The following is a 72,089-nucleotide window of genomic DNA, read 5'->3' as shown; positions in this document are numbered from 1 at the left end:
TTATACGGCATTACCACTGGACATATACGGCAGAAATTATATGGCAGTACCACTGGACATACACGACAGTATCACTGGACTGAATTTATATGCTAGTACCACTGGATTTATATGCCAGTACCACTGGACATATACAGCAGTATCACTGGAATTAAATGGCAGTATCACTGGAATTATATGGCAGTACCACTGGAATTATACGGTAGTACCACTGGACATATAGGGCAGTATCACTGGATATATATGGCAGTATCACTGGACAGGGATTATCGATAGCACCACTGGATTTATACGGCAGTACCACTGGACACATACAGCAGTATCACTGGAATTATATGGCAGTACCGCTGGACATATACGACAGTATCACTGGACATATACGGCAGTATCACTGGACATATACGGCAGTACCACTGGACATATACAGCAGCATAGGGACACTACCACTGGACTGATGCAGGATAACACAGCACCACTGCAATGGACTGGATTTATTCAGCAGCACTGGACATATGGCAGCAGAGGAAAACACCACTATGACTGGACTGATGCAGCACAACACTGTGACTGGACTGATGCAGCACAGCACATATACGGCAGTACCACTGGACATATACAGCAGCACAAGACACTACCACTGTACTGATGCAGGACAACACAGCACCACTGCAATGGACTGGACTTATACAGCATCACTGGACATATGGCAGCAGAGGACACCACCACTGTGACTCTCAGATGCAGCACAATACACCACCACTGAACTGATGCAGCACAACACAGCACCACTGGACTGGACTTATATATCGGCACTGGACATATGGCAGCAGAGGACACCACCACTGTGACTGTACTGATGCAGCACAATACACCACCACTAAACTGATGCAGGACAACATAGCACCACTGGACTGAATTTATACAGCAGCAGTGGACATATGGCAGCAGAGGACACCACCACTGTGACAGGACTGATGCAAAACAAGACACTACCACTGTACTTATGCCGAACAGTGAGGACGGAGACACATCCTCTCTCTACACTCTCCAATGCTGGAGTGAAAATGGGGGCGACGTGTGGCTCCTTATATGGATTTCAAACCCCGTGAGAAACCAACAGCGGGATGATGACGTTTTGCCTGGTTCTGGTTTCCGAGTCAGGTGGGAAAACCCGAGCCTGACACGGATCCGGGCTTGGGCAGTGAAGTCCGATAGCGTTCAGTTCTCAGGGAACCGAACCCACTCATCTCTAATTAAAACCCCCATCTATCTCCCATCCTCAATCTCTGCCCTTAATTTTTCCACTTACTTGAAATACAAAATTGACTCCTTATGAACCCACCAGAGTATCAGTAATCAGTCGACTCCTTTCCCATACAACCCCTCCCTATGCATTTTATCAACTCTGACATCTTACTCTCATGAATCTGGTGGACATGGCCCTAATCCACCCTCCACCTCACCATCTGACCCAATCCCTTCCTGTGTCCTCTGCTACCACTCTCCTTCTGCCTGTTCCCTTCTCGCCCGCCTCCTCAATCTCTCACTCTTATCAAGCACTGTACCCTCTGCCTTCAAGCATGCACTAATCTTTGCTATTCTTAAAAAAACCTACCCTTGACCCAAACACCCTCTTCAACTACCGACCAATCTCTCTCCTCACTTTTGCCTTCAAATTCCTTGAGAATATTATCTACAACTGCATTACTGCCTTTCTTTCCTCGCACTCACTACTTGATCCATTTCAGTCTGGCTTCCATCCTCCCCACTCAACTGAAACTTCTCTCATGGACGTCTGCAAAGACTGCCTTGCTACTAAATCCAAGGGCCACTACTCTCTGCTTATTCTCCTTCACCTCTCTGCTGCTTTTTAACACTGTATACCACCCTCTCCTTCTGTAAATACTTCACTCTCTTTGTCTGACTGATACTGCCCTCTCCTGGCTATCCTCTTACCTGTTCCTGCTCTGTCTCCTCTCATGACTCCACCTCCCCCAACTTCCCAAGGTTCTGTTCTTGGTCATCTCCTTTTCTCTCTCTATTCATCCTCTTTAGGTGAGCTCATTAGCTCTTTTGACTTACAAAATCATCTCTATGCTGATGATACTCTGATCTACCTTTCCACCCCTGACCTCAACCCTGCTCTTCTCATTTGTATTGCCAACTGTCTCTCTGCTATCTCTTCCTGCACAACCTCACCTTCCACAACCTCATTATTTTTTTATGGCACTACTATTCCCTCTCCTTCAAACCACATATTCAGCACCTCTCACAAACCTGCCATTTTCATCTCAAAAATATTTCCAGAATCAGATCCTTTCTTACCCAGGATGCTACTAATAACCTTATCCACATACTGGTCATCTCCAGACTTGACTACTGTAATCTACAGTATGTGGAATCCCATTTAATTGCCTATTTCCACTGCAATCTATCCTACCGAACATAATATGTCCACCTCCCCTCTCTTAAAAGCCCTTCACTGGACACCCCTTTCCATACAGAATTAACTTATTCAGCCCTTACCTACTACTCTCCCATATATATCTCTGACCCTATCTCCCTTTACACTCTTAACCATCCTCTTTGCTTCGGTAATGCCTTTCCTTATCTTACTAATATCATCTTCTATTCCATACGCAATTTGACAACACCAAATCTCTCCATTTTATGCCACCCTGATACTTATTTCAGTGTTGTTTGCTGATGCAGCTAAGTTTATACACCCTGTATTTGTCTTATATTGTCTTTAAATGTAAGTCACTGTTTTCTTGTTTTGCTTATTTGTTTATGAAAATAGTCTAAGAAAGGAAAAACCACTTGAGGGGAGAATACTGTATATTGTAGTTCATAATTCCAGGTGTAATTGTTGTAAAGTGCTTATTCATTGCTTGTATAATTAGCTGTCTCACTGATAGTGTTGCGGTTAGAGTAGCATGTAATTGCCAATAGCACCTTATAACATCAGCAGCTCCAGCTTGGTTCCACTCTCCGGTGGCTGCTGTGATCTTAATTAAGAGAGCTGCAATCAAAGTCTCCCAGAGAACTATAAAGAAAAGTAAAACATAGTATTGACTTTGCAAACAAGAAGACCATCAACAATGTCCCAGTAAAATAGAGCCCAGTAAAGTACAATGAAAAGAAAAGTGGTTTACATTTATGATGTATATTATAAAGGACACCCCCCTCCACCCCCTTTTTATAAACCAAGCACTTCAGCAAAATGTAATGCCACATTTGTGACCAAAGTGTTTGGCTTGTTTGGGTTTTCACAAACCAATCTACCAATAGGCTTTTTCATTGACACACTTGGTAGATGCCATTATCATTCTCTTCATCACCTTCATCAATGACAATATTATCAGACAATACTAGCTCACGCCCACTGGAATCCACTGTTACTCAATACCCTGCACTTGTGAACTTCAGTTTTTCCACATTTTGTGGAAGTAGTAATGTAATTGTGTATGGTAGTTGTTCACTGTCACGTACTGGTAGTCACTGTAAGTGAATGTAAGCGCACCAGCCATATAATGTATAAGTACCTGCTTGATTGCTTGCATCAAAAGACGCACACTCAACTCTTCATAGATGCAGAAGTTTTTATGTCATGACATTACATGATTATATCATAGTGCTCCGCTGGAGCCCACCATTAATTTGTAAGGCATGATACAGTATTACTGCATCTCTGCCTCACTTCACTGCCAAAATTGCAAAGTCCATGAGCATGGCACAAGTCGCAGTGTGTAAATAACATGAGATTTTTAATGCAAAATATACATAATATCCAGCATGGGTGGTCTTCAGTATGCCGCTGGCTGGGATCACGGCAACCAGAATACTGGCACCAGGATCCCAACCGCCGGCTTGCAACACATATTCTCCCTCTTGGGTGTCTACGACCCCCCTGGAGGGAAAATAAATAGCATGGTATGTAGTGCAGAACCATGCCTGCAAGGGGCTCATTAGCACTCGCCCAGCTGTTGGTATGCCGGCGGTCGGGATCCCGGCATCGGTATGCTGGCCCCCGGGATCCCGGCCGCCGGCCACTCATGCTACACCCTCCAGCATGATATTGATGACATCCAAATTCTAAATTGTTTAAAAAGCATGAACATTTGTCATTTCTGGGAATTGAACCCAGGTTCATGGGTATGCTAGGCAGTCACAATACCACTAGACCAAAGAAACCACAGTGTCAGCATCTACACTCCAGCAGTGTCATAGTGATGTCACTGATTGCAATGTTTTTTTATTTTTTACTGTCCTGTAACTGTGTGCGGCGATGTAATTGTTCACTGTGACTTTCAGTAAGGTAACAGATGCACAGTCAGCTAAATGCAACAAGACATTTTTCTGTGCTGATACCAGTGGGCACTGTAAGTGAACATGAGTGCACCAGCCATACGGGTGGTCTTCAGTATGCTGGCTGTAGGGATCCCGGCGCACAGTATACCAGCACGGGAATCCCGACAGCTGGCATACCGACACTTATTCTCCCTCGTGGGGTCCACAACCCCCCTGGAGGGAGAATAAAACAGCGTGGTGAGCTGCGAGCCCGCAAGGGGCTCATTTGCGCTTGCCACACTTTCGGTATGCCGGCGGTTGGGCTCCTGGCGTCGGTATGCTGGTCGTCGGGAGCTTGACCACCGGCATACCATACTACACCCAGCCATACACTATATAAGCCATAGTACTTGCTTGTTTGGTTGAGTAAACATACTTACACTAAGCTCTCATAAGATAAAGTGATCATATCATAGAGCTCCCCTAAAGCCCATTCTTCGTTTGCAAGGCATGTAATGGAAATAAAAAAAATCTAAAAAAGTAGTTCTTAAACTGCAAGCATCGTTTGACATTACTTTAGAGATTTCATGCATGCGCAATAGCAGTTTTCAAAAGTGACACCTTGTGGATGAACATGAGTATTGCACTCGCCAGATACTCAATTCTTTACCCTGGGCCTAATTCAGACCTGAACGCTATTGTGCAAATTTGCAAGGCATCCAATTATCGATCAACTGCGTATGTGTATGGATTGTAATGCACACGCATGAGGTCAAACTGCTAAAAAAATCAGCATATTATTTTATCGCAAGGCGAACGTAGGTTGATTGACAGGAAGTGGACGTTTGGGGGTGATTGCTGGCTGTTTTCTTGATGTGTCAGTAAAAACGCAGGCGTTTACAAGCTTTTCAGGGATGGTGTGTGACGTCTGCTCCAGCTCGATCAGCCTGTTTTTTACACACTGTAAAAGTAAGTCTTGGGCTACGCACAGACTGAAAAAATCATTTGATGGTGAGTGAGTTGTGAACAGATTTGCAGTTCACTGGCATTTGGAAAGCTTTTTGCACAGCGTATGCAGACTTGCACGTGATGGATTTTAACTCTGGCTGGGTGGGCGGGGACTATACGATTGCAATCATCAGCAATTTCGCTGGAGTGATCAGGTCTGTATTAGGCCCACTGTGACTGTATATGGCATCCTGGACTGAAAATGCTGCCCTGCTGCCAGGCGTAGGCATGCCTAATGCAATTAGTTTTTTTTAAAAAGCAATCAATACTGCTTTATCATTTGAAACTTATGTGGTAATCTACTGAAACAAACAGCAGCAGCCACGATAACAAACATGGCGGCATGCCTCCTGCGGTTGCAGCTAAGCCGCGCCAGCAGGAGGCAACCCTTAATTTCTGCTAACATGCAGAAATTGTGATGAGATCGCAATTTCTGCTTCTTGAATGGGGGAGGCGGCGGTCATAGTGCTGGACGGCCTTGTCCTGCGATGGGCGGCCCCCAGCATGCGAACAAAAGGATTGCAAATTCTGCTAAGTAGCAGAATTTGCAGTCCTTACTGAATTAGGCCCAATGTGTGGTGGATGAGAGAATATTCTGGAGAACCAATGCAAACAATTTTTTTTCAATGGAGGGGGTGGGGGTGAAAATATATAGGTTGAAGTGGAGGAGAGAGGGTGATAAAATGTCTAGATACAGCTCTGCATCAGATTAATAATCAGGTATATACAGAATGTACAATTGGTGTGGATTATAGGGTCGACCACACTTAAGTTGATAGTCATTAGGTCGACCACTATTGTTCAACAGTGACTAGGTTGCTACCTGAAATAGGTCAACACGGTCATTATGTCGACATGAATAAGGTTGAAAAGGAAAAGGGTCGACATGAGTAAAAAAAAAAAAAATTGTTGTTTTCTTCGTAAAGTGACCAGGAACTTCAGTTAGCGCACCATGTCCCCTCGCATTTCTCGCTTCGGGCAGGTTACTATTCCCAATCAAAGTCCACATGGATCGTGAAGTATGAAAAAGTTTAAAAAAACATTAAAATAATGTGAAAAACTCGTGTCGACCTTTTTCCATGTCAACCAAGTGACATGTCGACATATAGATCATGTCGACCAATAGTGATCAACCTAATGCCTGTCGACCTAAGTGTGGTCGATCTAGAGTCTGGATACTAGTGATGAGCGGGTTCGGTTCCTCGGAAACCGAACCCCCCCGAACTTCACCCATTTTACACGGGTCCGAGGCATACTCGGATTCTCCCGTATGGCTCGGTTAACCCGAGCGCGCCCGAACGTCATCATCCCGCTGTCGGATTCTCGCGAGATTCGGATTCTATATAAGCAGCCGCGCGTCGCCGCCATTTTCACTCGTGCATTGGAAATGTTAGGGAGAGGACGTGGCTGGCGTCCTCTCCGTTTATTCATTGTTGATGCAAATATTTGTGCTTGCTTATATCTTAATTGTGGGGACTGGGGAGCAGCTGTATTATTAATATAGGAGGAGTACAGTGCAGAGTTTTGCTGATCAGTGACCACCAGTTTTATCCGTTCTCTGCCTGAAAAAAATGCTCCTTATCTGTGCTCAGTGTGCTGCATATATCTGTGCTCACACTGCTTAATTGTGGGGACTGGGGAGCAGCTGTATTATATAGGAGTACAGTGCAGAGTTTTGCTGGCAGTGACCACCATTATACGTTGTCTGCCTGAAAAACACTCCATATCTGTGCTCAGTGTGCTGCATATATCTGTGCTTACACTGCTTTATTGTGGGGACTGGGGACCACCAGTATAATATTACATAGGAGGAGTACAGTGCAGAGTTTTGCTGACCAGTGACCACCAGTATACGTTAACTTGTCTGCCTGAAAAATACTCCATATCTGTGCTGCATTGTAGTATATAGTAGGAGTGCATAATTTTGCTGACCACCAGTATATAATATATAGGAGTACGGTACAGAAGGCCACTGCTGTACCTACCTCTGTGTCGTCAAGTATACTATCCATCCATACCTGTGGTGCATTTCTGTTTTGCACAGTTTGCTGACCACCAGTATATAATATATAGCATTACGGTACAGTAGGCCACTGCTGTACCTACCTCTGTGTCGTCAAGTATACTATCCATCCATACCTGTGGTGCATTTCAGTTTTGCACAGTTTGCTGACCACCAGTATATAATATATAGCATTACGGTACAGTAGGCCACTGCTGTACCTACCTCTGTGTCGTCAAGTATACGTAGTAGATAGTATAATCCATCCATACCTGTGGTGCATTTCAGTTGTACGCAGTTTATATAGTAGTAGGCCATTGCTATTGATACTGGCATATAATTCCACACATTAAAAAATGGAGAGCAAAAATGTGGAGGTTAAAATAGGGAAAGATCAAGATCCACTTCCACCTCGTGCTGAAGCTGCTGCCACTAGTCATGGCCGAGACGATGAAATGCCATCAACGTCGTATGCCAAGACCGATGCCCAATGTCATAGTAGAGAGCATGTAAAATCCAAAAAACAAAAGTTCAGTAAAATGAACCAAAAATCAAAATTGAAAGCGTCTGATGAGAAGCGTAAACTTGCCAATATGCCATTTATGACACGGAGTGGCAAGGAACGGCTGAGGCCCTGGCCTATGTTCATGGCTAGTGGTTCAGATTCACATGAGGATGGAAGCACTCATCCTCTCGCTAGAAAAATTAAAAGACTTAAGCTGGCAAAAGCACAGCAAAGAACTGTGCGTTCTTCTAAATCACAAATCTCCAAGTAGAATCCAATTGTGTCGGTTGCGATGCCTGACCTTCCCAACACTGGACGGGAAGAGCTTGCGCCTTCCACCATTTGCACGCCCCCTGCAAGTGCTGGAAGGAGCACCCACAGTCCAGTTCCTGATAGTCAAATTAAAGATGTCACTGTTGAAGTACACCAGGATGAGGATATGGGTGTTGCTGGCGCTGGGGAGGAAATTGACAAGGAGGATTCTGATGGTGAGGTGGTTTGTTTAAGTCAGGCACCCGGGGAGACACCTGTTGTCCGTGGGACGAATATGGCCATTGACATGCCTGGTCAAAATACAAAAAAAATCACCTCTTCGGTGTGGAATTATGTCAACAAAAATGCGGACAACAGGTGTCAAGCCGTGTGTTGCCTTTGTCAAGCTGTAATAAGTAGGGGTAAGGACGTTAACCACCTAGGAACATCCTCCCTTATACGTCACCTGGAGCGCATTCATCAGAAGTCATTGACAAGTTCAAAAACTTTGGATGACAGCGGAAGCAGTCCACTGACCACTAAATCCCTTCCTCTTGTTGTAACCAAGCTCCTGCAAACCACACCACCAACTCCCTCAGTGTCAATTTCCACCTTACACAGGAAAGCCAATAGTCCTGCAGGCCATGTCACTGGCAAGTCTGACGAGTCCTCTCCTGCCTGGGATTCCTCCGATGCATCCTTGACTGTAACGCCTACTGCTGCTGCCGCTGCTGTTGTTGCTGCTGGGAGTCGATCGTCATCCCAGAGGGGAAGTCGGAAGACCACTTGTACGACTTCCAGTAAGCAATTGACTGTCCAACAGTCCTTTGCGAGGTAGATGAAATATCACAGCAGTCATCCTGCTGCAAAGCAGATAACTCAGGCCTTGGCAGCCTGGGCAGTGAGAAACGTGGTTCCGTTATCCACTGTTAATTCAGAGGCAACTAGAGACTTGATTGAGGTACTGTGTCCCCGGTACCAAATACCATCTAGGTTCCATTTCTCTAGGCAGGCGATACCGAAAATGTACACAGACCTCAGAAAAAGAGTCACCAGTGTCCTAAAAAATGCAGTTGTACCCAATGTCCACTTAACCACGGACATGTGGACAAGTGGAGCAGGGCAGACTCAGGACTATATGACTGTGACAGCCCACTGGGTAGATGTATTGCCTCCCGCAGCAAGAACAGCAGCGGCGGCACCAGTAGCAGCATCTCGCGAACGCCAACTCGTTCCTAGGCAGGCTACGCTTTGTATCACCGCTTTCCATAAGAGGCACACAGCTGACAACCTCTTACGGAAACTGAGGAACATCATCGCAGAATGGCTTACCCCAATTGGACTCTCCTGGGTATTTGTGACATCGGACAACGCCACCAATATTGTGCGTGCATTACATCTGGGCAAATTCCAGCACGTCCCATGTTTTGCACATACATTGAATTTGGTGGTGCAGAATTATTTAAAAAACGACAGGGGCATGCAAGAGATGCTGTCGGTGGCCCGAAGAATTGCGGGCCACTTTCGGCATTCAGCCACCGTGTGCCGAAGACTGGCGCACCACCAAACATTCCTGAACCTGCCCTGCCATCATCTGAAGCAAGAGGTGGTAACGAGGTGGAATTCAACCCTCTATATGCTTCAGAGGATGAAGGAGCAGCAAAAGGCCATTAAAGCCTATACATCTGCCCACGATATAGGCAAAGGAGGGGGAATGCACCTGACTCAAGCGCAGTGGAGATTGATTTCAACGTTGTGCAAGGTTCTGCAACCTTTTGAACTTGCCACACGTGAAGTCAGTTCAGACACTGCCAGCCTGAGTCAGGTCATTTCCCTCATCAGGCTTTTGCAGAAGGAGCTGGAGACATTGAAGGAGGAGCTAAAACAGAGCGATTCCGCTAGGCATGTGGGACTTGTGGATGGAGCCCTTAATTCGCTTAACCAGGATTCAAGGGTGGTCAATCTGTTGAAATCAGAGCACTACATTTTGGCCACCGTGCTCGATCCTAGATTTAAAACCTACATTGTATCTCTCTTTCCGGCAGACACAAGTCTGCAGAGGTTCAAAGACCTGCTGGTAAGAAAATTGTCAAGTCAAGCTGAACGTGACCCGTCAACAAATCCTCCTTCACATTCTCCCGCAACTGGGGGTGCGAGGAAAAGGCTAAGAATTCTGAGCCCACCCGCTGGCTGTGATGCAGGGCAGTCTGGAGCGAGTGCTGACATCTGGTCCGGACTGAAGGACCTGCCAACGATTACTGACATGTCGTCTACTGTCACTGCATATGATTCTCTCACCATTGAAAGAATGGTGGAGGATTATATGAGTGACCGCATTCAAGTAGGCACGTCAGACAGTCCGTACGTATACTGGCAGGAAAAAGAGGCAATTTGTAGGCCCTTGCACAAACTGGCTTTATTCTACCTAAATTGCCCTCCCTCCAGTGTGTACTCCGAAAGAGTGTTAAGTGCAGCCGCTCACCTTGTCAGCAATCGGCGTACGAGGTTACTTCCAGAAAATGTGGAGAAGATGATGTTCATCAAAATGAATTATAATCAATTCCTCCGTGGAGATATTCACCAGCAGCAATTGCCTCCAGAAGTACACGGGGATCTGAGATGGTGGATTCCAGTGGGGACGAATTAATAATCTGTGAGGAGGGGGATATACAGAGTGAAAGGGGTGAGCAATCGGAGGATGATGATGAGGTGGACATCTTGCCTCTGTAGAGCCAGTTTGTGCAAGGAGAGATTGATTGCTTCTTTTTTGGTGGGGGCCCAAACCAACCAGTTATTTCAGTCACAGTCATGTGGCAGACCCTGTCGCTAAAATGATGGGTTTGTTAAAGTGTGCATGTCCTGTTTATACAACATAAGGGTGTGTGGGATGGCCCAAGGACAATTCCATCTTGCACCTCTTTTTTCTTTAAGTTTTCTTTGCATCATGTGCTGTTTGGGGACAATTTTTTTGAAGTGCCATCCTGCCTGACACTGCAGTGCCACTCCTAGATGGGCCAGGTGTTTGTGTCGGCCACTTGTGTCGCTTAGCTTAGTCACACAGCGACCTTGGTGCGCCTCTTTTTTTCTTTGCATCATGTGCTGTCTGGGGACTATTTTTTTGAAGTGCCATCCTGTCTGACACTGCAGTGCCACTCCTAGATGGGCCAGGTGTTTGTGTCGGCCATTTGTGTCGCTTAGCTTAGTCACACAGCGACCTTAGTGCGCCTCTTTTTTTCTTTGCATCATGTGCTGTTTGGGGACTCTTTTTTTGAAGTGCCATCCTGCCTGACACTGTAGTGCCACTCCAAGATGGGTCAGGTGTTTGTGTCGGCCACTTGTGTCGCTTAGCTTAGTCACACAGCGACCTTGGTGCGCCTCTTTTTTTCTTTGCATCATGTGCTGTTTGGGGACTATTTTTTTGAAGTGCCATCCTGCCTGACACTGCAGTGCCGCTCCTAGATGGGCCAGGTGTTTGTGTCGGCAACTTGTGTCGCTTAGCTTAGTCACACAGCGACCTTGGTGCGCCTCTTTTTTTCTTTGCATCATGTGCTGTCTGGGGACTATTTTTTTGAAGTGCCATCCTGTCTGACACTGCAGTGCCACACCTAGATGGGCCAGGTGTTTGTGTCGGCCACTTGTGTCGCTTAGCTTAGTCACACAGCGACCTTGGTGCGCCTCTTTTTTTCTTTGCATCATGTGCTGTTTGGGGACTCTTTTTTTGAAGTGCCATCCTACCTGACACTGTAGTGCCACTCCTAGATGGGTCAGGTGTTTGTGTCGGCCACTTGTGTCGCTTAGCTTAGTCACACAGCAACCTTGGTGCGCCTCTTTTTTTCTTTGCATCATGTGCTGTTTGGGGACTATTTTTTTGAAGTGCCATCCTGCCTGACACTGCAGTGCCACTCCTAGATGGGCCAGGTGTTTGTGTCGGCAACTTGTGTCGCTTAGCTTAGTCACACAGCGACCTTGGTGCGCCTCTTTTTTTCTTTGCATCATGTGCTGTCTGGGGACTATTTTTTTGAAGTGCCATCCTGTCTGAGGTGTGAGGTGTTCAGAATAGACTGAAAATTAGTGTAAATTATGGTTATTGAGGTTAATAATACTATGGGATCAAAATGACCCCCAAATTCTATGATTTAAGCGGTTTTTGAGGGTTTTTTGTAAAAAAAACACCCGAATCCAAAACACACCCGAATCCGACAAAACATTTTCAGGGAGGTTTTGCCAAAATGCGTCCGAATCCAAAACACGGCCGCGGAACCTAATCCAAAACCAAAACACAAAACCCGAAAAATGTCCGGTGCACATCACTACTGGATACCATTTACAATAATGCAAAAATGACATTATGGTGGCCATTCCGAGTTGATCGCTCGCTAGCAGTTTTTAGCATCCGTGCAAACGCATTGTCGCCGCCCACTGGGGAGTGTATTTTCAGTTTGCAAGTGTGCAAACGCCTGTGCAGCAGAGCGCCTGCAAAAATATTTTGTGCAAAACAAGACCAGCCCTGGGCTTACTCTTCGAGTGCATTGATTTTAACGTTGGAGGGTTGGCTTTTGACGTCACACTCCCGCCCAGCGTTCGCCCCACCACGCCTGCGTTTTCCCTGGCACGACTGCCTTTTTCCAAGCACTCCCTGAAAACGGTCAGTTGACACCCAGAAATGCCCCTTTCCTGTCAATCTTCTTGCGGCCGCCAGTGCAAATGAAAACGTCACTAAAACCTTTGCAAAACTACATAGGACTTTGTACCCATACGTTGCGCATGTGCATTGCAGTGCGTGCGCATTGCGGTGCATACGCATGCGCAGAAATGCTGATTTTTTTGCCTGATCGCTGCGCTGCGAACAATGGCAGCTAGCGATCAACTCGGAATGACCCCCTTTATCCTGCAAAATGGAGAATTCTACTGACGTTATGCAGATTATGTATCTCTTGTTGAGTTTCAGCGAGCAAAACCATTCGAACTTTTTTCTTTACTTTGGTGCAATTCACAGCCAAAGCTCATTTTAAATTACAGTAAATATCTAAATGTTAAAAATGAAAAACATGTGAGAAAAAAAACAAGTTTATGTTAGGAGATCATCACCCCATCACATGCATTCTAATGTGCAGCACATCTAGGATGTGATAATATTGATGTTCTGGCTTCTGATGAATATAAATGGGTCCTGGTGAATGTATAATCTGAATTCCTGGGCCATTCAAAGAAAAGAGGGACAAAGAATTGAAGGTCAGTCAGTCCGTAATACAATAATACGAGATGGATTCCTGCTCCCATAAATACTATCCTGTAGATGGCTTTGACTCTAGAGAACAACTGGAAACATATTTTACTATGAATTCAGAACGGGCCTTTCAAGATGATGTATTAAAATTTCCAATGGAGACTTTGCAACATGTTTTCAGTGAAGGTATGTAAACTATTATGACAACATTATAGGTTCTGTGTTAGGGAATTTAGATTGTAAGCTTTAAAAATGCTGGAACTATCGAGGATGACAATTTATTCTCAGTATAGCGCTGCATAAAATGTTGGCACTATAGACCCTATTCAAGTTGGATTGCAGATTCTGCTAAAAAGCACAATGGCCCTCATTCCGAGTTGTTCGCTCGTTATTATTCTTCGCATCGGTGCGATTAGTCGCAAACTGCGCATGCGCAACATTCGCAGTGTGCCTGCGCCAAGTAAATTTGCTAAAAAGTTTGGTATTTTACTCACGGCTTAACGAGGAAATTTCTTCGTTCTGGTGATGGGAGTGTGATTGACAGGAAGTGGGTGTTTCTGGGCGGAAACTGGCCGTTTTATGGGTGTGTGGGGAAAAACGCAGCCGTTTCTGGGAAAAACGCGGGAGTGTCTGGAGAAACAGGGGAGTGTCTGGGTGAATGCTGGGTGTGTTTGTGACGTCAAACCAGGAACGAAACTGACTGAACTGATCGCAGTGGCAGAGTAAGTCTCGAGCTACTCAGAAACTGCAAAGAAATTTCTATTCGCAATTCTGCTAATCTTGCGTTCGCAATTCTGCTATGTTAAGATTCACTCCCAGTAGGCGGCGGCTTAGCGTGTGCAATGCTGCTAAAAGCAGCTAGCGAGCGAACAACTCGAAATGAGGGCCCATATGTGATCGCTTCTACAGTATGCAAGACTGCCCAGCATGCTAATTGGTGGCCAGAGATGTGATCGCAAATTGCAAATGCATCACTGAGGCTGAAAGTAAAGATGAACCCTTGCGGATGTAGCTAGTCTGCATCTGCAGGCGATCCACCGCCATTTTTTGGGATGCGATCGCACACTGGTTGTGGCGCATGCGCAGTTAAGCAAAATTGCTTGAGATAATAATAATATTTATAAGAAATAATAAGAAATAATAATTATTATGTTGGAACAAAGATTAAACAGATGCATCCACACACACTTACCTTCAAATTGCACCAAATGCTGTTGCCTTGTTGGGTGTGCCATCCCAGTTAGCTGTACCAAGAGTCCTATCAGACACATAGGGGTATATTTACTAAGATTCGTATTTTCCCGTTTGAGGTCAAAGTTCAATCACAAATGACATCGAAAGTGTAAATATGCAACTTTTTGAATTGATTACGACTAATTTACTAAGCTGCCGTATTCTGCATTTTCGGGTTTTCCGATGTCGATGTCAGTCGGTTTTTTTGGTAGTGTTTTACGTGAGTGACTTGTAAAACACTGCCGACTTTAATACAATGAATCTCGGCCGGATCTGAGAGATCCGTGCTGGGCTTCATTGTGCACCTTGTTAAAAAAAAAATATATATGTTTAAATGTAAAAAAAAAAATTGCGTGGGGTCCCCCCTCCTAAGGCAAACCAGCCTCGGGCTCTTTGAGCCGATCCTGGTTGCAGAAATATGGGGAAAAAATGGACAGGGGTTCCCCCATATTTAAACAACCAGCATCGGGCTCTGCGCCTGGTCCTGGTTCCAAAAATACGGGGGACAAAAAGCGTAGGGGTCCCCCGTATTTTTGAAACCAGCACCGGGCTCCACTAGCTGGACAGATAATGCCACAGCCGGGGGTCACTTTTATACAGTGCATTGCGGCCGTGGTATCAAATATCCAACTAGTCACCCCTGGCCGGGGTACCCTGGGGGAGTGGGGACCCCTTCAATCAAGGGGTCCCCCCCCCAGCCACCCAAGGGCCAGGGATGAAGCCCGAGGCTGTCCCCCCCATCCAATGGGCTGCGGATGGGGGGCTGATAGCCTTTGTTCAAAGTGAATGATATTGTTTTTAGTAGCAGTACTACAAGGCCCAGCAAGCCTCCCCCGCAAGCTGGTACTTGGAGAACCACAAGTACCAGCATGCGGCGGAAAAATGGGCCCGCTGGTACCTGTAGTACTACTACTAAAAAAATACCCCAATAAAGACAACACACACACACCTTGAAAGTATAACTTTAATACATCCATCCACACCTCCATATACACATACTTACCTTATGTTCCCACGCAGGTCGGTCCTCTTCTCCAGTAGAATCCATGGTGTACCTGTTGAAAAAATTATACTCACATAATCCAGTGTCTTAGGCTCGTCGGTAAATCCTTTTGTAATCCACGTACTTGTAAAAATAAAAAAACGGATACCCGACCTCGCACTGAAAGGGGCCCCATGTTTTCACATGGGTCCCCTTTCCCCGAATGCCTGGAACCCCCTCTGACTTAAGTCCAAGAAGGTTCCATCAGCCAATCAGGGAGCGCCACGTTTGGCACCCTCCTGATCGGCTGTGTGCTCCTGTACTGTATGACAGGCGGCACACGGCAGTGTTACAATGTAGCGCCTATGCGCTCCATTGTAACCAATGGTGGGAACTTTCAGGTCAGCGGTGAGATCACTTTCGGTCAACCGCTGACCTGAAAGTTCCCACCATTGGTTACAATGGAGCGCATAGGCGCTACATTGTAACACTGCCGTGTGCCGCCTGTCATACAGTACAGGAGCACACAGCCGATCAGGAGGGTGCCAAACGTGGCGCTCCCTGATTGGCTGAAGAAACCCACTTAGACATCAGTCAGAGGGGGTTTCTGGCATTCGGAGAAAGGGGTCCCATGTGAAAACATGGGGCCCCTTTCAGTTCGTGGTCGGGTGTCCCGTTTTTTTATTTTTACAAGTACGTGGATTACAAATGGATTACCCGAGGAGCCCTCTACACTGGATTTGGTGAGTAGGATTTTTTCAACAGGTACACCATGGATTCTACTGGAGAAGAGGACCGACCCTCGTGTGAACATAAGGTAAGTATGTGTATATGGTGGTGTGTATGTATGTATTAAAGTTATACTTTCAAGGTGTGTGTGTATTGTCTTTATTGGGGTATTTTTTTAGTAGTAGTACTACAGGTACCAGCGGGCCTGGTTTTCCGCCGCATGCTGGTACTTGTGGTTCTCCAAGTACCAGCTTGCGGGGGAGGCTTGCTGGGACTTGTAGTACTGCTACTAAAAACAATATTCATTACTTTGAACAAAGGCTATCAGCCCCCCATCCGCAGCCCATTGGATGGGGGGGACAGCCTCGGGCTTCACCCCTGGCCCTTGGGTGGCTGGGGGGGACCCCTTGATTTAAGGGGTCCCCACTCCCCCAGGGTACCCCGGCCAGGGGTGACTAGTTGGATATTTGATGCCACGGCCGCAAGGCACTGTATAAAAGTGACCCCCGGCTGTGGCATTATCTGTCCAGCTAGTGGAGCCCGGTGCTGGTTTCAAAAATACGGGGGACCCCTACGCTTTTTGTCCCCCATATTTTTGGAACCAGGACCAGGCGCAGAGCCCGGTGCTGGTTGCTTAAATATGGGGGAACCCCTGTCAATTTTTTCCCATATTTTTGCAACCAGGGCCGGCTCAAAGAGCCCGAGGCTGGTTTGGTTAAGGAGGGGGGACCCCACGCAATTTTTTTTTTTTTAAATTATAAAATTTCCCACCCCTTCCCACTGATAAACATGCACGGATCTCATGGATCCGTGCATGCCTATACAAACACGGGATAAAAAAGCAGGTCTGTCTTTTTTTAGCACTTTTTCACGATTTGTATTTCAGCACGGCAGTGTTTGGCTATTGTCGGCAGTGTTTGTGTTTTGCACTTTTTAGTAAATGACCGATTTCTAGCAAATTGCAGGCGTATTTGACCGATGGTGTATTGATTCGTGATTTTTTCCTAGGACTTCCAAAATATTACGAATGCCCTCATCACTGCCGAGATTTTTGCTTAGTAAATTGCCGAGATGACACTTTGAAGAAAAAACGGCATCTCGGTCAAAATCGGGACCTTAGTAAATAATATACCCCATAGTGAGAATAAAAGACTAAGGGGCCAAGGATGTGAATGTGGTGTGATAATATCGACCAAACTCGCACTGGGATAATTGAGTACATTGCATGTATGTATCAATTATCAATTATCGCATGCAGGGACAGAGCTTGCAGGGGAGTAATTGAGCGTGCCTTCGGTGTACTTAAAAGCCAGTTTAGATGTTTAGACACTTCCACTGGTGCTCTTTTGTACTCACCGGCAAAGGTTTGCGGCATGGTAAATGCATGTTGTATTTTACACAACATATGTGTCGCAAACCGTTTGCCGGTGACTCTTCATTGCAGGGCTTTCCGCCACGGGAACCGTTCTTCTTCTCCACCTGTGGGTATGGATGAAGGAGATGAATCTCGAAGGATGCTTATCGACACTTTTTTTCCTCTGCCTGTGAGTATACTTGTAATATTTGTATATTCATGTAAACTGAGATTGTCATATTCTAAAAAATAATGTTTATTTATGTATTACAGAGTTGGCCAGTTGACGTCCAGCTGATGTCGTGTTGACGTCCAGTTCACGTCCTGTTGACAGCCCTTCTCATTACCGTTGACGTCCTGTTATCCCCAGTTGTTTCCTGTTGTTGGGTTGCCGCAGTTATTGTGCAAGTTTACCCCCCTCTACCATGGACGTCCTACTTGTGATGTGGACCTGAACCTCCGCCATGTTGCAGAGACACCACTCAGGTGAGATGTAGTGCCCAAAACTCCATCTTGTCCAAGTAACCCAGGCATGTCCAAACTGCGACCCTCCTGCATTTGCAAAACTGCATCTCAAATCATGCCCTGACACAGCAATGCTTACGCTGTGTCAGGGCATGCTGGGATGTGTAGATTCTCAACCGATGGAGGATTGCATTTGGGACAAAGGCTGATGTAACCTGTTTGTTTGCAATGTTGCTGGTACCTGTTCTTTTCCACAAAGGATGACACTATTACAAATACCTGGAACCTCGTACTATTCTCTTCCACAGGTCTTACGGAGTAACCCTCACAAATACCCCCTCTGGATGTAAAGTGACACTTCAGTCATCACCAACAGCCTCCCACAAGACCTTTAATACCACCGCATTTCAGAAATGTCCTATTGTAAATTTATCATTTATAGAAAAAACAAAAAACTTCTAAATTGAATAATTTATTGAAGAAAAACAGTTGAATTTTTATATATTGTAAGAAAAATAAAATTTAAATAAAACAAAAAAAGTAGTGTTTATTCTTCATCCAGTCTTTTCATGTGTAGATATCTGTTGAAAAAATGTAAAACAAAATATTAAGTAAATGTAATTATGTCATGTTCACATTCCTTTCACAAAAACATTTGTGGAACCACACAGTCCAGCATGACCCATTGCTGGACTGTGTTGTTCCCAAAGGGACAGGTGGGACATGTGGCAGAGTGAAGGTGTCAGTGTTCTGCACTTTGGAACGCCTGCACTTGTGAAACCACACAGTCCAGCAATAGGTTTCGCTGGACTGTGTTGTTCCCCAAGGGCAGGCGGGACAAAGTGGAAGAGTCGTGGTGTCAGTGTTCTGCACTTTGACACGCCTGCACTTGTGGAACCACACAGTCCAGCAATGGGTTTCACTGGACTGTGTTGTTCCCCAAGGGCAGGCGGGCCAAAGTGGCAGAGGCAAGGTGTCAGTGTTCTGCACTTTGACATGCCTGCACTTGTGGAACCACACAGTCCAGCAATGGGTTTCGCTGGACTGTGTTGTTCCCCAAGGGCAGGTGGGCCAAAGTGGCAGAGGCAAGGTGTCAGTGTTCTGCACTTTGACACGCCTGCACTTGTGGAACCACACAGTCCAGCAATGGGTTCCGCTGGACTGTGTTGTTCCCCAAGGGCAGGCGGAACAAAGTGGAAGAGTCGTGGTATCAGTGTTCTGCACTTTGACACGCCTGCACTTGTGGAACCACACAGTCCAGCATGACCCATTGCTGGACTGTGTTGTTCCCCAAGGGCAGGCGGGACAAAGTTTCTTGAATATATACATTTAAACATGGATTTTCTCACTTTGGTATGCACAACATGAACTACGCTGTCCATGACAATTTTTAAACCATATCTATGAAGAAGTTAAAAAAAAAACACTAGTGGTCAAGTGTCACAAATGTGAATGCCTAATTTACACAAATTCGCAAGGGATTTTTATTTGAAAAAAAAATAAAAAAGTGGTATCAGATTAGCTCTTTGGCCCATCATATATGTAACCACAAGGTGCTTTCATCAGTTACCACACTCATACATGACCGCGCATGTATATCTAGACATAGCTCCTTGGTAGTACCCGATCGGGGGTGGGGGAGGAGAACACAAATATTAAACAATACTAAGAAAAGAAAAATAATGGGAGTGAGAGAAAGGGAATACATGAAAAACATTGGAAATAATAAAATAATACGACCGCGCTAAGGTGTGTGGGGGCTGTCCGGATCCTCTTCCTCCTGAAGTGGCGACGGTGTCCTGGAAGGCTATGGAGTGTGTTGTATTGGCCTTGGTGGCCATGCTGGTGTAGATGTTGCGGCCAGTGTTGGTGGTGGAGGCATCTTGTAAGTGAGGTACATCCATGTATATCCTTGGTACAGCTGTGACTGTCCATACCAGGATTGTGGTGGACCAAGGGCAGGAGGTGTCAGTGTGGCTTGTGGTGGCAGATGTGGTGGTTGACCAGCATGTTGATGAGCTGGCTCTGGGAGTCTTTTGTAGATCATCTGTAGCGTTGTTGCGATGATCTGGTGGCTGGCTGTGTAATGTCGCTGGCTCTCCGACATGTTCTGAATGCTGTGTGACTGGCATGCAGTGATATCCACCAGCCGGTTGATGAATGTGACCAGAACGTGAAGGATGTCCATAGTTTGCCTGTGATCTTCCTGCCTGGTCTTTCGTGTTTCTGCCATGCTGTCGGCAAGAGCCTTCTGCATGTCAACCATACTGGTTGCCATCTTTTCCATTGTCTTCTCAATGGCCTCTTGTTTGGTATTAACGACATCCGTAAAATTATCCTGGTGGGCATTCATCTCTGCTGCCAGGGTGTTTACCCTCTGAATATCTGAGGGATCCTGCCCTTGCTGAATGTCTGCCACCAATTGCATTTGTGCAGCTGAAAAGAAAATTAGAAATTAGAATAAACATTCATACATATGTTTGAAGGTTCACAATTTGTTATATAATTACTTACACACGGATGTAGAAACTGCAGGCTGCTTCACTTCCACCTCATCGTCCGACTCATCCTGTAAGAGATCCGGCCTGAAGTAGGGACCAATCCCTGACTCCAATCCACTGCTGGTCCATGGCACCTCTGTTTGCAAAAGAAAAAACACAAAAATAAAGTTAATAAACTATACAAAAATGGTGACCCCCCCAACCAAAAAAATATTATATATTAACCTTCTCCATCCTGTGGTGCCGCTGCTCCAGGAGCTTCACTGGTCCTCAAATCTGGAGACTTTTCTTGGGTATGGCTGGATGCATCTGCACGGCTGTCATCAAACCCTAGAAATGTCTCGTCGGTTAACCCTGTTGACTCAAACACTTCAGGTGATGGGTTCACAAGGGTACTGTCTTCTTGAGGCTCTTGTGTCAGTCTCTGAGCTCCTGGAGGTCAGATCACGAGCTGGGGATGCCATGCGCGCAGGTGATGAAGTTTGGCGCCCAGGTGGTGGTGTGGGCACAGGTGATGGTCTTCGTGCTGATGATGTCTGGCGCGCAGGTGATGGTGTGCGCGCTGATGATGTCTGGCGCGCAGGTGATGTTCTGCGTGCTGACGATGTCTGGCATACAGGTGATGGTCTGCGCGCTGATGTCTGGCGCATAGGTGACGTTCTGCATGCTGACGATGTATGGTGCGCAGGCGACGTTCTGCGCGCTGACGATGTCTGGCGCGCAGGTGATGGTCTGCGTGCTGATGCCTGCCATGCAGGTGATGGTCTGCACGCTGGCGATGTCCAGCGCGCAGGTGATGGTCTGCGCGCTGGTGATGTACTGCGTGCAAGTGATGTCCTCTGGGCAGGCGTGTCTAGAGGAAAGAACAAACACATTAGCAAATAAAAACAAAAAATGTTTAGTACAGCTCATCTGAATTTATTCATACCATCACGCCTCCTTTTGGACTGCTGTACGCCCACCATCTTCTGTTGTCTGGGTGGTTCTTCCTCCTCAGGAAAGCCAGCAGGACCAGTGGAGTCCACACCTCCACGAACTCCTTGGACCATGACAGGGTTCATGCGCCTTTTTATAACTTCCACCCAGGAAAGCCACTTCAAATTGAGAGCCAGACCACCTCCGGTTGCTGTCTCATGTCGGCGCTGAATCCCCATCTTTTTCTTGGTCTGTCTACGGCAATCACTGTACCGCTTCATGCAGTTTCTGGTGCTCCGGTGGTTTCCAGATACTGCAGTGACTTGTCTTGCGATGGCATCCCAGATGTTTCTCTTCATCTTTGCTGCTGTTGTCTGTGCCCTTGGTCCATACAGAAAGTCGTAGGACCTGTCGACGCCATCCACTAGGGCACAATTTTCTGCCTCGGTGTATCTTGGTCCACACGGATTCTTCCATCCTGTGTCTTCACCAGAGGCTTCCTCCTCCGACTGATCCTCTGGCTGAATTCTTGCCTTTTAGGGATAAAAAAACATGCAATTAATACTAACAAAGTGATCTGCATGTCCCTGGGAGTGTGTCAGTGTCCCTGGCAGTGCACAAAGATACCTGTAGGTGTGCACCCGGCAGTGCGCAAACTAGCTCATGGGTGTGTCAAGTTGGATGCTATTGTGTCTGCAGGTGTTGACAGTAATTACCTGTCTAGGCCTTTTCTTTTTCTTTCTCCTTTCAGGTTGGTCCCTTGATGACTGTGGCTGATCGCTGTATGCCTGTTCAGCCATCTCCTCCTCCAGGGTCGGCTCCCACTCCTCGTTGTTGTCTAGCGATACTTTTTCTGAGGGGTGGGGGGAAGGGGGGGATTGGGGGCGCTGGTCCCTGGACATCCATGGTGTAAAAAGAAAAAAATATTTTTACATATGTACCCCAAAAATATGTACCCCACATTACTAAATTACATGCACCCCCACATGTCATACTGCTGGGACCCCAGTGCTCAAACAAGACCAAACACACATTAGCACATAAAAAAACCATGAAAAACCACGCCCAAACTGACAAAAGCAAATAAATGTGCCAGCAGCATGACATGTTGGGGTGCAGCTGTGCTGAAGCATGACAAAACTGCTAAAAAAAAACATGAAAATGCTACCAAAAAGCCATTAGAGACACCCCAACATGTCATGCTGCTGGGACCCCAGTGCTCAAGCATGACCAAACACATAAGCACATATATAAAAAAAGTAAAAAAAATTAAAAACCTCATCCAAACAAGCCAAAAAGCCAGTAAATGCCAGTACATGTCATGCTGGTAGTACACCAGTGTTAAAGCATGACCGAAAAAACATTTTCTGCAAATAAAAGAAAACATGAAAAACTACCCCCAAACACAAAGCTCCAAAAAATACATGCAGCAATACAAGCAGGACCTGCAGCAATACAACCAGGACCTATATACACACACCTGTACACATATACATAGCCCAAACACCCCAAAGCAGCACCAAATGTACACCGCATGGCACCACATGTACACCTCATGGCGCAAAAAAAAACATGAAAAACCTCACCCAAACAAGCCAAAAAGCCAGTAAATGCATCCCTGCACCCCAACATGTCATGCTGGTAGTACACCAGTGTTAAAGCATGACCAAAAAAAAAAAAAATTCTGCAAATAAAAAAAAAGTGAAAAACTACCCCAAACACAAAACTCCTAAAAAAACATGCAGCAATACAAGCAGGACCTGCTGCAATACAACCAGGACCTGTATACACACACTTGTACACATATATATACCCCAAACACCCCAAAGCAGCAACAAATGTACACCGCATGGCACCACATGTACACCTCATGGCACAAAAAAACATGAAAAACCTCACCCAAACAAGCCAAAAATCCAGTAAATGCATCCCTGTACCCCAACATGTCATGCTGGTAGTACACCAGTGTTAAAGCATGACCAAAAAAACATTTTCTGCAAATAAAAAATTGTGAAAAACTACCCCCAAACACAAAACTCCCAAAAATTCATGCAGCAATACAAGCAGGACCTGCAGCAATATAAACAGGACCTATATACACGCACACCTGTACACATATACATACCCCTAACACCCCAAAGCAATGCCACATGTACACCTCATGGCACCCCCCACCATCCAAACATTACATACTGCTCTCATATCTCATCCAAAACAGTAGACAAGCACTCAGAACAACACCTATACACTACACAAACACCTACATGCAACACCAGACCACATGTGGTACTTACCTACAAATGTAGAAATCGCTCCAAAAATGACTCTCCTTCGGGGTGACAGGTCTTCTGTCCATCCTGGATTAAAGTCTGCTTGGTGTACAAATGATACCAAAGCAAAAACAACTAATTTGACCACTCTGCAGCTCCTCCAATCCGCTCTGCAGGTTCACAAAATGGCTGCTGAGCACGCAGCAAACAAGCCCTATATAGGACTCCAAATGGCGGGAAGTCGAATCCTGGCCGCCCACTATTTGACGATTGGTCCGTTTTTCGACAGAGGGAGTGGCGAATCTGTTTTTAATTGAATATGTCGAATTCATGGTCCCAGGTGGAGGGTTTCGGCTGTCGAATAGTGTCGAATCAAAAAACTGACGAATTCACGCCGGAATTCGACTTCAATTGAATATACCCCTAAGTGGGGTAAGCCATTGTGCGATGATGTCCCTCAGTTTCTGTAAGAGGTTGTCAGCGGTGTGCCTCTTACAGAAACTGGTGATACACAGTGTAGTCTGCCTAGGAACGAGCTGCCGCTTGTGAGATGCTGTTACTGGTGCTGCTGGTGTTGTTGCTGTGGGAGGCAATACATCTTCCCATTGGGCTGTCACAGTCATGTAGTCCTTAGTTTGCCCTGCTCCACTTGTACACATGTCCATGGTTAAGTGGACACTGGGTATAACCGCATTTTTCAGGACACTGAGGACACTTTCTTAATGTCCCTGTACAATCCGGGAATCGCTTTCCTAGTGAAGTGGAATCTAGATGGGATTTGGCACCAGGGACATAGTATGTCCATCAACTGTCTAAATCCCACTGCACTAATTGCTTTGCAACAGGGTTACTGCTGTCATATTTCATCTTCCTCGCAAAGGACTGTTGGACAGTCAATTGCTTAGTTGAAGTAGCACAAGTGGTCTTCCGACTTCCCCTCTGGGATGACGATCGACTCCCAGCAGCAACAACAGCAGTGGCAGCAGCAGTAGGTGTACCACTCAAGGATCCTCCAGAGGAATTCCGGTAAGGAGAGGACTCGTCAGTCATGCTAGTGTCATGCCTGCAGGACTACTGATGTTCCTGACTGAGGAGGAAATTGACATTGAGGGAGTTGGTGGTGTTGCTTGCAGTAGCTTGGGTACAAGAGGAAGGGATTTAGGTGTCAAAGGACTACTTACACTATTACCCAAAGTTTCAGAGCTTGACAATGAATTTTGATGAATGCGCTGCAGGTGACGTACAGTATAAGGAAGGATATTCCTCGGTGGTTAACGTCCTTACCCCTACTTATTACAGATTGACAAAGGCATAACACGGCTTGACACCTGTTGTCCGGATTTGTGAAGAAATAATTCCACACTGAAGAAGAGGCTTTTTTGGTATTTTGCCCAGGCATGACAATGGGCTTTCTCATCCCACGGACAACAACTGCCTCCACTGGTGCCTTATTCAAACAAACCATATCACCATCAGAATCCTCATCGTCAACTTCCTTCTCAGCGCCAGTTACACCTATATCCTCCTCATCCTGTTCTACGTCTACAGTGACATCCTCAATCTCAATATCAGCAACTGGACTGGCAGTGCTCTTCCCAGCACTTGCAGGGGGTGTGCAAATGGTTGTAGGAGCCTCCTCTTTCCATACAATCTTGAGAAGTTCAGGCATTGCAACCGCTCACACACTTGGACTTTCTTTTAATTTTTCGAGAGGACAGAGGGCTTCCATTGTCATGAGAAGCTGAGTCACCAGTCATAAACATAGAAACAGGCCTCAGCTTTTCCTTGACACTTAGTGTCGTGAATGGCATATTGCCAAGTTTACGCTTCTCATCAGATAATTTATTTTTTCTGATTATTAATTTTTGCTTCTTGGATTTTACATGATCTCTATGACATTGGGCATCAGCCTTAGCAGACGACGTTGATGGAATTTAATTATCAATGTCATGACTGGTGGCAGCAGCAGATTCAGCACTAGTAATAGGAACTGAAATTGGTTCCTGATCTTCAAATTATTTTTCATCCAAATTGTTGTTCTCCATTTCACAGGACAGCACCCCTTTATTATTACAGTACACAAAACAGTGCCCCTTTACTTCCACAGCACCCCTGTATACTTACAGCTTACAGGGCCAGTGTAATGTTATTTGAACAGCAGTACCCCTACATTTTACAGCATATAGCAGTGAGTTTTTAATTTTTAACAACTGCACCTCTGATATTTTACAATACATAGTGCGAGCAGCACCCCTATATTTTAAAGCATACAGGAGCAGTGTGCTTTTAATTTTTTACAACTGCACCCCTGAATTTTTACAACATACAGGGCCAGTGAAGTCTTATTTGAACAGCAACATGTTAGGCGCCGGGGTCCGCTCGTCTGCGCGGCCCGGCGCCTAGCAACTAGGGACGCCATGCGCGTACAGCCGCCGGCTCCCTAGCAACGCTAGACGCCGAGCGCGCTGAGCCGCACGGACCCTAGCAACGGGGACGCCACTGGCGGACCGCGTTCCCCGTTGCTGGGTCCTGTTTAATTAATAGGTGCACCTGATCTCTGGCCGTGCAGCAAGGCAGCTGCATGGCATTCATTCTAATCAGCTCTGTCAGCAGCTGATTGGAGGACTCCTGCACTCTCAGGGCTTCTCACAGACGCCGGTAATAGCTTCATGCATGCTGTCTTTGTTTGCTGAGAGTCTGTTTCCAGTCTTGCTGTATCCGGTCGTTCCAGTCCTCTGAAGTCCTGTACTCGGGAGTTATCAACTCGTCCCTGGAGTCCTGACCGATCACCGTTTAACATCCAGTGGTGTTCGTGAGTCGCGGCTCGGCCGTGTGTAGCGGCTCGGCCGCTTTACCCTTTATTATTTGTGTTTGGAGCATTTTGCGGAGGGTTCCGCTTCCACAGGTCCACTCTGGTATCCGGCGGTGCCGGGTAGGAGTATTGGACAAGTGGATTTCGGTTGTCCTTTTCCCTGGCGGTTTTTCCGCACATACTTTAGGTTTTTTAGTTAGCTCGTAGCCCCTGGCCTGTTGTTAGCTAGAGGTCCTCTTGTTATCATCCTGCCTCGGATTTCCCTTTGTCTCTCATTAAGACCGGGGGGCATCGCAGTTGGGCAGACATAATCCGCCCTTCAAACGCGGCTGCCAAGGGCTCAAGAAACCATAGTCTCGCAAGGGATTTCCGATAGCACGGGTAAGACAACAGAGTTAGGGCGCCAGGGGCTATTATTCTTTCCTGCTCCCGTTCCCAGCATTCCATTCCAGTGCTCCGGTCATTGTCATAAGATCTCCTCTGGCCAGGAGTGCTGGAATCATAACACAACACTACTATATTTTACAGCATAGAATAGCAGTGTGCTATTAATTTTTAACAACTGCACCTCTGAATTTTTACAACATACAGGGCCAGCAGCACCTCTTTATTTACAGCATACATCAATGTGCTTTTAACTGTTGACAACTGCACCTCTGAACTTTTACAACATACAAGGCTAGTATAATGTTATTTGTACAGCAACACCACTATATTTTACAACAAACAGCAGTGTGCTTTTATTTTTGAACTGCATACCTGAATTTTTACAACATAAAGGGCCAGCAGCACCCATATATTTTCCATCATACAGGAGAACAGTGCTCCTGCACCCTGTACAACACATTGACAGCCAGGACAGCAACACCCATGTACAGCTGCAGCACATGAAACACCAGTGACAGCCAGGATAGCCAGGACAGCTCCCTAGGACAGCACATGTACACCTTAGTGACTGCAGCAGCACCCCTACAGAGCACATACTAACCCCACCCAACGCCACCTTGCACAACACGAAAATCATTCTTCACTGTGCTTGAGTTAGGTGATTTCCCCCTCCTTTGACTATATCGTAAGTGGATGTATAGGCTCGAATGGCCTTTTGCTGCTCCTCCATCCTCTTAAGCATATAGATTGTTGAATTTCACCTCATTATCACCTCTTGCTTCAGGTGATGATGGCAGGGCAGGTACAGGAGTGTTTGCTGGTGCTCCAGTGTTTTTTTGGCTGAATGTCGAAAGTATGCCGCAATTTTTCGGGCCACCAACAGCATCTCCTGCACGCCCCTGTAATTTTTACAAAAATTCTGCACCACCAAATGAATTGTATGTTTAAAACATGGGACATCCTGGAATTTGCCCAGATGAAATTCACGCACAATATTGGTGGTTACATCAAATATCACAAACCCCCAGGAAAGTCTAAGTTGGGTAAGCCATTGTGCGATGATGTCCCTCAGTTTCTGTAAGAGGTTATCAGTGGTGTGCCTCTTACAGAAACTGGTGATACACAGAGTAGCCTGCCTAGGATAGAGTTGCCATTTGTGAGATGCTGCTACTGGTGCCGCTGCTGTTGTTGCTGTGAGAAGCAATACATCTTCCAATTGGGCTGTCACAGTCATGTAGTCCTTGGTTTCCCCTGCTTCATTTGTACACTTGTCCATGGTTAAGTGGACACTGGGTACAACCACGTTTTCCAGGACACTGAGGACACTTTTCTTAATGTCCCTGTACAGTCCAGGAATTGCTTTCCTAGTGAAGTGGAATCTAGATGGGATTTGGCACCGGGGACATAGTACATCCATCAACTGTCTAAATCCCACTGCACTAATTGCTTTGCAACAGGGTGACTGCTGTCATTTTTCATCTTCCTCGCAAAGGATTGTTGGACAGTCAATTGCTTAGTTGAATTAGTAGAAGTGGTCTTCCGACTTCCCCTCTGGGATGACAATCGACTCCCAGCAGCAACAACAACAGTGGCAGCAGCAGCAGTAGGCATACCATTTAAGTATCCTTCGGTGGAATTCCAGTAAGGAAAGGACTCGTCAGTCATTCCAGTGTCATGGCCTGCAGGACTACTGAAGTTCCTCACTAATGAGGGATTTGACATTGAAGGAGTTGGTGGTGTGGCTTGCAGTAGCTTGGGTACAAGTAGAAGAAGGGATTAAGGTGTCAGTGGACTGCTTACACTATTACCCAAAGTTTCTGAGCTTGACAATGAATTTTGATAAATGCGCTGCAGGTGACATATAAGGGAGGATGTTCCTTGTTGGTTAACGTCCTTACCCCTACTTATTGCAGATTGACAAAGGCTTGACACCTGTTGTCCGGATTTGTGGAGAGGCTTTTTTGGTATTTTGTCAATGCAGAACAAAGGGCTTTCTCATCCCACGGACAACAACTGTCTCCACTGGTGCCTTATTCAAACAAACCTAATCACCATCAGAATCCTCATCGTCAACTTCCTCCTTAGTGCCAGTTACACCTATATCCTCCTCATCCTGGTCTACGTCTACAGTGACATCCTCAATCTCAATATCAGCAACTGGACTGGCAGTGCTCTTCCCAGCACTTGCAGGGGGCGTGCAAATGGTTGTAGGAGCCTCCTCTTTCAATACAGTCTTGAGAAGTTCAGGCATTGCAACCACACACACACTTGGACTCGCCTTGGGGATTTGTGATATCTCTGTAAGCACAGTTGTATTTTCCTGTGCTTTAACCTGCTTATTTTTTTTTTTTTCAAGAGGATAGAGGGCTTCCATTGTCATGAGAAGCTGAGCCACTAGTCATGAACATAGGCCAAAGCCTCAGCTTTTCCTTGACACTTAGGGTGGAATTCAAATGTTTGAAATGTTGGTTGAGTTTCTATTTTTTCCTGTATAATAGATATGAAAAAACAGAGTCCCAACTGACTTTTCAAACATTTGAATCTCCCCCTTAGTGTCATGAATGGCATATTGCCAAGTTTACGCTTCTCATCAGATAATATCTTTTTTCTGAATATGAATTTTCGCTTCTAGGATTGTACATGTTCTCTATGACATTGGGCATTGGCTTTAGCAGATGACGTTGATAGAATTTAATCATCAATGTCATGACTGTTGGCAGCAGCAGCTTCAGCACTAGTACTAGGAACTAAAAGTGGTTCCTGATCTTCCAATATTTTTTCCTCCAAATTGTTGTTCTCCATTTCACAGGACAGCACCCCTTTATTATTACAGTACACAGAACAGTGCCCCTTTATTTTCACAGCACCCCTGTATACTTACAGCATACAGGGCCAGTGTAATGTTATTTGAACAGCAGCACAACAATATTTTACAGCATACAGCAATGTGCTTTTATTTTTTTTAAACTGCACCTCTGAATTTTTACAACATATTGTGCCAGCAGCACCCCAATATTGTAAAGTAAACAGTAGCAGTGTGCTCTTAATTTTTAACCACTGCTCCCCTGAATTTTTACAACATACAGGGCCAGTGTTATGTTATTTGAACAGCAACACCCCTATATTTTACAGCATACAAGAGCAGTGTGCTTTTAATTTTAAACAACTGCACCTCTGAATTTGTACAACATACAGGGCCAGTAGCACCCCTATTTTTTTTACAGCATACAGCAGTGTGCTTTTAATTTTTAACAACTGCACCTCTGAATTCTTACAACATACAGTGCCAATGTAATGTTATTTGAACAGCAACACCAATATATTTTACAACATACAGCAGTGTGCTTTTAATTTTAAACTGTACCCCTGAATTTTACAGCATACAGCAATGTGCTTTTATTTTTTTTAAACTGCACCCCTGAATTTTTACAACATATTGTGCCAGCAGCACCCCAATATTGTAAAGTAAACAGTAGCAGTGTGCTCTTAATTTTTAACCACTGCTCCCCTGAATTTTTACAACATACAGGGCCAGTGTTATGTTATTTGAACAGCAACACCCCTATATTTTACAGCATACAAGAGCAGTGTGCTTTTAATTTTAAACAACTGCACCTCTGAATTTGTACAACATACAGGGCCAGTAGCACCCCTATTTTTTTACAGCATACAGCAGTGTGCTTTTAATTTTTAACAACTGCACCTCTGAATTTTTACAACATACAGTGCCAATGTAATGTTATTTGAACAGCAACACCAATATATTTTACAACATACAGCAGCGTGCTTTTAATTTTAAACTGTACCCCTGAATTTTTACAACATACAGGGCCAGCAGCACCCCTATATTTTCCAGCATACAGGAGAACAGTGCCCCTGCACCCTGTACAACACAGTGACAGCCAGGACAGCAACACACATGTACAGCTGCAGCACATGAAACACCAGTGACAGCCAGGACAGCACACCTAACACAGCACAGGTACACCACAGTGACTGCAGCAGCACCCCTAGAGAGCACACACTAACCCCAGTGACAGTCAGTGACAGTCAGGATAGCCAGGACAGCTCCCTAGGACAGCACATGTACACCTTAGTGACTGCAGCAGCACCCCTACAGAGCACATACTAACCCCAACCAACGCCACCTTGCACAACACGAAAATCATTCTTCACTGTGCTTGAGTTAGGTGATTTCCCCCTCCTTTGACTATATCGTAGGTGGATGTATAGGCTCAAATGGCCTTTTGCTGCTCCTCCATCCTCTTAAGCATATAGATTGTTGAATTTCACCTCATTATCACCTCTTGCTTCAGGTGATGATGGCAGGGCAGGTACAGGAGTGTTTGCTGGTGCTCCAGTGTTTTTTTGGCTGAATGTCGAAAGTATGCCGCAATTTTTCGGGCCACCAACAGCATCTCCTGCACGCCCCTGTAATTTTTACAAAAATTCTGCACCACCAAATGAATTGTATGTTTAAAACATGGGACATCCTGGAATTTGCCCAGATGAAATTCACGCACAATATTGGTGGTTACATCAAATATCACAAATCCCAAGGAAAGTCTAAGTTGGGTAAGCCATTGTGCGATGATGTCCCTCAGTTTCTGTAAGAGGTTATCAGTGGTGTGCCTCTTACAGAAACTGGTGATACACAGAGTAGCCTGCCTAGGATCGAGTTGCCATTTGTGAGATGCTGCTACTGGTGCCGCTGCGGTTGTTGCTGTGAGAAGCAATACATCTTCCAATTGGGCTGTCACAGTCATGTAGTCCTTGGTTTCCCCTGCTTCATTTGTACACATGTCCATGGTTAAGTGGACACTGGGTACAACCACGTTTTTCAGGACACTGAGGACACTTTTCTTAATGTCCCTGTACAGTCCAGGAATTGCTTTCCTAGTGAAGTGGAATCTAGATGGGATTTGGTACCGGGGACATAGTACATCCATCAACTGTCTAAATCCCACTGCACTAATTGCTTTGCAACAGGGTGACTGCTGTCATTTTTCATCTTCCTCGCAAAGGATTGTTGGACAGTCAATTGCTTAGTTGAATTAGTAGAAGTGGTCTTCCGACTTCCCCTCTGGGATGACAATCGACTCCCAGCAGCAACAACAACAGTGGCAGCAGCAGCAGTAGGCATACCATTTAAGTATCCTTCGGTGGAATTCCAGTAAGGAAAGGACTCGTCAGTCATTCCAGTGTCATGGCCTGCAGGACTACTGAAGTTCCTCACTGATGAGGGATTTGACATTGAAGGAGTTGGTGGTGTGGCTTGCAGTAGCTTGGGTACAAGTAGAAGAAGGGATTAAGGTGTCAGTGGACTGCTTACACTATTACCCAAAGTTTCTGAGCTTGACAATGAATTTTGATAAATGCGCTGCAGGTGACATATAAGGGAGGATGTTCCTTGTTGGTTAACGTCCTTACCCCTACTTATTGCAGATTGACAAAGGCTTGACACCTGTTGTCCGGATTTGTGGAGAGGCTTTTTTGGTATTTTGTCAATGCAGGACAAAGGGCTTTCTCATCCCACGGACAACAACTGTCTCCACTGGTGCCTTATTCAAACAAACCTAATCACCATCAGAATCCTCATCGTCAACTTCCTCCTTAGTGCCAGTTACACCTATATCCTCCTCATCCTGGTCTACGTCTACAGTGACATCCTCAATCTCAATATCAGCAACTGGACTGGCAGTGCTCTTCCCAGCACTTGCAGGGGGCGTGCAAATGGTTGTAGGAGCCTCCTCTTTCAATACAGTCTTGAGAAGTTCAGGCATTGCAACCACACACACACTTGGACTCGCCTTGGGGATTTGTGATATCTCTGAAAGCACAGTTGTATTTTCCTGTGCTTTAACCTGCTTATTTTTTTTTTTTCAAGAGGATAGAGGGCTTCCATTGTCATGAGAAGCTGAGCCACTAGTCATGAACATAGGCCAAAGCCTCAGCTTTTCCTTGACACTTAGGGTGGAATTCAAATGTTTGAAATGTTGGTTGAGTTTCTATTTTTTCCTGTATAATAGATATGAAAAAACAGAGTCCCAACTGACTTTTCAAACATTTGAATCTCCCCCTTAGTGTCATTAATGGCATATTGCCAAGTTTACGCTTCTCATCAGATAATATCTTTTTTCTGAATATGAATTTTCGCTTCTAGGATTGTACATGTTCTCTATGACATTGGCTTTAGCAGATGACGTTGATAGAATTTAATCATCAATGTCATGACTGTTGGCAGCAGCAGCTTCAGCACTAGTACTAGGAACTGAAAGTGGTTCCTGATCTTCCAATATTTTTTCCTCCAAATTGTTGTTCTCCATTTCACAGGACAGCACCCCTTTATTATTACAGTACACAGAACAGTGCCCCTTTATTTTCACAGCACCCCTGTATACTTACAGCATACAGGGCCAGTGTAATGTTATTTGAACAGCAGCACAACAATATTTTACAGCATACAGCAATGTGCTTTTATTTTTTTTAAACTGCACCTCTGAATTTTTACAACATATTGTGCCAGCAGCACCCCAATATTGTAAAGTAAACAGTAGCAGTGTGCTCTTAATTTTTAACCACTGCTCCCCTGAATTTTTACAACATACAGGGCCAGTGTTATGTTATTTGAACAGCAACACCCCTATATTTTACAGCATACAAGAGCAGTGTGCTTTTAATTTTAAACAACTGCACCTCTGAATTTGTACAACATACAGGGCCAGTAGCACCCCTATTTTTTTTACAGCATACAGCAGTGTGCTTTTAATTTTTAACAACTGCACCTCTGAATTTTTACAACATACAGTGCCAATGTAATGTTATTTGAACAGCAACACCAATATATTTTACAACATACAGCAGTGTGCTTTTAATTTTAAACTGTACCCCTGAATTTTACAGCATACAGCAATGTGCTTTTATTTTTTTTAAACTGCACCCCTGAATTTTTACAACATATTGTGCCAGCAGCACCCCAATATTGTAAAGTAAACAGTAGCAGTGTGCTCTTAATTTTTAACCACTGCTCCCCTGAATTTTTACAACATACAGGGCCAGTGTTATGTTATTTGAACAGCAACACCCCTATATTTTACAGCATACAAGAGCAGTGTGCTTTTAATTTTAAACAACTGCACCTCTGAATTTGTACAACATACAGGGCCAGTAGCACCCCTATTTTTTTACAGCATACAGCAGTGTGCTTTTAATTTTTAACAACTGCACCTCTGAATTTTTACAACATACAGTGCCAATGTAATGTTATTTGAACAGCAACACCAATATATTTTACAACATACAGCAGTGTGCTTTTAATTTTAAACTGTACCCCTGAATTTTTACAACATACAGTGCAGCAGCACCCCTACATTTTACAGCATACAGCAGTGTGCTTTTAATTTTTAACAACTGCACCCATGAATTTTTACAACATACAGGGCCAGCAGCACCCCTATATTTTCCAGCATACAGGAGAACAGTGCCCCTGCACCCTGTACAACACAGTGACAGCCAGGACAGCAACACCCATGTACAGCTGCAGCACATGAAACACCAGTGACAGCCAGGACAGCACACCTAACACAGCACAGGTACACCACAGTGACTGCAGCAGCACCCCTAGAGAGCACACACTAACCCCAGTGACAGTCATTGACAGTCAGGATAGCCAGGACAGCTCCCTAGGACAGCACATGTACACCTTAGTGACTGCAGCAGCACCCCTACAGAGCACATACTAACCCCACCCAACGCCACCTTGCACAACACGAAAATCATTCTTCACTGTGCTTGAGTTAGGTGATTTCCCCCTCCTTTGACTATATCGTAGGTGGATGTATAGGCTCAAATGGCCTTTTGCTGCTCCTCCATCCTCTTAAGCATATAGATTGTTGAATTTCACCTCATTATCACCTCTTGCTTCAGGTGATGATGGCAGGGCAGGTACAGGAGTGTTTGCTGGTGCTCCAGTGTTTTTTTGGCTGAATGTCGAAAGTATGCCGCAATTTTTCGGCCCACCAACAGCATCTCCTGCACGCCCCTGTAATTTTTACAAAAATTCTGCACCACCAAATGAATTGTATGTTTAAAACATGGGACATCCTGGAATTTGCCCAGATGAAATTCACGCACAATATTGGTGGTTACATCAAATATCACAAATCCCCAGGAAAGTCTAAGTTGGGTAAGCCATTGTGCGATGATGTCCCTCAGTTTCTGTAAGAGGTTGTCAGTGGTGTGCCTCTTACAGAAACTGGTGATACACAGAGTAGCCTGCCTAGGATCGAGTTGCCATTTGTGAGATGCTGCTACTGGTGCCGCTGCTGTTGTTGCTGTGAGAAGCAATACATCTTCCAATTGGGCTGTCACAGTCATGTAGTCCTTGGTTTCCCCTGCTTCATTTGTACACGTGTCCATGGTTAAGTGGACACTGGGTACAACCACGTTTTTCAGGACACTGAGGACACTTTTCTTAATGTCCCTGTACAGTCCAGGAATTGCTTTCCTAGTGAAGTGGAATCTAGATGGGATTTGGTACCGGGGACATAGTACATCCATCAACTGTCTCAATCCCACTGCACTAATTGCTTTGCAACAGGGTGACTGCTGTCATTTTTCATCTTCCTCGCAAAGGATTGTTGGACAGTCAATTGCTTAGTTGAATTAGTAGAAGTGGTCTTCCGACTTCCCCTCTGGGATGACAATCGACTCCCAGCAGCAACAACAGCAGTGGCAGCAGCAGCAGTAGGCATACCATTTAAGTATCCTTCGGTGGAATTCCAGTAAGGAAAGGACTCGTCAGTCATTCCAGTGTCATGGCCTGCAGGACTACTGAAGTTCCTCACTGATGAGGAATTTGACATTGAAGGAGTTGGTGGTGTGGCTTGCAGTAGCTTGGGTACAAGTAGAAGAAGGGATTAAGGTGTCAGTGGACTGCGTACACTATTACCCAAAGTTTCTGAGCTTGACAATGAATTTTGATAAATGCGCTGCAGGTGACATATAAGGGAGGATGTTCCTTGTTGGTTAACGTCCTTACCCCTACTTATTGCAGATTGACAAAGGCTTGACACCTGTTGTCCGGATTTGTGGAGAGGCTTTTTTGGTATTTTGTCAATGCAGGACAAAGGGCTTTCTCATCCCACGGACAACAACTGTCTCCACTGGTGCCTTATTCAAACAAACCTAATCACCATCAGAATCCTCATCGTCAACTTCCTCCTTAGTGCCAGTTACACCTATATCCTCCTCATCCTGGTCTACGTCTACAGTGACATCCTCAATCTCAATATCAGCAACTGGACTGGCAGTGCTCTTCCCAGCACTTGCAGGGGGCGTGCAAATGGTTGTAGGAGCCTCCTCTTTCAATACAGTCTTGAGAAGTTCAGGCATTGCAACCACACACACACTTGGACTCGCCTTGGGGATTTGTGATATCTCTGAAAGCACAGTTGTATTTTCCTGTGCTTTAACCTGCTTATTTTTTTTTTTTTCAAGAGGATAGAGGGCTTCCATTGTCATGAGAAGCTGAGCCACTAGTCATGAACATAGGCCAAAGCCTCAGCTTTTCCTTGACACTTAGGGTGGAATTCAAATGTTTGAAATGTTGGTTGAGTTTCTATTTATTCCTGTATAATAGATATAAAAACAGAGTCCCAACTGACTTTTCAAACATTTGAATCTCCCCCTTAGTGTCATTAATGGCATATTGCCAAGTTTACGCTTCTCATCAGATAATATCTTTTTTCTAAATATTAATTTTCGCTTCTAGGTTTGTACATGTTCTCTATGACATTGGGCATTGGCTTTAGCAGATGACGTTGATGGAATTTAATCATCAATGTCATGACTGTTGGCAGCAGCAGCTTCAGCACTAGTACTAGGAACTGAAACTGGTTCCTGATCTTCCAATATTTTTTCCTCCAAATTGTTGTTCTCCATTTCACAGGACAGCACCCCTTTATTATTACAGTACACAGAACAGTGCCCCTTTATTTTCACAGCACCCCTGTATACTTACAGCATACAGGGCCAGTGTAATGTTATTTGAACAGCAGCACAACAATATTTTACAGCATACAGCAATGTGCTTTTATTTTTTTTAAACTGCACCTCTGAATTTTTACAACATATTGTGCCAGCAGCACCCCAATATTGTAAAGTAAACAGTAGCAGTGTGCTCTTAATTTTTAACCACTGCTCCCCTGAATTTTTACAACATACAGGGCCAGTGTTATGTTATTTCAACAGCAACACCCCTATATTTTACAGCATACAAGAGCAGTGTGCTTTTAATTTTAAACAACTGCACCCTCTGAATTTGTACAACATACAGGGCCAGTAGCACCCCTATTTTTTTACAGCATACAGCAGTGTGCTTTTAATTTTTAACAACTGCACCTCTGAATTTTTACAACATACAGTGCCAATGTAATGTTATTTGAACAGCAACACCAATATATTTTACAACATACAGCAGTGTGCTTTTAATTTTAAACTGTACCCCTGAATTTTTACAACATACAGTGCAGCAGCACCCCTAAATTTTACTGCATACAGCAGTGTGCTTTTAATTTTTAACAACTGCACCCCTGAATTTTTACAACATACAGGGCCAGCAGCACCCCTATATTTTCCAGCATACAGGAGAACAGTGCCCCTGCACCCAGTGACAGCCAGGACAGCAACACCCATGTACAGCTGCAGCACATAAAACACCAGTGACAGCCAGGACAGCACACCTAACACAGCACAGGTACACCACAGTGACTGCAGCAGCACCCCTATAGAGCACACACTAACCCCATCCGACGCTACCACCCACAGAGAGAGAGAGATCTGTCTCCCATACTCTCCAAGTCCGGAGTGAAAATGGCGGCAATGCGCAACTATTTATATGGGATCCAAAACCCACGAGAATTCAACAGCAGTTTGATGATGTTTTGCCTCGTTCTAGTTTCTGAGTCTGGTGTTAAGTCCCGAGCCGGACTTAGATCCAGGCTCGGGATGTGATATTTGGGGGGTTTGCTTCTCAGGGAACCGAACCCGCTCATCTCTAGTTAATTGTAGGTTTTACTGCAATTGAAACAGCTTCCAGTGTCATTCTCCGGGAAGGCTGTATACCCAGATACCCTCCTGCAAGAGCTACTGGGGTACATTGATGTGTAATATATATCATTATTTAATTTATTATAAGAATTGTTAATGTCAGTGATACAGTAAATAAGCTTACATGTTTTATATGGGTTTATATTGTGGATTCTTTCCAAGATCCTAGAAAAACTGCTGAGATAAGTATTTATATTCCACATACATTAAAATAAGCATATCGGGGGAAATTTACTAATAATCTTTTTTGGGTGTGATTCGTGATTGCCCCTTATGGCCAGAACTTGTTGCACCACGAATTGCACATTTACTATGAATCATTTTGGCTGACGACTTGTCTTCCAGTTGTGTATGGAGTCAATTTGTGCAGTGTTGTGAGGCAGGAATTTATCTGCGATAAAGCAGTGTGTTTGGTGGTAAGCCTGTGAGATCTGTGCAGTGTAGTCTTTTGTGTTTTAAAGTAAGTGAATGAAAGTTACATTTATTTATTACCAGATATTTATATAGCTCACACATATTCCGCAGCGCTTTACAGAGAATATTTTGTCCATTCACATCAGTCCCTCCCCCAATGGAGCTTACAATCTATGGCCCTCATTCCGAGTTGTTCGCTCGGAGATTTTCATCGCATCGCAGTGAGAATTCTCTTAGTGCGCATGCGCAATGTTCGCACTGCGACTGCGCCAAGTAACTTTACTATGAAGAAAGTAAGTTTACTCACGGCTTTTTCATCGCTCCGACGTTCGCATTGTGATTGACAGGAAATGGGTGTTACTGGGCGGATGCACGGCGTTTTAGGGGCGTGTGGCTGGAAACGCTACCGTTTCCGGAGAAAACGCAGGAGTGGCCGGGGAAACGGTGGGTGTGCCTGGGCGAACGCTGGGTGTGTTTATGACGTCAGCCAGGACCGAAAAGCACTGAACTGATCGCAGTCTGAAGCTACTCAAAAACTGCTAACTCGTTTGTAATCGCAATATTGCGCATACATCGGTCGCACATTTAAGAAGCTAAGATTCACTCCCAGTAGGCGGCGGCTTAGCGTGTGTAACTCTGCTACATTCGCCTTGCGAGCGATCAACTCGGAATGAGGGCCTATATTCCCTAACACATATACACACACACACATTCATGCTAGGGTAAATTTTTTGTTGGGAGCTAATTAACCTACCAGGATATTTTTGGATTGTGGGAGGAAAACCGGAGTACCCGGAGGAAACCCACGCAAGTATGGGGAGAATATACAAACTCCACACAGTTAAGGACATGGTGGGAATCTAACCCATGATCTCAGTGCTGTGAGGCAATAATGCTAACCGTTACATCATCTGTACTTCTATGTAAAAACAGATGGCATTGGATCCCCCCACAAAAGCATAACCAGCAACGGGCTCTGTGAGACGGTATTGGTTTAGGAAACACATTGGGGGAAACGGCATGGGAGTCCCCAGTATTTCAATAGAACCAGCACTGGGATTTTGAGCCTGTCCTGGTTATGGTTGGAAAAATGCATAGAGGTTTCCCATGTTTCCATCAACCAGCACAGGGCTTTTGCTAGTGTGTGTGTGTGTGTGTGTGTGTGTGTGTGTGTGTGTGTGTGTGTGCGTGCGTGTGTGTTTGGGGGGGGGGGGGTGTTAATAATGTCATAGCTATGTTTATTGTGGTCATCCTGGCCACAACATTAATCCCCCTGCCAGTAAAGCCTGGGTTTCCTAGAAAGGTGGGGACACCCCAATTTAGGGGTACTTCCTATTTAATGCACTCAGAAGCCCAGGTCTATCTCTGGCACCTCTGGGCTGTTGGTGCCGAGATTATAGCTTTCTGTTAAATGTAGAATATTGACCTTTACGCATCCACCCCCCCCCCCCCCCCCCTGTATTTTCTAAACCAGTCTCACAGGGCCCGGTGATGGTTAAGCATTTTTGAGGGAATCTAACACCATTTTTCTTTCAAATGTAACTCTTTATTTCACTTAAAACACAACAGCATGCACAGATCTTACGGATCCATGCAGGCTTACCACCAAACACGCTTGCTAAAATCAAGGGGGTCATTCCGAGTTGTTCGCTCGGTAAAAATCTTCGCATCACAGCGATTTTCCGCTTGATGCACATGCGCAATGTCCGCACTGCGACTGCGCCAAGTAAATTTGCTATGCACTTAGGAATTTTACTCACGGCATTTTCATCGTTCTGGCGATCGTAATGTGATTGACAGGAAATGGGTGTTACTGGGCGGAAACAGGCCGTTTTATGGGCGTGTGGGAAAAAACGCTACAGTTTCCGGAAAAAACGCAGGAGTGGCTGGAGAAACGGGGGAGTGTCTGGGCGAACGCTGGGTGTGTTTGTGACGTCAAACCAGGAACGACAAGCACTGAAATGATCGCAGATGCCGAGTAAGTCTGAAGCTACTCAGAAACTGCTACGAGGTGTGTAATCGCAATATTGCGAATACATCGTTCGCAATTTTAAGATGCTAAGATTCACTCCCAGTAGGCGGCGGCTTAACATGAGCAAATCTGCTAAAATTCACTTGCGAGCGAACAACTCGGAATGACCCCCCAAGTGCATTGATTTGGTGCATTGAGGTGCGATTTTCGTATAAGTTTGAGTGATTTCTCAAAAAACGATTGTTAGTAAATTTGCGATTTGCATTGGTGCCAATGTCATTTTGACAATGTTTGTTCCGATGGTAATTTGCAGTGATTTGGTCTGTGAGGTCGAGGTTGACATATGATTTACACGCAATTTGTCCCATAGTAAATATTAGGGATGAGCGGGTTCGGTTCCTCTGAATCCGAACCCGCCCGAACTTCAGCTTTTTTCCATGGGTCCGAGCAGGCTCGGATCCTCCCGCCTTGCTCGGTTAACCCGAGCACGCCCGAACGTCATCATCCCGCTGTCGGATTCTCGCGAGACTCGGATTCTATATAAGGAGCCGCGCGTCGCCGCCATTTTCACACGTGCATTGAGAGTCATAGGGAGAGGACGTGGCTGGCGTCCTCTCCGTTTAGAGAAGAGAGAGACACAGTATTTTGGGGAGCATTATTAGGAGGAGTACTACTATACTGTATACTACTATACTACTTGCTGAAGTGATATTTATAGAGTCATAGGGAGAGGACGTGGCTGGCGTCCTCTCCGTTTAGAGAAGAGAGAGACACAGTATACTATTTTGGGGAGCATTATTAGGAGGAGTACTACTATACTGTATACTACTATACTACTTGCTGAAGTGATATTTATAGAGTCATAGGGAGAGGACGTGGCTGGCGTCCTCTCCGTTTAGAGAAGAGAGAGACACAGTATACTATTTTGGGGAGCATTATTAGGAGGAGTACTACTATACTGTATACTACTCAGACACAGTATTTTGGGGAGCATTATTAGGAGGAGTACTACTATACTGTATACTACTCTACTACTTGCTGAAGTGATATTTATAGAGTCATAGGGAGAGGACGTGGCTGGCGTCCTCTCCGTTTAGAGAAGAGAGAGACACAGTATTTTGGGGAGCATTATTAGGAGGAGTACTACTATACTGTATACTACTCTACTACTTGCTGAAGTGATATTTATAGAGTCATAGGGAGAGGACGTGGCTGGCGTCCTCTCCGTTTAGAGAAGAGAGAGACACAGTATTTTGGGGAGCATTATTAGGAGGAGAACTACTATACTGTATACTACTCTACTACTTGCTGAAGTGATATTTATAGAGTCATAGGGAGAGGACGTGGCTGGCGTCCTCTCCGTTTAGAGAAGAGAGAGACACAGTATTTTGGGGAGCATTATTAGGAGGAGTACTACTATACTGTATACTACTCTACTACTTGCTGAAGTGATATTTATAGAGTCATAGGGAGAGGACGTGGCTGGCGTCCTCTCCGTTTAGAGAAGAGAGAGACACAGTATTTTGGGGAGCATTATTAGGAGGAGTACTACTATACTGTATACTACTATACTACTTGCTGAAGTGATATTTATAGAGTCATAGGGAGAGGACGTGGCTGGCGTCCTCTCCGTTTAGAGAAGAGAGAGACACAGTATACTATTTTGGGGAGCATTATTAGGAGGAGTACTACTATACTGTATACTACTCTACTACTTGCTGAAGTGATATTTATAGAGTCATAGGGAGAGGACGTGGCTGGCGTCCTCTCCGTTTAGAGAAGAGAGAGACACAGTATTTTGGGGAGCATTATTAGGAGGAGTACTACTATACTGTATACTACTATACTACTTGCTGAAGTGATATTATAGAGTCATAGGGGGAGAGGGCGTGGCTGGCGTCCTCTCCGTTTAGAGAAGAGAGAGACACAGTATTTTGGGGAGCATTATTAGGAGGAGTACTACTATACTGTATACTACTCAGACACAGTATTTTGGGGAGCATTATTAGGAGGAGTACTACTATACTGTATACTACTCTACTACTTGCTGAAGTGATATTTATAGAGTCATAGGGAGAGGACGTGGCTGGCGTCCTCTCCGTTTAGAGAAGAGAGAGACACAGTATTTTGGGGAGTATTATTAGGAGGAGTACTACTATACTGTATACTACTCTACTACTTGCTGAAGTGATATTTATAGAGTCATAGGGAGAGGACGTGGCTGGCGTCCTCTCCGTTTAGAGAAGAGAGAGACACAGTATTTTGGGGAGCATTATTAGGAGGAGTACTACTATACTGTATACTACTATACTACTTGCTGAAGTGATATTTATAGATTAGATAGTGTGACTGTAAGTGTATTATCTGACTTGTGGGGGAGACACTGACAGTGGGGAGCAGTTAGAGTCTGAGAGCAGGACTCAGGAGTACATATAACGTACAGTGCACACTTTTGCTGCCAGAGTCAGTGCCACACTGCCATTGTTGTGACCACACTGACCACCAGTATAATAATATATTTTGTGATTGTCTGCTTAGGACTCGGAGTACTAGTTGCAAGTTGCAACGTGACCTGACCACCAGTTTAATAATCAATCACCACCAGTTTAATATATATATAATTGTATATAATATATATATATATAATATTGTATACCACCTACCCGTGGTTTTTTTTTTTTCTTTCTTCTTTGTACATACTACTATAGTATAGTAGCTTACTGTAGCAGTCTGCGGTGCTGCTGAGCTGACAGTGTCCAGCAGGTCCGTCATCAGTCATCATTACCAATACCTAATAAATATATTATCTACCTGTCCGGCTGCAGTACTAGTGATATTATATATACATACATATATATATTGATTTCATCTCATTATCAATCATCCAGTCTATATTAGCAGCAGACACAGTACGGTAGTCCACGGCTGTAGCTACCTCTGTGTCGGCACTCGGCAGTCCATCCATAATTGTATACTAGTATCCATCCATCTCCATTGTTTACCTGAGGTGCCTTTTAGTTGTGCCTATTAAAATATGGAGAACAAAAATGTTGAGGTTCCAAAATTAGGGAAAGATCAAGATCCACTTCCACCTCGTGCTGAAGCTGCTGCCACTAGTCATGGCCGAGACGATGAAATGCCAGCAACGTCGTCTGCCAAGGCCGATGCCCAATGGCATAGTACAGAGCATGTCAAATCCAAAACACCAAATATCAGTAAAAAAAGGACTCCAAAACCAAAAATAAAATTGTCGGAGGAGAAGCGTAAACTTGCCAATATGCCATTTACCACACGGAGTGGCAAGGAACGGCTGAGGCCCTGGCCTATGTTCATGGCTAGTGGTTCAGCTTCACAGGAGGATGGAAGCACTAAGCCTCTCGCTAGAAAACTGAAAAGACTCAAGCTGGCAAAAGCACCGCAAAGAACTGTGCGTTCTTCGAAATCCCAAATCCACAAGGAGAGTCCAATTGTGTCGGTTGCGATGCCTGACCTTCCCAACACTGGACGTGAAGAGCATGCGCCTTCCACCATTTGCACGCCCCCTGCAAGTGCTGGAAGGAGCACCCGCAGTCCAGTTCCTGATAGTCAGATTGAAAATGTCAGTGTTGAAGTACACCAGGATGAGGAGGATATGGGTGTTGCTGGCGCTGGGGAGGAAATTGACAAGGAGGATTCTGATGGTGAGGTGGTTTGTTTAAGTCAGGCACCCGGGGAGACACCTGTTGTCCGTGGGAGGAATAGGGCCGTTGACATGCCTGGTGAAAATACCAAAAAAATCAGCTCTTCGGTGTGGAAGTATTTCACCAGAAATGCGGACAACATTTGTCAAGCCGTGTGTTGCCTTTGTCAAGCTGTAATAAGTAGGGGTAAGGACGTTAACCACCTCGGAACATCCTCCCTTATACGTCACCTGCAGCGCATTCATAATAAGTCAGTGACAAGTTCAAAAACTTTGGGTGACAGCGGAAGCAGTCCACTGACCAGTAAATCCCTTCCTCTTGTAACCAAGCTCACGCAAACCACCCCACCACCAACTCCCTCAGTGTCAATTTCCTCCTTCCCCAGGAATGCCAATAGTCCTGCAGGCCATGTCACTGGCAATTCTGACGAGTCCTCTCCTGCCTGGGATTCCTCCGATGCATCCTTGCGTGTAACGCCTACTGCTGCTGGCACTGCTGTTGTTGCTGCTGGGAGTCGATGGTCATCCCAGAGGGGAAGTCGGAAGACCACTTGTACTACTTCCAGTAAGCAATTGACTGTCCAACAGTCCTTTGCGAGGAAGATGAAATATCACAGCAGTCATCCTGCTGCAAAGCGGATAACTGAGGCCTTGGCATCCTGGGTGGTGAGAAACGTGGTTCCAGTATCCATCATTACTGCAGAGCCAACTAGAGACTTGTTGGAGGTACTGTGTCCCCGGTACCAAATACCATCTAGGTTCCATTTCTCTAGGCAGGCGATACCGAAAATGTACACAGACCTCAGAAAAAGAGTCACCAGTGTCCTAAAAAATGCAGCTGTACCCAATGTCCACTTAACCACGGACATGTGGACAAGTGGAGCAGGGCAGGGTCAGGACTATATGACTGTGACAGCCCACTGGGTAGATGTATGGACTCCCGCCGCAAGAACAGCAGCGGCGGCACCAGTAGCAGCATCTCGCAAACGACAACTCTTTCCTAGGCAGGCTACGCTTTGTATCACCGGTTTCCAGAATACGCACACAGCTGAAAACCTCTTACGGCAACTGAGGAAGATCATCGCGGAATGGCTTACCCCAATTGGACTCTCCTGTGGATTTGTGGCATCGGACAACGCCAGCAATATTGTGTGTGCATTAAATATGGGCAAATTCCAGCACGTCCCATGTTTTGAACATACCTTGAATTTGGTGGTGCAGAATTTTTTAAAAAACGACAGGGGCGTGCAAGAGATGCTGTCGGTGGCCAGAAGAATTGCGGGACACTTTCGGCGTACAGGCACCACGTACAGAAGACTGGAGCACCACCAAAAACTACTGAACCTGCCCTGCCATCATCTGAAGCAAGAAGTGGTAACGAGGTGGAATTCAACCCTCTATATGCTTCAGAGGTTGGAGGAGCAGCAAAAGGCCATTCAAGCCTATACAATTGAGCACGATATAGGAGGTGGAATGCACCTGTCTCAAGTGCAGTGGAGAATGATTTCAACGTTGTGCAAGGTTCTGATGCCCTTTGAACTTGCCACACGTGAAGTCAGTTCAGACACTGCCAGCCTGAGTCAGGTCATTCCCCTCATCAGGCTTTTGCAGAAGAAGCTGGAGACATTGAAGGAGGAGCTAACACGGAGCGATTCCGCTAGGCATGTGGGACTTGTGGATGGAGCCCTTAATTCGCTTAACAAGGATTCACGGGTGGTCAATCTGTTGAAATCAGAGCACTACATTTTGGCCACCGTGCTCGATCCTAGATTTAAAGCCTACCTTGGATCTCTCTTTCCGGCAGACACAAGTCTGCTGGGGTTGAAAGACCTGCTGGTGAGAAAATTGTCAAGTCAAGCGGAACGCGACCTGTCAACATCTCCTCCTTCACATTCTCCCGCAACTGGGGGTGCGAGGAAAAGGCTCAGAATTCCGAGCCCACCCGCTGGCGGTGATGCAGGGCAGTCTGGAGCGACTGCTGATGCTGACATCTGGTCCGGACTGAAGGACCTGACAACGATTACGGACATGTCGTCTACTGTCACTGCATATGATTCTCTCACCATTGAAAGAATGGTGGAGGATTATATGAGTGACCGCATCCAAGTAGGCACGTCACACAGTCCGTACTTATACTGGCAGGAAAAAGAGGCAATTTGGAGGCCCTTGCACAAACTGGCTTTATTCTACCTAAGTTGCCCTCCCACAAGTGTGTACTCCGAAAGAGTGTTTAGTGCCGCCGCTCACCTTGTCAGCAATCGGCGTACGAGGTTACCTCCAGAAAATGTGGAGAAGATGATGTTCATTAAAATGAATTATAATCAATTCCTCCGTGGAGACATTGACCAGCAGCAATTGCCTCCACAAAGTACACAGGGAGCTGAGATGGTGGATTCCAGTGGGGACGAATTGATAATCTGTGAGGAGGGGGATGTACATGGTGATATATCGGAGGATGATGATGAGGTGGACATCTTGCCTCTGTAGAGCCAGTTTGTGCAAGGAGAGATTAATTGCTTCTTTTTTGGTGGGGGTCCAAACCAACCCGTCATTTCAGTCACAGTCGTGTGGCAGACCCTGTCACTGAAATGATGGGTTGGTTAAAGTGTGCATGTCCTGTTTATACAACATAAGGGTGGGTGGGAGGGCCCAAGGACAATTCCATCTTGCACCTCTTTTTTCTTTATTTTTTCTTTGCGTCATGTGCTGTTTGGGGAGGGTTTTTTGGAAGGGACATCCTGCGTGACACTGCAGTGCCACTCCTAGATGGGCCCGGTGTTTGTGTCGGCCACTAGGGTCGCTTATCTTACTCACACAGCTACCTCATTGCGCCTCTTTTTTTCTTTGCGTCATGTGCTGTTTGGGGAGGGTTTTTTGGAAGGGACATCCTGCGTGACACTGCAGTGCCACTCCTAGATGGGCCCGGTGTTTGTGTCGGCCACTAGGGTCGCTTATCTTACTCACACAGCTACCTCATTGCGCCTCTTTTTTTCTTTGCGTCATGTGCTGTTTGGGGAGGGTTTTTGGAAGGGACATCCTGCGTGACACTGCAGTGACACTCCTAGATGGGCCCGGTGTTTGTGGCGGCCACTAGGGTCGCTTATCTTACTCACACAACTACCTCATTGCGCCTCTTTTTTTCTTTGCGTCATGTGCTGTTTGGGGAGGGTTTTTTGGAAGGGACATCCTGCGTGACACTGCAGTGACACTCCTAGATGGGCCCCGTGTTTGTGTCGGCCACTAGGGTCGCTTATCTTACTCACACAGCTACCTCATTGCGCCTCTTTTTTTCTTTGCGTCATGTGCTGTTTGGGGAGTGTTTTTTGGAAGGGCCATCCTGCGTGACACTGCAGTGACACTCCTAGATGGGCCCGGTGTTTGTGTCGGCCACTAGGGTCGCTTAGCTTAGTCATCCAGCGACCTAGGTGCAAATTTTAGGACTAAAAATAATATTGTGAGGTGTGAGGTATTCAGAATAGACTGAAAATGAGTGTAAATTATGGTTTTTGAGGTTAATAATACTTTGGGATCAAAATGACCCCCAAATTCTATGATTTAAGCTGTTTTTTAGTGTTTTTTTTAAAAAAACACCCGAATCCAAAACACACCCGAATCCGACAAAAAAAATTCGGTGAGGTTTTGCCAAAACGCGGTCGAACCCAAAACACGGCCGCGGAACCGAACCCAAAACACAAAACCCGAAAAATTTCCGGCGCTCATCTCTAGTAAATATACGATCAGCAAAATCACGGCATTAACAAAAAAAAAATTATTAAAATTGCTTACCCATTGCAGAATGATGCTACATTACATCTTACACTTTGCTATCACTGTAATCTTCCTTGTAGGTCACATTAAAGGGGACCTTTTGATTGACATCAGTAATGGAGCCTTCATTCATCATCTCTATTCAGCCAGTGAGTTTTTCAAACAGATCCTTGTGCTGAAGTGCGCTGAGAAATGCATCATGGAACTGAACCGATGGATTAACAAGCGTACAGGAGCGTTTGATTGGTCGCACATTTCTGCATATTGTAAAGTCACAGAAGGAAACAGGTAACATATCTGCCCAAACATCCTTCTATTTAAAGGGAAACCCAGTTTCAGAAAATACCAAACATTTAGCTTGGGCTGAAATTACCCCTGCTGTGCAGTACATGCCAGGGCTAGATGGAACATGTATTGGATAAATAAGGGGTGCTTACTCTTATCACAGATGGCTGTGGCCTAATGAATACGGTATTCATTGGGCCACAGCCATCTGCGATAAGAGTAAGCACCCCTGGTGTGTATGTGATGTGACCTGTGTGTGGAGTACGGTTTCTTCCGGTGCCTGTGTACTACAGTATACACTGTAATGTGAATGGCGGCACAACAATGGAGACCATCTGGAAGTCACATTAATGTGATAGAAGCGAGTACAACCTATTTGTGGTCTCCTATGCAGTCTTATTATAGGACTAGTTATTTTTATGTTAGGACTAGCTATATATTAACTATAATGTGTGCCTACGCACCATAATCCTGAATATATATATCCAATAGGAATTTATCTAACCCATTCTTAAAGGTATTGACTGAGTCTGCTCTTACTACTCTCTCAGGCAAGGAATTCCAAACACTTATTGTCCTTACTGTGAAAAAACCTTTTTGCCTCAATGTGTGGAAACTCTTCTCCTCTAACCTAAGCGAGTGACCATGTGTCCTCTGTGCTGATCTTATAGAAAACAGGCCCTTCCCGAGCTCTGTGTATTGACCCCTTATATATTTGTAGATGTTGATCATGTCCCCTCTTAGTCTCCTCTTTTCCAATAAAAACATGCCTAGCCTTGCAAGCCTTTCCTCATATTCCAGCGTCTCCATGCCCTTGATTAGTTTGGTCGCCCGCCTCTTAACCTTTTCTAGCTCATGGGTATCCTTTTGAAATATGGTGCCCAAAATTGCACACAGTATTCAAGATGTGGCCTCACTAGTGATTTATATAATGGGAGTATAACACTCTCGTCCCTTGCATCAATTCCCCATTTTATGCTTGCTAAAATCTTATTAGCCTTCTTTGCTGCACTCCTACTTTGGGTACTGCTGCTTAATTTGTTATCTATGTGAACCCCTAAGTCTTTTTCCAGTACAGAATCCCCTAACATTACCCCATTTAGTATGTAGGTGTAATTTTTGGTCTTGCCCCCAAAGTGCATTAGCTTACATTTGTCTGTGTTGAATCTCATTCTCCATTTTGCTGCCCATGCTTCCAGTTTAGTTAAGTCGTTCTGAAGAGACTCAGCATCCCCCTTCATATTTATAACCTTACACAATTTGGTATCATCTGCAAAAATTGACACTATGCTCTCTAGACCTAATGTTAGGTCGTTGATGAAAATGTTGAACAAAAGTGGTCCAAGTACAAACCCTTGTTGCACACCACTTAGTACTTTAGTCCAATTTGAAAATGATCCATTGACCACAACGTGCTGCTCCCTATTATCTAACCAATTACTGACCCAAGTGCATATTGTGCTTCCTAGTCCTATTTCTTGTAGCTTATAGATAAGACGCATGTGTGGTACAGTGTCGAAAGCTTTGGCAAAATCTAAAAAGATTACATCCACCTCCTTACCCTGATCAAGGTTCGAACTTAATGTTTCATAAAAGCCAAGTAAGTTGGTTTGACATGATCTGTCCTTCACAAATCCATGTTGGTTGCTTTTAATTACCTTATTTGCTTCAAGGAACTTTTGAATACTGTCCCTTAGAATACCTTCCAATACTTTCCCCACTATAGATGTAAGACTAACTGGTCTATAATTACCTGGTTCAGCTTTGCTCCCCTGTTTGAATATCGGCACTACCCTCCGCTATATGCCAGTCTTTGGGAACCATTCCCGATTTAACCGAATCCATAAAGATCAAAAATAGAGGTCTTGCTAGTTCAGCATGCAACTCCATAAGAACTCTCGGGTGAATTCCATCTGGACCAGGTGACTTATTAATCTTTAACTTTTTTAATCGGTCACAGACTGCCTCCTCACATAAATAAGCATTTAGCAGTGGGACATTATCTTTGTTGAGATTTTGTGTTAGACCCAGCATTTGGTCCTCTCTGGTAAATATCGTTGAAAAAAACTTGTTTAATTTGTTTGCTATGTCTTTATCGTTTTTGATTAAGACTACCCTCTTGTCCTTTAAAGGGCCTATACTCTCCTTCTTTAGTCTCTTGCTGTTGATTTACTTAAAAAAAATATCGGGATTCGCTTTGCTTTCCCTTGCTACTAGTTTTTCAGTTTCTACTTTAGGCGTTCTTATTCCTTTTTTGCATATTATGTTACAGTCCTTATACTGCTGGAATGATTCCGCATCCCCCTCAGATTTGTATTTTTTAAATGCTCATCTTTTTTGTCCATTAATTGCTTTATATTTTTGTTAAACCATGTTTCTATCCATTTGATAGCAATGAAACCTGGAATGCATTCTGAGATAATAAAGTTGTTTATGCTAATAAAATTCAAAAATTAGTATACAATGTAATGACAATATCAATAGCGTGAATGCGCGCCAGCATGGCTGGGGGAGTTGCTTTGGTACAGGCATATAGTGAGCTCAGTGGGAATGAATATTAATGAGTGATAAATGGGGGAAGGTGCTGAAGCCTGCCTTGAGTTGCAAACTGTAGTGTAGGGAGCTGCCTAGACCATGAACAATATACAGTGTAAATAGCGCCTCAGCATACCATGGCATAGAATACTGTAGAAGAGAATATTTTTGTTCAGATACAAAGGGAAGAAGTAACACACCAAATAACTTTATTGAATAAAAAAATAATAATAAATAAATAAAAATAATAATAATTGCATCCCCCACTGCGGATTGAAGCTGAGGGTGCACGCATTGCAGCCAGTGACCGTATTTGTTAGGCCACAGCCATCTGTGATAAAAGTAAGCACTCCTGGTGTATATGTGATGTGACCTGTGTATTAGTGATGTGCACCGGAAATTTTTCGGGTTTTGTGCTTTGGTTTTGGATTCGGTTCCGCGGCCATGTTTTGGATTCGGACGCGTTTTGGCAAAACCTCCCTGAAATTTTTTTGTTGGATTCGGGTGTGTTTTGGATTCGGGTGTTTTTTTTACAAAAAAACCCTCAAAAACAGCTTAAATCATAGAATTTGGGGGTCATTTTGATCCCATAGTATTATTAACCTCAATAACCATAATTTCCACTCATTTTCAGTCTATTCTGAACACCTCACACCTCACAATATTATTTTTAGTCCTAAAATTTGCACAGAGGTCGCTGGATGGCTAAGCTAAGCGACACAAGTGGCCGACACAAACACCTAGCCCATCTAGGAGTGGCACTGCAGTGTCAGACAGGATGGCACTTCAAAAAAATAGTCCCCAAACAGCACATGATGCAAAGAAAAAAAGATGTGCACCAAGGTCGCTGGATGGCTAAGCTAAGCGACACAAGTGGCCGACACAAACACCTGGCCCATCTAGGAGTGGCACTGCAGTGTCAGGCAGGATGGCACTTCAAAAAAATTGTCCCCAAACAGCACATGATGCAAAGAAAAAAAGAGGCGCACCAAGGTCGCTGTGTGACTAAGCTAAGCGACACAAGTGGCCGACACAAACACCTGGCCCATCTAGGAGTGGCACTGCAGTGTCAGACAGGATAGCACTTCAAAAAAATTGTCCCCAAACAGCACATGATGCAAAGAAAAATGAAAGAAAAAATAGGTGCAAGATGGAATTGTCCTTGGGCCCTCCCACCCACCCTTATGTTGTATAAACAGGACATGCACACTTTAACGAACCCATCATTTCAGCAAAAGGGTCTGCCACATGACTGTGACTGAAATGACTGGTTGGTTTGGGCCCCCACCAAAAAAGAAGCAATCAATCTCTCCTTGCACAAACTGGCTCTACAGAGGCAAGATGTCCACCTCATCATCATCCTCCGATTCCTCACCCCTTTCACTGTGTACATCCCCCTCCTCACAGATTATTAATTCGTCCCCACTGGAATCCACCATCTCAGGTCCCTGTGTACTTTCTGGAGGCAATTGCTGGTGAATGTCTCCACGGAGGAATTGATTATAATTCATTTTGATGAACATCATCTTCTCCACATTTTCTGGAAGTAACCTCGTACGCCGATTGCTGACAAGGTGAGCGGCTGCACTAAACACTCTTTTGGAGTACACACTGGAGGGTGGGCAACTTAGGTAAAATCCAGCCAGTTTGTGCAAGGGCCTCCAAATTGCCTCTTTTTCCTGCCAGTATACGTATGGACTGTCTGACGTGCCTACTTGGATGCGGTCACTCATATAATCCTCCACCATTCTTTCAATGGTGATAGAATCATATGCAGTGACAGTAGACGACATGTCAGTAATCGTTGGCAGGTCCTTCAGTCCGGACCAGATGTCAGCACTCGCTCCAGACTGCCCTGAATCACCGCCAGCGGGTGGGCTCGGAATTCTTAGCCTTTTCCTCGCACCCCCAGTTGCGGGAGAATGTGAAGGAGTAGCTGTTGACGGGTCACGTTCCGCTTGACTTGACAATTTTCTCACCAGCAGGTCTTTGAACCTCTGCAGACTTGTGTCTGCTGGAAAGAGAGATACAACATAGGTTTTAAATCTAGGATCGAGCACGGTGGCCAAAATGTAGTGCTCTGATTTCAACAGATTGACCACCCGTGAATCCTGGTTAAGCGAATTAAGGGCTCCATCCACAAGTCCCACACGCTCTGTTTTAGCTCCTCCTTCAATGTCTCCAGCTTCTTCTGCAAAAGCCTGATGAGGGGAATGACCTGACTCAGGCTGGCAGTGTCTGAACTGACTTCACGTGTGGCAAGTTCAAAAGGTTGCAGAACCTTGCACAACTTTGAAATCATTCTCCACTGCGCTTGAGTCAGGTGCATTCCCCCTCCTTTGCCTATATCGTGGGCAGATGTATAGGCTTGAATGGCCTTTTGCTGCTCCTCCATCCTCTGAAGCATATAGAGGGTTGAATTCCACCTCGTTACCACCTCTTGCTTTAGATGATGGCAGGGCAGGTTCAGAGTGTTTGGTGGTGCTCCAGTCTTCGGCACGCGGTAACTGAATGCCGAAAGTGGCCCGCAATTCTTCGGGCCACCGACAGCATCTCTTGCACGCCCCTGTCATTTTTTAAATAATTCTGCACCACCAAATTCAATGTATGTGCAAAACATGGGACGTGCTGGAATTTGCCCAGATGTAATGCACGCACAATATTGGTGGCGTTGTCCGATGTCACAAATCCCCAGGAGAGTCCAATTGGGGTAAGCCATTCTGCGATGATGTTCCTCAGTTTCCGTAAGAGGTTGTCAGCTGTGTGCCTCTTATGGAAAGCGGTGATACAAAGCGTAGCCTGCCTAGGAATGAGTTGGCGTTTGCGAGATGCTGCTACTGGTGCCGCCGCTGCTGTTCTTGCTGCGGGAGGCAATACATCTACCCAGTGGGCTGTCACAGTCATATAGTCCTGAGTCTGCCCTGCTCCACTTGTCCACATGTCCGTGGTTAAGTGGACATTGGGTACAACTGCATTTTTTAGGACACTGGTGACTCTTTTTCTGACGTCTGTGTACATTTTCGGTATCGCCTGCCTAGAGAAATGGAACCTAGATGGTATTTGGTAGCGGGGACACAGTACCTCAATCAAGTCTCTAGTTGCCTCTGAATTAATGGTGGATACCGGAACCACGTTTCTCACTGCCCATGCTGACAAGACCTGAGTTATCCGCTTTGCAGCAGGATGACTGCTGTGATATTTCATCTTCCTCGCAAAGGACTGTTGGACAGTCAATTGCTTACTGGAAGTAGTACAAGTGGTCCTCCGACTTCCCCTCTGGGATGACGATCGACTCCCAGCAGCAACAACAGCAGCGCCAACAGCAGTAGGCGTTACACTCAAGGATGCATCGGAGGAATCCCAGGCAGGAGAGGACTCGTCAGACTTGCCAGTGACATGGCCTGCAGGACTATTGTCTTTCCTGTGTAAGGTGGAAATTGACACTGAGGGAGTTGATGGTGTGGTTTGCAGGAGCTTTGTTACAAGAGGAAGGGATTTAGTGGTCAGTGGACTGCTTCCGCTGTCATCCAAAGTTTTTGAACTTGTCACTGACTTATGATGAATGCGCTGCAGGTGACGTATAAGGGAGGATGTTCCTAGGTGGTTAACGTCCTTACCCCTACTTATTACAGCTTGACAAAGGCAACACACGGCTTAACACCTGTTGTCCGCATTTGTGTTGAAATAATTCCACACCGAAGAGGTGATTTTTTTTGTATTTTGACCAGGCATGTCAATGGCCATATTCGTCCCACGGACAACAGGTGTCTCCCCAGGTGCCTGACTTAAACAAACCACCTTACTATCAGAATCCTCCTTGTCAATTTCCTCCCCAGCACCAGCAACACCCATATCCTCATCCTGGTGTACTTCAACAGTGACATCTTCAATTTGACTATCAGGTACTGGACTGTGGGTGCTCCTTCCAGCACTTGCAGGGGGCATGCAAATGGTGGAAGGCGCAATCTCTTCCCGTCCAGTGTTGGGAAGGTCAGGCATCGCAACCGACACAATTGGACTCTCCTTGGGGATTTGTGATTTAGAAGAACGCACAGTTCTTTGCTGTGCTTTTGCCAGCTTAAGTCTTTTCATTTTTCTAGCGAGAGGATGAGTGCTTCCATCCTCATGTGAATCTGAACCACTAGCCATGAACATAGGAGAGGGCCTCAGCCGTTCCTTGCCACTCCGTGTCGTAAATGGCATATTGGCAAGTTTACGCTTCTCATCAGACGCTTTCAATTTTGATTTTTGGGTCATTTTACTGTTCTTTTGTTTTTTGGATTTTACATGCTCTCTACTATGACATTGGGCATCGGCCCTGGCAGACGACGTTGATGGCATTTCATCATCTCGGCCATGACTAGTGGCAGCAGCTTCAGCACGAGGTGGAAGTGGATCTTGATCTTTCCCTATTTTAACCTCCACATTTTTGTTCTCCATTTTTTTTTGTGTGGAATTATATGCCAGTATCAATAGCAATGGCCTACTACTATATATACTGCGCACAACTGAAATGCACCACAGGTATGGATGGATAATATACTTGACGACACAGAGGTAGGTAGAGCATTGGCCTTCCGTACCGTACTGCTATATATACTGGTGGTCACTGTCAGCAAAACTCTGCACTGTACTCCTCCTATATAATATACTGGTGGTCCCCAGTGCCCACAATAAAGCAGTGTGAGCACAGATATATGCAGCACACTGAGCACAGATATGGACTGTTTTTCAGGCAGACAACGTATACTGGTGGTCACTGTCAGCAAAACTCTGCACTGTACTCCTCCTATATAATACAGCTGCTCCCCAGTCCCCACAATTAAGCAGTGTGAGCACAGATATATGCAGCACACTGAGCACAGATATGGAGTGTTTTTCAGGCAGACAACGTATACTGGTGGTCACTGTCAGCAAAACTCTGCACTGTACTCCTCCTATATAATACAGCTGCTCCCCAGTCCCCACAATTAAGCAGTGTGAGCACAGATATATGCAGCACACTGAGCACAGATATGGAGTGTTTTTCAGGCAGACAACGTATACTGGTGGTCACTGTCAGCAAAACTCTGCACTGTACTTCTCCTATATAATATACTGGTGGTCCCCAGTGCCCACAATAAAGCAGTGTGAGCTCAGATATATGCAGCACACTGAGCACAGATATGGAGTGTTTTTCAGGCAGACAACGTATACTGGTGGTCACTGTCAGCAAAACTCTGCACTGTACTCCTCCTATATAATACAGCTGCTCCCCAGTCCCCACAATTAAGCAGTGTGAGCACAGATATATGCAGCACACTGAGCACAGATATGGAGTGTTTTTCAGGCAGACAACGTATACTGGTGGTCACTGTCAGCAAAACTCTGCACTGTACTCCTCCTATATAAAACAGCTGCTCCCCAGTCCCCACAATTAAGCAATAAGCACAAATATTATTAATAAACTCAGAGGACACCAGCCATGTCCTCTCCCTAACATTTCCAATGCACGAGTGAAAATGGCGGTGACGCGCAGCTGTTTATATAGAATCCGAATCTCGCGAGAATCCGACAGCGGGATGATGACGTTCGGGCGCACTCAGGTTAACCGAGCCATACGGGAGAATCCGAGTATGCCTCGGACCCGTGTAAAATGGGTGAAGTTCGGGGGGGGTTCGGTTTCCGAGGAACCGAACCCGCTCATCAATACTGTGTATGGAGTGTGGTTTCTTTCAGGGCCTGTGTACTACAGTATACAGCATAATATAAATGGTGGCACAACAATGAATACCATCTGGAAGTCACATTAATGAGATAGGAGGCCAGTGATACAGTGGATTACATGTTTCTATCCATTTGATAGCAACAAAACCTGGAATGCTTTCTGAGATAACAAAGCTGTTTATGCTAATAAAATTCAAAAATTAGTATACATTGTAACGACAATATCAATAGCGTGAATGGGCGGCAGCATGGCTGGGGGAGTTGCTTTGGTACAGGCATATAGTGAGCTCAGTGGGAATGAATATTAATGAGTGATAAATGGGGGAAGGTGCAGAAGCCTGCCTTGAGTTGAAAAGTGTAGTGTAGGGAGCTGCCTAGACCATGAACAATATACAGTGTAAATAGCGCCTCAGCATACCATGGCATAGATTACTGTAGAACAGAATTTTTTTGTTCAGATACAAAGGGAAGAAGTGACACACCAAATAACTTTATTGAATAATAAAAATAATAATAAATTAATAAAAATAATAATAATTGCATCCCCCACTGCGGATTGAGGCTGAGGGTGCACGCATTGCAGCCAGTGACCGTATTTGTTAGGCCACAGCCATCTGTGATAAAAGTAAGCACTCCTGGTGTATATGTGATGTGACCTGTGTATGGAGTGCGGTTTCTTCCAGGGCCTGTGTACTACAGTATACAGCATAATATGAATGGCGGCACAACAATGGATACCATCTGGAAGTCACATTAATGAGATAGGAGCCCAGTGGTACAGTGGATTACATGTTTCTATCCATTTGATAGCAACGAAACCTGGAATGCTTTCTGAGATAACAAAGCTGTTTATGCTAATAAAATCCAGAACTTAGGTGGTCATTCAAGTTGATCGCAGCCAGCAACTTTTTGCTGCTGCTGCGATCAACTAGTATATGCCTATGGGAGAGTGTATTTTAGCTTAGCAGGGCTGCGATCACTTGTGCAGCCCTGCTAAGCAAAAAAAATTTCAAGCAGAAGTAGACTAGGCCTATACTTACTAATCCTGTGTGATGGATCCAGCAATGATGGACTCAGCTTTGACGTCACTCCTATGCCCTCCGTTCTGCTGGACATGACTGCGTTATACTCACCACTCCCCGAAAAACGGCTCCAAACGGTACGGATCCGCCCTGGCACGCCTCCTTCCTGTCAATCTTCTTTGCGGTCGGCTCTGCGACCACTTCCTTTGTATGGCGCGACATAACCCAGCAACCCCTGTCACCGGTCAACATCGCGCACAAGCACTGTGCCCGCCACGCATGCGTATTCCACACCCGTTCACACTGCAGCGATAAACCACTGCATGCAAACGGGTCAGAATGACCCCCTTAGTACACAATGTTACAAAAAAAGAATAATGTGAACAAGGCGGCAGCATGGCATTGTATTTTGTAGAAGGGGATTTTTTTTAATATAAAGGGAAGTATCAACATACCAAATAACTTTATTGAATGAATAAAAAAATTTAAAAAATACATTAAAAAAATAATAATTGCACGCCCCGCTGGGGATCAAACCAGAGGGTGCATGCATTGCAGCCGGTGACCGTATTCACTAGGCCACAGCCATCTGTGGTAAGAATAAGAACCCCTGGTGTATATGTTATATGTTTTGTTGGATTTTAGGCCCTGTTTTAAAAAAAGTCGGATTGAATCTGACAAGCATGACGGCACAGCAATGGAGAACATCTGGAAGTCATATTAACGAGATAAGAGCCAAGTGGTACAGTGGATCACATGTTTCTATCCTCTGAGATAATAAAGCTGTTTATGCTAATAAAATCCAGAACTTAGTACACAATGGGGGTCATTCCGAATTGTTCGCTCGTTGTCGATTTTCGCAACGGAGCGATTAAGGCAAAAATGCGCATGGTATGCAGTGCGCATGCGCTAAGTATTTTAGCACAAAACTTAGTAGATTTACTCACGTCCGAATGAAGAATTTTCATAGTTGAAGTGATCGGAGTGTGATAGACAGGAAGTGGGTGTTTCTGGGCGGAAACTGACCGTTTTCTGGGAGTGTGCGGAAAAACGCAGGCGTGCCAGGATAAAACGCGGGAGTGGCTGGAGAAACGGGGGAGTGGCTGGCCGAACACAGGGCGTGTTTGTGACTTCAAACCAGGAACGAAACGGGCTGAGCTGATCGCAGTGTAGGAGTAAGTCTCGAGCTACTCAGAAACTGCTAAGAAATTTCTATTCGCAATTCTGCTAATCTTTCATTCGCAATTCTGCTAACCTAAGATACACTCCCAGAGGGCGGCGGCCTAGCATGTGCAATGCTGCTAAAATCTGCTAGCGAGCGAACAACTCGGAATGAGGGCCCATGTAAAAACAAAATGAATAGTGTGAACAGGGTGCCAGTGTGGCATTGTATTTTGTAGAAGGGGATTTTTTTTATATACAGGGAAGTGATTACTAATTCTATATTGTCACAATAAATGTCAGCCAATCAGCAGGCAGCGCTAGGAAGGGTCCATTGGCTATTTAGGCATGCGCTGTACAGTTTAGGAAAAGCGACATCTGGTGGACAGAAAGTAGTATGCACATTACAGTTATAATGTGACGTTACATTTATAACACAACTTATAATGGGACTTATAACACAAGGAGCGGGCGGGATTTGCATGGCGCCAGCTACACGGTACGCTGCAATGATATTTGAGGACACATCTGTAGGTTATAGAGTTTGCCAATATTATGCTACTTTATCTTTTGCGGCTAAATCAACACAATTTTGACAATCCCACAATCCACAGGCTATTACATTTGGCCACAATGTTTACAAATTCACCAATCAGCATTGCAACCAATCAGCACTGACGTAACATTTATAATTTGCATTCTCTAAATCTATACAGAGCAGCTGATTGGTTGCCATGGACAACTTCTCCACTGGCTCACTTTTATCACTGCTTATTACATGTCCTCCTAAGCACCTAACAATCACTGTTAATTGAAACACCTGTAAATACTGTTTTTGCACCAATTTGAGCTGACTGCCCTGTGATGGCACCTGAACTTCCAGCTTCTCCATTCTATCAAGCAGAAAGAATAACGTCTCTGCAGAGATGCCACTCTGGTGGCAGCAAAACAAAACTGCATACGCAAGTAACAGCAGCCTACTTACAAGGAACATACTGCTGACACTGACACAGGCAATCTTGGCCAAAATCCCTGACCTCCACATACTCAGACCCTATTATATTAACCACAGATGACCATCTGGAAGATAAAATGGCTGTCTCATTGAAAGTATAGAAAAAGCTCAATCTCCACCACTTTTAAAGACTTTTGAAAATCAAAAAATTTTGGGGAACAAATATGCTCGGAACCCATCCCGAAACCAAACAAAGCTTGCCCCTATCTTTCTTGGCCACCCACTGAATCTCCAATAAGTATGTATTTATTAGTCTAATAATCCAAACAATCTTGAGGATTATCCATCACTGTTGCCAGAGAGAGGAGAAATGATGAGGGGGGTAGTGTAGTTAAATTCCCAGGTCACAATGTCGCCATAGAGAGCAGCACCGGACCCACCAAAAAGATCAATAAAATACTAATTGCAGGTCTGCAAAGCTGCCCCATGTGCTGCACAAAGGGGTGTGCACAGTTTTCATGGGGGAAGGGTGGTCAGTGCCTTATTTTTACCTTAGGAAGGCAGGTTGATAACTCCTCCTTTCCTCCTGCCATTCATGTGCACTAGAGAGTAAAGTCTCTGACACAGTGCCAGCGTCTCTGATTTTACTGTGGCACCATCTTTCTGAAAATGTCACTGGAAAGATGGCTTTACAAAGGAGGAGGGACCCATCTGCCTTCACAAACCAAGTATATACCTCAGAAGGAAGGGGGGTGGGGTGACAGCAGGATCATTATCTTCATATAGCTTATTAGGACTGCCCAACACTGTGCCAGTTAAGAGGAGGAAACATGTGGAAAGGGGGGTGGGTGTTGCAGGCGTAGAGGAGCCAAGAGAGTGCTCTAAGAATGGCAGCTGCAGTAAGATTGTGTGGTAATTTCTTATAAATTACATCAGATGTTAGAGTGTCAGTGAAGTCCAGGCTTGGAGTGGTCACCTCACAAGTGATTGAAAATCTGGTCCCACAAAATAATGCCTTATCTCTCATATGGTTGTATGGGTAGACCACCTAAATCCAATTTAACCTTATTGAGTTTATATTTTTCAGTGACCAGTGTGAGGGCAATGATACAATGTTGAAGAAAGCAATTGCAGAGATCCTGAAATGTGACTTTAATAAAAAAAATCTCGCAGAACCAAAGGTGCTACCACCAGCAGACTGTGTGATCACTGCGTGGCTGCTGGCACTCCTCAGCAAAGACAAATATGATTATAAAATGTATTTCAGGAAATTTGTGCAGCTACTAAAACCTGAAGGAAACCTGATATTGGTTGGGTCTTTTAATGCAACTTATATAATGATTGGTCAGGACAAGTTACATTCATTCAAATATGATGAGAGCTTTATAAGAAAGGTTCTCAGTAATGAAGGGTTTATTATTGATCACTGGGCAATACAGAAAAAAACATCATTGAGTAACCTTTGTGACTATGAGGCAATCTATGTTCTCACAGCTCACAGAAAGAAATGAAACATAACTGCAGCAGATCTTCGTATCAATTTACTAATGTTAAACCTTAAAAAAAGTAATTATAAAATATAATTGTGATTTTGTAGTAAACTGATCTTACTGTTGATTTCGTCTAATCAATAAATAAAAAAAATTAATTTGTTTCTTTTATTTAATTGACTTTGGTTGATTAAAGCATTACAAATTCATGCATGATCTGTGAGTAGTTTTGTCAACCCACCATGTATCAATGTTGTCGTCATTCGCTCAGCAAACTCTAAGGGGTTTGTTTACTAAGCCTTGTATGCAGGAGCATAACTAGAACTTTGGGGGCCAAATAGCAAAATCTAGAAAGGGCCCCCACCCTTGCCATTGTCACTACAATGTTCCTTATGGCAGGAGAAGGAGAGAGAGAGTGTGAGGGAATGAGAGAGACACACACAGGGGGTTTCAGGGGAGGGAGAGAGAGAAAGAGAGAGGAGAAAGAAAAAGAGGGAGAGAGGGGAAAGTGAGGGAGAGAGAGGGCGAGAAAGGAATGAGGGGGGAAGAAGGCATTAGGGAGAGACAGACGAAAAAGAGGGAATGAGAAAAAGAAAGACAGGAGCAAGAGATAGGGTGTCAGGGAGAAAGAGAGAGAACGTAATGGGTAAGAGGACATCAGGGGGAAATAGAGGGTGTCAGAGAGAGACTGAGGAGGAAGAGAGAGAGGGAGGGAAGTGAGCGATAGTGTCAGGTAGGGAGGGATGGCGTAAGGGGAGCAAAAGAGAGTGTCAGGAAGAGAAAGAGAGGTAGAGAGAGAACGAGAGAGGGTGCAAGGGAGGGAGAGAGATTGTCAGGGAGAGAGAGAGAGACAGTGTCAGAGAGGAAGAGAAAGTGATAGTGTCAGGGAGAGAGGGGGAGATAGAGTGTCAGGAGAATAAGAGAGACTGTCCGAGAGAGAGAGAGCGGCAGTGTCAGGGAGAGATAGACAGTGTCAGGGAGGGAGATACAGGTGAACAGTATCAGGGATAGAGAGAGAGGGATAGACAGTGTCAGAGAGAGGGGAAGATAGTGTCAGAGAGAGAGACTGTCAGGGAAAGAGTGGGAGAGAGAGACAGTGTCAGGGAGAGAGAGAGGGACAGTATCAGGGAGAGAAAGACAGTCTCACAGAGAGTGAGAGTGTGTCAGCGAGAAAGAGAGAGGAGCAAGGGAGAGATTATCAGGGACAGAGAGAGAAAGAAAGAGAGAGAGGAGCAAGGGAGATAAAGGGGTAAGAGAGGGGGAGAACAAGCAGGAGATACATTACCTATCCATCCTGAACACAGCTGAGGTCTCTGATGGGAGCGGACACTTCACCGAATTAGGCCCCTCCCCCTAAAAATCTGCAAAATGTGGCACCAGCAGCCAGAACTTAGAGTTGGCCAGGAAGGGCCCCCAGACCTCTCTCTACATCCTCCACGTAGCTGCATCCTGTGGGGGGAGGCGGGCGTTATTGCCTGCAGCGGCTGTTCTCACAGTTGGTGTGGGTGAAGGGGTGAGCAGCGTGCCTTGGAGGCAGTCCATGTCTAGGAGCAAAGGGAGCAGCTGCAGGCCATGGAAGCAGCTCGAGCCCCATAGCAGCTGCACCCCCTGCACCCTCAGTAGTTTCACCACTGCTTGGATGGAGATAAAATAATTCCTGTCATTTGTCAAACACAGCCTGTGACATGACAGGGGCTGATTGGCTGGTACTTTATCTCCATCCACTTTATCTCCATCCAAGGCTTAGTAAATAGACCCGCTAGTTACTACAATAACCCACATATCATTTTTATTAGTATACAGTATCATTGACTTATTTTAATGCCAAAATATGGAGGGTTCAGAGAACTTTGATGGAATGTTGGGACTTTTTGTAGTTTATAAGATACCTCCTAACATTACTGGTTGTAAAATTGTGGGCAAAATAAAACATTGATCTTTTTGAATGACACCCCAATCAATCCAGCCAATATACATATACAGTAAGACCACACTTCTTTCTGATATGCCAAGCCTTATTGGCCTTCTGGAAATCAGGACTGTCCCATGAGAATTGGTACTATCAGGGGATTATGGGGGTATTCAGCATCAGGCGGAATTGAGATACGATCACATCTCACCATCTGCCCCCGCAGTGCACACACGCAGCACCCGCTCTGCACGATCGCAACGTTCCAGGTATTTACATGCTGGGCGGCCTTGCCATGTGATCGCAGCCATTTGCAGTTTTGCTAAAATAGCAAAACTGCAATTGAACCTGAATGAGGTCCAATGTGATTGGGTTGGGGCTGGGAGACCGACGCTGGGAATCCCGGTGGTCAGCATACCAACCCCGGATCCCAGCAGCAGAATGCCGGCGTGGGGACGAGCACAATGAAGCCCCTTGTGGACACCCAGGAATGGGAATAGTTCCTGTAAGTCGACATGCCAACTGTAAGGTTGGAAAGCGGGCAGGATCCCGGTGTCGGCAAAGTGACCGCCCAGTTCCAGGAGCGCCTGTCACATTACTGCATCCTATGTTAGTTTCAACTGTTTGTTGGTTGCCAGTTAACCACATCTCTTGGTGTTAGTCATAAGTCAATTTATTGACGCTTAAAGATTAGGCACATATACAGCATTAGGTATATATTTAAAAAGAAAAAAGATCAGCACCAAATTATCTACATGATCTGTAGCATGCATACCAACAGCCTTTGCATGTCAGCATGATAGTCGACATTGAGAATATTAACACTCAAAATGTCAACAGTTTCAGTATGTTGGCATTTCATGTGTCCCTAACCCTAATTACAACCTAACCCTAATTGCAGCCTAACATTAAGCCAAACCCTAACTGCAGCCTACCCTAACTCTAATCCTAACCTTAATCTCATTGTGTCAACAGTCTGACTGTCGCCATTCATAATGTTGAAGTTTTTTAATGTTGACATTCTGACCATGTCAACATTATGAATGCAGTTATGATAAATGTTGATTTTTGAATGTTGACATTCAGAAGATGTAGACATTATTGTGTCAACATTTTGAAAGTTGATATACTGAATGTCGACAATATAAAAACATCCCGTACTATCAGCCTACCCTGACAAGGGGATTAGAGCTACACAGGGGTGTAACACCTTGTTACAACACAAGGACCTGCAATCTACACACATGGCAGGCCTGATTCTGAGTCGGCTGTGCCTGCACATATTGTTTCAGTCTGTATGTTAATGTCTTTACAAGGCCCTTCGTTAGTCTACAAGTCTGCACCCATATGTGCAAGGATTGAGATGCTGATTTAAGACCCAGCATTACCGTATAGTGTGTCTAAAGTTGAACCATTGGCACAGCATTTCATGCACCATCAAAACTTGCACCGGCACTATTGCAGGTGCACTTCTGTGTCTGAGTATGGCCTCCTATGTCAGCGTTGTGCATCTCTGTATGCAGCCACTTTGGTGACACACTCATAACACTCCTATTGGACACTCTGTGCATAGTAAAATGAAGATTAAAATCCAGCACTCCAACTTAATAGTGCAGCAGCAAGTGCTGAGATGGTTACCTCCACCTCCATGGAGTCCCCTGGTGAATTGTGAATTACTTAATTTATTATACAATATAAGTTGAAACAGTAATAACAGTACTGTACTGTAGCTAATATTGACCTGTTCCTATCATAGGATATGTATGGTTTTTGTGTTAACAATTGTGTATTTATGACGGCATACATTGGTGGTCAGTGTGAGGGAAGGATCTGGAAGCCTAGGACACGAGGCTGAGCTCTGGGTGTGACAGTTGAAGGAGAGAAAAAAAAAACTGTAACAGGAGGAGAGCAATGGGGGGAAGTCAGTCCTGGGAGACAGTGGTAGACGGAGCTCAGTGTGAGGCACTCAGCTGACCAAAGATCCTGGGTGCACAGCGGCAGGAGGCTCCGGAGAAGATAGCCGGGGAAGTGACCCATGGTGAATGGCAGAAGGCGGCGGTTCCAATGCTCTCTAGAGGGGACCGGAGCTGAACTATGTACCCGGCCACAGAGGCACAGTGAGAGGAAGGCAGGTACATAGGCAGCACAAGGGGAGTGGCCTCACATTCATACTGGTTGGCTTGACCCAGGAGAAGGCACTACTGTGGGAGACTGACAGGTGCCAGCCTATACAGCACACATGAGTAGATGGATGTAAGACCCCCATATTATAATTAACAGCTGGTCTGTTACAGAGCATGGGCACCTGGGAGGTGATTAAGGACTGGCGCACAGGTTTACTTATTCAGCGGGGCTAACCATCCTCCTACATTGGATAAGTCCAAGCAACTTTGCAGCACAACAGTGAGAGCCGGGGGAGGAGTGAAGAGTGTACGGTAGATATGGAAAGCTCGTCAATGAGATTGCCTACTCAGAGTATGGTGTATCTATCCTCACTAGGTGGAAACAGCCTCCCCTTATAAAGAACTGTATCATAAAGGTGCTAATAGATGGAGAGTGACTTAACTAACATATAGGCTGTCTATGAGATGAGTGAGCTTCCTCATCGGTTACAGATTTTTACTGTTTTTATATCTACTAAAGGCTAATGGGGGAGAGATATACAGAGAGTCAGGAATTGATGACGTGCAGCAGTGGATGTGACTTACCTCCGGATTTGTATGCACCACACTAGAGACTACTAGAGACTATTTGAGATTTCAGTTTAGATAAATGTAAACTCCTAGCTACTACATAGTAATCAACTACAGTTGTCAACCCCCCTCCATTGACCAGAGTGCTATTATTAACCCTACTCACAGGAACGGGTTTACCTATTGCAAGTAAAACCCCATGGAAGGGATTACAGTTATACATTTATTGTCGCTATCTTGGATCATCTACTAGCATTTATTCAGTGAGGAAAACAGACTGACACATATACTAGGAACTGTGTGGAGTTAAACCTGACCCTGACTCCCAAGGGAGGACATCTATATAGATACAGCGTCACCCACGACTACAGATCGGAGTGTAGGAGCAACCTATTGCATGATAAAAAGTCTTCACGTTAACAGTAAGGGCCCCAACGAGAGTGAGGTATAGCAGCTGCTTACATGTATGAAATACCCGGGTAGTCATGAATTAATACTAATATTTTTTTCCCTGTCATAAACATAGGTCATTTTTGTATTCCATGCACAAAAGCTGTATAGGAGTAGGGTACGTATATATGACTATTTTGGGTTATATCTGGGAAGTGGGTATGTGAATAGTTTGTTGTCCTAGATATGATAACCTGCAATGAGACATTAGGCTATATATTGCAATTCATAAAATTAATATATACTTACCATATTGGCCAAGTGAGTTTGATACTATCCTTGTTAAGGTTCCTGAAACGAGATACAAAGGAAAAAGCATCTAAACGCACAGTTAGCTTTGTATTATGGGTACAGTAAATACTTATATGTATCAGGCTTACCCAAGCAAGCCAGGGGTGAAAATATAGCTTGGGTGGAGGCACAACCATCACTTACATACCTTAGTAACCCCAAGGGTAGACAGGGGTTACATTTATGGAGACACTGCTGAGATCCAGAACCTCTAGAAGCACCTATTATATATTGACTAGTGATGGAGATTTGAATGGACAAGACATATTTTGCTGGTGCACTGAGAAGGGAGTAGAAACATCATGTAGTTTTGGCTTAGGGGGAAATTTTAATGCTGTAAATGACGATGTTGTGATAAAAGCACTATACAAGTTATACGAGATAAGACAGGCCTATGTGGTAGATTGGTGGAGAGAACCCGTCTGAGATACCTTTGCATTGCTTATCAGCAACAGCACTCCATTGAATCCTACTTTGCTCTCGAGTATGATTATACTGGTGACTAATCCTGGGAGGAAATTTCAGTTGTTATTGCCAGAAGCTAGCAATGCAGTAGAGGAGGCAGCTACTTCCATAGAAGGCTATAGTGCAGGTCCTGGGCAAACATATTCCAGGGGAGGTCCCATAAATAGCCAACCCGACAAGGAGCCTTCAAATGAGAAAGATGCATAAGATGAGTCTCATGTGGAAGCGGTGGTGGGTAAAGTAGTAAGTCAATTAGAACTATGGCATTTTGAAGGAGGATACCAGCGATTACGGAAATTCTCAGGAATTATGCCAGTGCCCACTGGCAAAGAAACCTATGAATTGTGGTGGGAGGCAGCTATTCAGCATTCTGAGGAGTGGCAATGCCCTGAGCATATCAAGTGTCAACGTGTTGTAGAGAGCTTGAGGGGGCCAGCCATGGGGGTAATTCATGCTACTCGATGAAGCTATCGTTAGGCTACATTAGTGGATTATGTTGACGCATTAGATTTCTCCTACAGAAAATTGGAAGACATAGGAGACCTCTTAGCCAGATTGAATAGTACATACCAGGAGTATGGAGAAACATTGACGCAGTATATTTATCGTGTGGATCGATTAATATACAATATTGTTGACAAAGAAGGTATTGCCAAGGAGCAGGTTGATGAAAGGCAGATTATACAGGTACTTAAAGGGGCCCTTACCAATAGCCCTGTGGGCCAGAAATAATGGTGCACCGTATTTAAAACTACCCCACCTACCCTGAATGAACTGGTGAGAGAGGTTAGATTGGAGGAAGTCCAGATTGAAACCAGGGAAAAATCCCTAAAACGAGTAAAGGTAGTGGTACCCAATGCTGAGAAAACGATTATGGACGACAGACTATTAAAACTGTTAGAAGAGCAAAACAAGAAAATGGACCAGCTGATTGCTCTGCAGAATAACAATAGTGTTAGGCCTTTCTTGCCTTCAGGCAGGGGACGAGGGATGATGCGTAGAGGAGAAAACAGAACATCCATAGTATGCTATTCATGTGGACAGCTCTGCCATCGTTCATTTGAGTGTCCCATAAATGATAATATCCAACAAGGGAATAGTGCATTCAATAGATGGAGGTCTGAACCGTTGGAAAACCCCAACGGGAGTCTTGTGACCCCCTCACAGGCTCCCAAATTATAACTGTACATTGCATGTGGAGTGCTCAGTGGGTGGACAATATTCCAGATAGTCTGATAAGGCCTGCACCAGTGGTGAAAGCCATGATAAATGGGCAGGAATGCACCGTACTAATGGACAGTGGATCGCAAGTTTCTATTGTATTTGAGACCTGGTATCCATACCCATTCAGCGGATATTCCTATTCAACTATTTAGCTGACTTACCATTTGGGATCTTAGCGAGCAAAAGTATCCATATCTAGGGTATATTGTCACCAAGATAACCTTCGACCCTGTACTGGATACAACTAATGAGACTGTTCCCCTTGTTACCCTAGTTTGCCCTGACTCCTCAGGGGACAATGGGGAAGCTGCCGGTGATTGTGGGAACCAACACCAATTTGTTTAAGAACCTCCGAGATTGGTGTGAGAAGCAAGGGCAAGCCCATACAAGAACTTCGTCTGACAATTGCCACGGAAGCCAAAAGATTGACTGTGGTTTAGCTCCCCATGAGACTGAGATCAGTACATATATCACTAGACAAATCACTAGACAAACTTTCACTCTGGATGGATGCTTTCTGGGTAGGGATATTGATGAGGGCGACAAACTGAAGTTATTGGAGCAATTGAATATATGATAAAAAATATTTTCCCAGGGAGATTTGGATTTTGGAACAGCAAAAGATGTGGAACATAATATCAAGCTGACAGATGATACACCTTTTAGAGAAAGATCTAGGTGGTTAGCTCCAGCCAATTTTGAAGATGTAAGAAAACATCTATGAGATCTGCTGGAGAATCAAGTGATAGCTGATTCAGAAAGTTGATATGCGTCCAATATACCGTGCCCAAGATTGAAGAGGCTCTGGATTGTCTACAAGGGAGTTAGTGGTTCTCCATACTTGATCTACGTAGTGGGTACTACCAAATCTCTATAAGTGTCAACGACAGGTGCAAGACGGCGTTTATCTGTCCGATAGGGTTTTTCGAGTTTCTGAAGATGCTGCAGGGTATAAAGGGGGCCCCCGAAACCTGCCAAAGGATAATGGAAAAAACAATCGGCGATATGTGTTATCAGGAAGTATTGCTATATCTTGATGATATAATTGTATTTGGAAGAACTCTCGAGGAACACAATGACTGGTTGTTAAAGGTGCTAGATTGCTTACAAGCCCAGTGGCAAACGCAGGATTTTCATGGGGGGGTTTCCATACATGTATGTGGCCCTTAGATTTTATAAAAAAACAATAATGATGCAAGACCACAGCATACCAACGTGTTGGGGGTACAGGCTCCTGCCTTTTTTACTTGGATTCAAATTAAATACAGAGTGCACCTGAGTATCATTTTGTATGTCAAATGAGTGCCGTACACACATACACTAGCATACTTACAAACACACACAGCATACATACATACATACATACATACATACGGTGTGCATGCACACACACAACAGTGTACATGCGCACAACACACATACATACATCCAGTATACATGCACACAGCACACTTACATACACAAAGTGTACATGCACACAGCGTACGTACGTACGTACGTACGTACGTACGTACGTACGTACGTACATATATACATACATACATACACAGCAAACATACACACACAGCGTGGAAGGAGACCGGCAACTGCCAAGCCACGACATGGAGCAGATTCACGGGACCAGCAGGTGACATCATCAGCAACTGCCGATCGCGGCTAGACGCATCTGAAGACAACGCATTACCGGACAGCGGAGGAAAAGGTCCCGATTAGTGTAAGATAGGGACAGGTAACCTGAACCACTATCAAACTCCAGTATACCGGCTCTTTCCACATTACCCTAAAAGAGCTGTAAACATTTATCTAACAAACTTTTTCTTTACAGGTGCCACTAATGATATTCTTTTCTTCAGCTTTATCATTACTTTTTCATTAGCGCCTATGTCAATTGTTACACACAGCACACAGCCACACACAGTATACATGCACACAGCACACACACAGTATACATGCACACAGCACACACACAGTATACATGCACACAGCACACACAGTATACATGCACACAGCACACACACAGTATACATGCACACAGCACACACACAGTATACATGCACACAGCAGACATACATGCACTCAGCCACACACAGTATACATGCACACAGCACACACACAGTATACATACACACAGTATACATGCACACAGTATACATGCACACAGCAGACATACATGCACTCAGCCACACACAGTATACATGCACACAGCACACACACAGTATACATACACACAGTATACATGCACACAGCAGACATACATGCACTCAGCCACACACAGTATACATGCACACACACACACACACACACATACATACAGTATACATGCACACACAGAGTAAACATGCACACATACTGCCATACATACACATACAGCATACATGCATAGAGTTTACAAACACACCATTGACAGGAAGCACAGCCCCTCCACCCAACCACATGCTACTCACAGTAATTGGAACATCATGTACACTACTGTCCCCTCTTTCACCTGCTGGCTGCTGCAGTAGTGCTGAGTGGCTGATAATAGCAGGGACAGCTACTGCCTGCCTCACCAGGCTCTGTCATAATGCCCAACGTACTGCCTGTGAGGAGCTGCGCGCTTTCGCTGCAGCTCCCCCTACAGGCAGACAGCACAGCAGCCGCCTGTCAGTGTAAGGACACGGAGGGAGATGCTGCAGCCACGTTACAGGTGCAGTTCCTCCGTAGCCAGAAAAAAAAAATCGGTCACCAGCGCGGATGGATCGCCCGCCAGGGGGGGTTTCTAGGTACTCGGAAACCCCCCCTGCGTGCGCGTATGAAGCCCAAGGCCTAAAACTGTCAGTTGTGAAATGTTGATTGTGTCAATCCGTAGTAAAGTACTTGGGACATATTGCAAGCAGACATGGAATTACCACGGATCCTGATAAAGTACAGGCGGTCAAGGATTGGTCACGACCCACCTACCTGAAGGATCTACGGTCTTTTCTGGGATTCTTTGGTTATTATCGAAAGTTCGTTACGCAAGACTCTAAAGTGTTGTGACCTCTCACCAATCTAACCAAAGGATACCCACCAAACAACACAAAGGACAGGCTTAAGCTGAAAGGGGAGAAAAGTTATTTATGACCCAAGGATCCTGATGGAGAAAGGTGGGATGAGCTATGTGAAGAAGCTTTCTGCAATCTAAAGCAGAGGCTGACCAACGCCCCAGTGTTAGCTTATGCCAATCCTTCTCTCCCTTATAAGGTTCATGTAGATGCCTCTTACGAAGGACTTGGGGGAGTCCTTTATCAAATGCAGAATGGTGAATCCAAACCCATTTCTTATGTCAGTTGTGGGTTGTCTGCCAGTGAGAAGAATTACCCTGTTCACAAATTGGAATTTCTGGCATTAAAATGGGCCGTGGTAGACAAATTTCATGACTATTTGTATGGTGTACCATTTACAGACAATAATACATTAACCTATGTTCAGACAACTGCCAAACTTGACGCCACTGGACATAGATGGTTGGAGGAATTATCCAATTATGATTTTACCATCAAATATAAGCCTGGAATCAACAACCTTGAGGCAGATGCCTTATCCTGAATGTCATGTCAAGAAGGGTATGCTACTCCTGATGAGTGGGTGGAAGTACCTGCGGCCACGATGAAAGGGCTATGTTACCAGATTAGTATATTATATTGTAATTCAAATCCAGCAATTGTTTCCATGGGGATTTCATCTGCTGTATTGCCCCCTATGTATTGTTGGCTGGATAAAGCAGTACTCAATGGACTAGAGATAGTGACACCTGAACAGATGAGGCATGAGCAGCATGCTGACACAGATATACTGCCAATTATTCAGATGTTAGACCGGTGTTCCATAATTAATTCAGTGTCCCAATTGTCCGCCTAATCAAGAGTCTTAGCAAGACAGAAGCAAGGAACATTATATCAAAAAACTCGGAAGAGGGATGGTACCTATAGGTTGCAGTTGGTATTACCTGTTAAATACACTCCAACTGTGCTACGGTCTTTACACGACAATCATGGGCATTTGGGATAT

At 44.9% G+C, this 72,089-nt stretch overlaps 1 protein-coding gene across 1 annotated transcript; it reads left to right on the top strand.

Moving 5' to 3' along the window:
• The first annotated feature begins 24,792 nt into the window (after positions 1-24,792).
• On the top strand, positions 24,793-61,049 carry LOC134965336 (nicotinamide N-methyltransferase-like). The gene is made up of 3 exons (XM_063941808.1): positions 24,793-24,874; positions 47,955-48,162; positions 60,626-61,049. The coding sequence occupies exons 1-3, from the start codon at positions 24,793-24,795 to the stop codon at positions 61,047-61,049; spliced, it is 714 nt and encodes a 237-aa protein (XP_063797878.1).
• Positions 61,050-72,089: the final 11,040 nt, after the last annotated feature.

The sequence above is a fragment of the Pseudophryne corroboree genome, chromosome 10 (genome assembly GCF_028390025.1).
Source record: "Pseudophryne corroboree isolate aPseCor3 chromosome 10, aPseCor3.hap2, whole genome shotgun sequence".
Classification (NCBI taxonomy): Eukaryota; Metazoa; Chordata; class Amphibia; order Anura; family Myobatrachidae; genus Pseudophryne; species Pseudophryne corroboree.
This window is presented reverse-complemented; position numbering and strand designations above follow the sequence as displayed.

Excerpts from the sequence above, each read along its gene's own strand:
- LOC134965336 (XM_063941808.1), top strand. The coding sequence starts at position 24,793 with ATGCCTGCAGGACTACTGATGTTCCTGACTGAGGAGGAAATTGACATT. Across the intron at positions 24,875-47,954 it reads TGTTGCTTGCAGTAGCTTGG|GTCACATTAAAGGGGACCTT; the intron begins GTACAAGAGGAA and ends TCTTCCTTGTAG. Across the intron at positions 48,163-60,625 it reads AAAGTCACAGAAGGAAACAG|TGACCAGTGTGAGGGCAATG; the intron begins GTAACATATCTG and ends TATATTTTTCAG.